Genomic DNA, 72,089 nt, shown 5'->3' on the forward strand with positions numbered 1-72,089 from the left:
GTGTTCTCTGTGGTGCAGGTGCATGTTTTGCCATGTGAAAATGTGCAGGTTTTTTTTTGTTTTGTTTTGATTTTTTTAATGTGCTCTATATCCCATTTCAGTTTCTGTCCATCTTGCTGCTTTTCTTTTTCCTCTTGTGGGGGAAGGTCATATGACTGGAGTGCTCTGCTTGCACTTGTGTTCAGCATTTTACGGGGTTTGCAGGGTTATGGGGAAAAGAAACATATCTGAATTCTGTTCTTGGGAGGGAATATGATGCGGATATATATGAATTGCAGATGTTATGGGGAAGTTTTTGCTTTATCAACTCTAGAAGAAAGTAGGATTCTGTGTTTTACAGTAAAGCATTTAATGGGGAAAAAAGTGCTGTCCTCCCTCACCTCCTTCTTTCTGCCCTATAAGCATGTGGAAGACAAGAGGAGAGGGAGTGATAGTGAGTCTATTTGCACTTGTGCACATTAAAGCTAAGGCTAACTTCCTGCTCTTTGTGGTGATGTACAGTTACAGCTAAACATTATCACATTAGAAGTTTTCTAAAGGTCCTTTTGCCATGAGAGTTTCTCCCAAAGCAATGCTAAGTGCAAGTATTCAAACATTAGGGCTTTTAGAAAGGATGAAGAAAGATCTAGAACAAATTTGTTTTTATTCTGCATGGAGATTTAAATTTAGTAGGAAGAGTCTTCCTTTTGCCACCTTCATTGATCTTGACAAGTGCTCGCCTGGGTGTAGAACCATGTTGCTGACACTGTCGTGCTGTGACACGGATCTCCTCTCCGTACATAGTGATCCCTCTGTCCTGTGACAGGATGGCTTCTGAAACAGAAGGTAAGTAGCTGTACAAATGGTGGGAAATTTGTATGCACTCTGTTGGCCCATACACAACCTTCATACAAGTACCTGGGCTTTTTATGCCTCAGCTTCAAAAATTGTCAAGCTCCTTGGCTCTTCTATTAGAATTATAAGATCTGAGGTGGAATATTTAGCTTTTCATCCCCTCAGCAATGTATCTTTGGAGCCTGAGTAACTTTTACTCAGTGAATTTCATTTCACAGAACTGACAGGTTTTGCACAGTTCATTTAAAAACTGTGTAAGTGTAGACTATTCAAGGGTGTGCAAAGAGTATTCTAATGGCCTACAGTAGGGGCTGTTGTGATCTTTAAAGAGCTTTTAATTGATTAACCCTTTAAAACTCCTGTAAATACTCTTTGGGTGGTGAACCCATCTGGGTAAATCACAGCCATCTGGTCGTGAAAAGTTTGTGGAGATCATGGCTTTGTACAAGAAATAATATGTGTTCACCTAACAGAGTCAGGTAGGAAAGGGATGTGTTCAAATCAGCCCACCTAGCTCTGTAGATACAGACACTACTTGTACTGGTCTCTGCAGTTGTACCTCACCTAACTCACAGAAAACTTAGACTACATGTTTGCTGGGAGGTGCCCTTCAAAATGTGTTGTACAACTTTATTTAAGGAAGGCCAGTGTTAGTCCTAAGCACTGTAGTCCTGTTAATTAAGTAGCTGTCACGGATTTAAAGGATGAAACATCAGGGGTTTCATTTGATGCTGGCTGAAAGTGCAGTCTGTAAGCCTGCTAGGTTATGTTTTTTTTCCTGCAGTATGTCCTACACATGACACAATTTTGTGTGGGGCTGAAGGGAGACTGGCCCCACAAACCTGACATGAAATGTCAATCCTGCAGACCGCTTCTGACATGCGTGAGCTTATATTAATCCAACTTAAGGTTTATGCAGACCCTGTCATTCCTAAGTCCATCAGTCACACAGCCCCTCCTTATGTGTGCTTTGAGCCCCTGGAACACACAGGGCCATCTGTTGTTTTAATGGAGGATTAATTTCTAGGAAACTCCAGTGCCTAGTATCAAAGATGACATGCTTACATCCATATTTGGCCAGTTTTTTATTTTTATTTCTTTTATTCTGGACAATAGTTGAATCTCACTCAAGATGAATAAACCATGTGTATATCTTGAGATTGGGCCAGCACGTGCAGTTATCAGTGCAATATTCAGGGTTGCTAAATACTGTGATTCCAGGTGAAGACTTTGTGACTTATTGTCCTGGTCCCATAGAAGTGTAAGGAGACGATCAGGTATTGTGTCCTTCTGGGGGAGAAAAGCAATGCAAAACAGAGGCAATAAAGCACAACAGGATGTCAAGATGAAGCCAATTTATCAGATAAATCTATTTACTTTGTTACTAAGAATAGAATAGAATAGAATAGAATAGAATAGAATAGAATAGAATAGAATAGAATAGAATAGAATAGAATAGAATAGAATAGAATAGTTCAGTTGGAAGGGATCTTCAAAAATCGCCTAATCCAACTGCCTGACCACTGGCATATAGCACCTTGCATTTACCTTTGTTGAACTTCATGCCACTGATGATTGCCTAGTGTTACAGTGTATTTAGAACCCTCTGCAAGGCCACTTGTCCCTTCAGCAACAGCACGTCTCATTTAGTATCATCAGCAGATTTCTTTAAGATGCTTTCCATTCCTGAATCCAGATCATTGATAAAAATGTTGAATATGACTGGCCCTAGAATTGAACCCTAGGGAACACCACTATTGACCACCTAGCCAGCTGCCAGACAGATGTAACCCCATTCACTATGACCTTTTGAGCTCTATGGTTGAGCCAGTTCATCAACCAGCATAGTGAGTGTGAACCTGCTTTTCACACAGTTGGACAATTTGTCCAGAAGGATGCTATGACGGACAGTACCAAAGGCCTTACTAACATCCAGAATGATTATGCCTGCTGCCTCCCCTTCATCCATCAAACAAGTGACCTTATCCTAGAAGAAGACCATATTAATAAGGTAGGACTTTATCTTCATGAACCCACATTTACTATGCCTAATAATTGTTTTGTTCTTTAAATGCCTTTCAATAACTCTCAGGATAAACTTCTCCATAACTTTTCCAGGATCTCAGGTTATCCTAACAGGCCTGTATTTTCCTGTGCCTTCTCTTGTGCCCTTTTACTAGATGGGTGTAACATTGCCTAGCCTCCAGTCAGGAGGGACCTCCCCAGACTACCATGACCTTCGGAAAATTGTTGAGAGGGGTCCAGCTATAATGTCTGCTAAATCCTCCTCAGTCCCCATGGACTTATAAATGTTTAGCTGATATAGCTGTTCCCTTACAATTCCGGTGACCACAGATGCAAAATCAATTCTCTCCCAGTCATGGTCCTCCAATTCTGAGGTCTGAGAAGCCCAAGATCTGTTGTTACTAATAAATACTGAGGCAAAAAAAGGCATTACATACCTCTGCCTTTTTCTCCTCCTTACTTCTCAGGTGACCATCCACTCCAAGTCCTACATTTTCTTTTGACCTCTTGCTGTTGACATACTTTAAAAAGCCTTTTTTTTTTGTTGTCTGACACCATGATGGCCAGTGTCAACTCCAGTTGGGCTTTGGCTTTTCTCATTTTTCTCCCTGCAGCTCTGTACTCTCTCTGTGAAGCCAGTCATTGCTTCCAGAGGTCATATATTTTATTTTTCTGCCCTAGTTCCAGGAAAAGTTCTCTGTTCAGCCAGGCCAGTCCTCTGATTTGCTTGCCTGACTTGCAGAACAATGTGATTGCCTGCTCCTAGGCTTTTCAAAAGTGGTTTTTAAAAGTTACCAGCTGTCATGGACCTCTAAATCCTCTACAGTAGATTCCATGGAGGACACTGCTAAATAACTCCCTGAGAAGCTTAAAACTCCCTTAAAGGCCAGGGTGGCAACTCTGCTGATACTTTTTCTCCTTACGCCAAACATTTTGAACTCCACTCTTTCATGATCACTGTGGCCAAGACAGCCATGTACCATGTCCCACAAAACCTTCCCTATTTTCAAACAACAGATCTAGGAGGGTACCTTTCCTAGTTGTCATACTCAGTACTTGTAACGGGAAGTTATCTTCAACATGCTTTAGGAAACTCCCAGACTTACTTGTGGCAGTAGAATATTTCCAGTTTCTGTCTGGGAAGTTGAAAACTCCCATCAGGATGAGGGCAACTGATCCAGAGATTTCCCCTAATTGCCTATAGAATAGCTCATCTATGCCATTGTCCTAGGTGGGTGATTGATAGTAGACATCAACAACAACATCTGCTTTACTGTCTGTCTCCTTAACCCTCACCCAGAGGCTCTCTACCACGTCATCCCTAATAGCAAAGGCTGTACAGTCTAATCTTTCCCTTCCATACAGCACAACACCTCCACTTCACCTGCCCTTCCTATACCTCCTGAAGAGTGGATAGCCCTCCATCCCAGTATTCCAGTCATAGGACTCGTCCCACCAGGTCTTAATAATACCAATGATATCATAGCTCTGGGAAAGGACCAAAGCTTCTAGTTCATCCCATTTGTCCCTCATAATGCATGCTTTGATATACAAGCATTTCAGACGTTTTTCTAGTTCTAAATAAAATGAATTTATTTGAGCTGTCAGTATGAGAAAAAAAATGGCCTGGATGACAGTTAGTTCTTTGTGTTCCCGAAGATGAGCAAAAATTCCATTTTTTTCCCAAGCAACAACCATGGGACAAGAAGAAATGGCCTCCAGTTGCACCAGGGAAGGTTTAGGTTGGATTTTAGGAAAAAAATCTTCACTGAAAGTGTTGTGAAGCACTGGAACAGGCTGCCCAGGGAAGTGGCTGAATCCCCATCCCTGGAGGGGTGTTTAAAAGATGTGGTGCTTAGGGACATAGTTTAGTGGTAGACTTGGCAGTGCTAGGTTAATGGTTGGACCTGATGATCTTAGAGGTCTTTTCCAACCTAAGTGGTTCTGTGATTCTGTGATTCTGTGATATATGCTCCCACTAGCCTTGCCACCCTGAGTCAGTGCTGTACCATCACTTGGCTTAACCTCAGTGTTCCTAATGGTATACTTCTCCCCCATCAATACTATTTTAAAGCTCTTTCAATCAGTCTTGCCAGGTTACAGGCCACAAAATATTCCCTCCATTGAGGCTTCAGCAGACCTCTTGTCTCAAAGACTCCTCCATAATTATAAAACCCCAAATTCTGGAGGAGGCACCAGTCTTGGATCCATGAATTGATGTCCTGGGCTCATCTATTTCTTTCCCTGTCTCAGCCCATTACTGGGAGGCTTGATGGAAACACTCTCTGCTCCTGAGTCCTTTAGCTGTCTCCCCAGGGCCCTGATTTTTTCATTAATTAATTTTTTTTTTTTTTTTTTGATAGACCACAGGCTTCCTGTACCTATACTGTTGGAACCCACTTGAAAAAGAAGTTGGCAATAGACTGAAGGCTTCATTATGTTCAGAAACTTACTGGTAACATCCCTGATCCTAGCCCCGGAATCACAGAATCACAGAATCATCTAGGTTGGAAGAGACCTCCAAGTCACCTAGTCCAACCTCTGACCTAACACTAACAAGTCCACCACTAAACCATATCACTAAGGGCTACATCTAAATGTCTTTTAAAGACCTCCAGGGATGGTGACCCAACCACTTCCCTGGGCAGCCCTTTCCAATGCCTAACAACCCTTTCAGTAAAGAAGTTCTTCCTAACATCCAACCTAAACCTCCCCTGGCGCAATTTTAGCCCATTCCCCCTCGTCCTGTCACCAGGCACGTGGGAGAATAGACCAACCCCCACCTCTCTACAGCCTCCTTTAAGGTATCTATAGAGTGCGATAAGGTCACCCCTGAACCTCCTCTTCTCCAGGCTGAACAATCCCAGCTCCCTCAGCCGCTCCTCATAAGACTTGTTCTCCAGACCCCTCACCAGCTTTGTTGTCCTTCTCTGGACTCGCTCGAGCACGTCCATGTCCTTCTTGTAGCGAGGGGCCCAAAACTGAACACAGTACTCGAGGTGCGGCCTCACCAGAGACGAGTAAAGGGTGACAATCACTTCCCTAGCCCTGTTGGCCACACGGCTTCTTATACAGGCCAGGATGCTGTTGGCCTTCTTGGCCACCTGAGCACACTGCTGGCTCATATTCAGCCGACTATCAACCAGTACTCCCATGTCCTTCTCTGCCAGGCAGCTTTCCAACCACTCACCTCCCAGCCTGTAGCGCTGCTTGGGGTTGTTGTGCCCCTGGTGCAGGACCCGGCACTTGGCCTTGTTGAACTTCATACAGCTGGCCTCAGCCCATCGGTCCAGCCTATCCAGATCCTCCTGCAGAGCCTTCCTACCCTCAAGTAGATCAGTACATGCACCTAACTTGGTGTCGTATGCAAACTTACTGAGGGTGCACTCGATCCCCTCATCCAGATAATCGATAAAGATATTAAAGAGGACTGGCCCCAGTACTGAGCCCTGGGGGACTCCACTAGTGATCGGCCTCCAACTGGATTTAACTCCATTCACCATGACACTTTGGGCCCGGCTACCCAGCCAGTTTCTAACCAAACAAAGCATACCCCAGTCCAAGCCACGAGCAGCCAGTTTCTTGAGGAGAATGCTGTGGGAAACGGTATCAAAAGCCTTAGTGAAGTCAAGGTAGACCACATCCACAGCCTTTCCCTCATCCACTAAGCACATCGCTTTCTCATAGAAGGAGATCAGGTTCGTCAAGCAGGACCTGCCTTTCATAAATCCATGCTGACTGGGCCTGATTGCCTGGTTGCCCTGCAAGTGTCACGAGATGACACTCAAGATAATCTGAGAAGCAGCAAACTTTTTAAAGAGCATCTGGTCTGCAGATGGAAGCCTCGATTGCTTTCAGAGGGAGTCACCTATGACTACAACTCACTGCTGTTTCTTCATGGTTCATGGTTCTTCATGGTTCATTTCTTCATGCTGTTTCTTCATTCTTTCATCTTTTCACATCCCTCATCTGCCATACCCAGAGCCTCGTACCTATGCACTAATGGAAGCTAAGTGGGCAAACAGGGGCTCCTCTTCCACCTCCATGCAGTAACTTGCTTCCAGTCCTTGGTGTCCCTCAAGTTCCTGTCTTTATCCTGATGCAGATCAAATACATGGGCTGCCTCTCTAATGTCCATTGTAGGCTAGCATGTGTGTACCAGAAAAAGCAGAGCATAGTTCCACTGGCATATCACCTTTTCAGATTCCCAGATAATTCTCAGTCTCTCCACCTCTTCCTCAAGGCTGGCCACCAGGCAGAGCAGTTCATCTCATATATCTAATTTTTAATAGTAAAGTAGAATGTGTGTAGTGCTAAACACAAAATGCTTATGAGAGGATAATGAGAAAAGAGTCAATGTAAGGGAAGGGTCTGAGACTTCTCCAGGTGGTGTTTCAAGCTGGATTTTTAATTTTAAAACTGTGGGTAATTTGGAAAGGATAAATATTCTTGAGGCAGTATTTAATCTTAATTTCTCAAGCAAACTTTACAAGGACACACAAATAAAAATTTGTAGCTGTTCTGAGCATCATTCACAAAGCGTGTGACACTGTTGAAGCTAGGGACTGTTAGCACTGCTGTTATGCAATGAAATTCAGTAGGAACTGAGGAGGCTGCTACTTGCCTCAGAAGCAAAGAATCATCCTAATCATCAGTTCCCAGAAGAGTGAGATAGTTTTCCATGTTCCAGGAGCATGGTCCTGCTAGGACATTTGTTCATACCCGCCTACACCCTCTACTATATGTGCTGTAGTGCCAGGAGCTGGCACAGCATCAATATACTGCCATGTCCACATGGAGTGTCATTATTTGCTTTACGTGTGCCTGGTGTTAGCTCACTCTGATTGTATATCCAGTGACCGTGGACAAAACTAAGGCAGCCTCAAAAATTTCTTGGCATTTCTGGATGGAAATTTAGTGATTAGTTTAAATGTCACGTTTTATGGAAAGTTTTCCAAAATCTGGTTTTCCTTGTTGGGGAGTAGAAAGGGTAGGAAGACATTTTTGGAGGTTGCTTTTATTATTTGTACAGCTTCCGCAGTGACACTTTCTGTGTATCTAACGTACAATTCTAACTCCCGTTCACAAACTATGCAGATGATAGTGGCTTAAGGCCCTGAGTGCTTGTAGCTCTGACTAGTTCTGTGGATTCAAAAAGAACCTAAACACTTGACCTGCAGGCAAGTTTTCACAGTATCCAGCTTAAGAAACTGGCACAAAAAGCCAGGCTGCACTGTGTTATAGAGATGAGTGATCTTTTATTTTTCTTTCATTCCTCTCCCTCTATGGAGGAATTCTCTCTCTCTATGAAAACCCTCTGTGAGTTACAGTGTTGAGGAGGCAGAACCCGTATTCATGTCAATAAAAAGAGCCAACCCAGTTCAGTTCATCCACTCCCTCATTTTTCTCTGATATATTTCATCTCAGTCTGATATTTTTGTTACCAGTCTTCTGTCTATCTTACACCTGATAGGGGATTTCCTGTGCAGGATGTAGCCTTTATTATGCCAGAGTTACAGCCAACTCTTGCAAAATTATCCCAACCCTTGCAATTTCTACAAATATTCATAGAGACCTGCTGCTGGACCATAACATTTCAAAAGAATGTCAGCTTTCATTTACAAAAAGATAAGATCCTAGGTTCCATGCTTGTAGAAGAAAGCTTGCACAAGATGAAGTCCAAACCTGAATTCTAAATGCCAAAACACAGAATGTATTACTTTAAATATGTATCATACTTTAAAAAGCTGAATGGCACCCTTCTGAGGCCTGAGCTGTGATTTCAAAATGTCTGGAGCTGGCAGTTCTGTGCCAGTGAAAATTTCTCACATAGGGAGTTTATTTTCTAGCACACAGCTCTGGCCACTTCTGAGTTACAGGGCACAAAGTGAATTTGACAGACAGCAAGATCTGTCTACGTGTATCAGTCATGCTTACTAAAATGTCTCTCCTTATTCATTACATTCAAATGCTTTGTGAGTAAACTAAGACTGAATTGCAGCTAGGGAAATGTTTTAGTGGCTGGAGGGCACAGTTTAGGTAGAAAAATGGAGTAGAAAGATGTAATCTCCATTGTAGTCTCTTTTTCTTCTCAGATGCTGAAGTACATAATCTTCAACAGTGTTTCTAAGTATTTACTTTCTAGTCTTACACCTGTGCCATCTCCCCTTTCATTTCCTTCCAGGCTAGCTATTTGCAGTTGCTCATCTGAGCTGAAACTTCTGAAAACCTGAAAATTCAAAGACAAAATAAGAGCAAAACAGATTTTTTTCTACTGAAGATTAAGATGATTAAATAATGTCAAAGATAAACCCATTGAGTTAAAAGTACAATCTTCACATGATTTTCCTTGGACTATATTCGTAATATTTTGCAGTCATTTTTTTCATATATTCTAGCAGATGGCATCTCTGGATGGATGTGCAGAGACACAGGACTCTGGCAGTAACAGGGTAATGCGTGTTCAATCTCATTTGTTGTCACGAAAATTATCATTAGGGTTAAATTCATCCAATAAGAGAACAGGAACCTACCTTAAAACTTTTAGTTGGCAATGAAGTACAGTATCATCCCCATGGGTTCTCACTGGGTTTCCAACTCATGAGTTTTCTGTCATTCAACCATTTCTAAAAATGCTATCTTTACTCTAGCACGTCTCATTCATATCTCACTCATATCTTCTCTGGAGATATTCAAGGCCCGTCTGGATGCCTACCTGGGCAGCCTGCTCTAGGGGACCTGCTTTGGCAGGGGGGTTGGACCCGATGATCTCCTGAGGTCCCTTCCAACCCCTACAATTCTGTGATTCAAAGTACAGTAACAGCAAGTCTTCATCAGCCTATCATTAGCTTAATATACTAAGCTTATGCCCAGCTTAATACTTCATTAGAAATGGAAGGTATATCTAACTCATGTGGGCAGAGAGGAGAAAACAAACAAACAAACAAAAAAAAAGGAAAACTTTGAATAAACTGTAGGAAATGTATGCTGAATTTTTTTGAAGCCTAGTGAAGAATATTTGTCCTGTGCTAAGACACTGAGAGCTCTTTCCACAGGTTCTCTGAAGGAATGACCACTAAAAAGAACCTAAATTAGATTAGAGCATAAAATGAAGCTTGCATTCGTGCTTTTGAACTGCTTACTGCATCATGCCAGAGGTCTGGCCAAGAGGGAGCCAGTTGTGAATCCAGCACTGTCAGAGAAAGCATTAGAAACAGAGTCCAGCATTATTGTGAGACAGCAAAGCTGATTTCTGGTCTCTTTTTCAATTTCTTAGGAAGCTTTTCCCCAGATGAAAGGATAACCAGCATCCTAGCTTTGACTGCTGATGGTCTAGAAACACAGAGACAATCAGCTCAGAAACCATTCCGCTGCACTCTCACCATCAGTTCCTGGTATGACAGCTTTTCTACAAACACTATTTGACGGAAGTCCAGAAAGGGAAAACTGATTTTCAGAATCATGGAGGACTGGTTCTAGGACTGATCTTCCCTGGTACGCTTGTGTGCCTCTCATCACTCCTATTGCAGTCCACTTCCTCCTCAGAAACAGGACACACTTATTGTTTCTTTCCTTCAGATGTTCCGGTGTTGTCTATGGATGAGCAACCATAGTTGCTCATCCAGTCATCCATTGAGTCTATGGATGAGCAACCACTGAACTCCGGGAATCACCTCATGTTATGGATGTCATCAAGACCTTGCAGTCCGAATTTCAGAGGAATTTGGATCCATCCTTTCAAGAGACATTACATGTTGCAAATTAACCACACAGTATGTATAACTGGAACACCCTTCAACCTGTAATCACGTTCTAGATGGTCCTCTCAATTCACAGGCAATGAATCCTGGCTCTTCTGCTTGGTACAGCTTTGTCTGTTACGTGGATGTCAATTTTCTTCTACCCCAGCACTATAAATGATAGCAGATCATGATAGCCTTTATTAGGTAAAAGATTTTTTAGTATGTCAGTTCATAGCCCAGTTGGAAAACGGGGGTATTTCCAAGCTCGGATTTTACTGCATGAGAAAAAAAAAAAAAAAAAAAGTTTAAAAATTCATTTTGTTAAATCACTGCAGCACCCTGATGCAGACAAATATTTAAGATATTTTCACAATGACTTTGTCTGAACTGGTACAGAATCAGCTTAAGCTAAATTTACCCGATGTACCCTTACACAAAACTTCAACAAGTAGTATGACAATACTGAAGGTACTAAATACACTAAGGGTTGTGCTGATCTGTTAAATGAATTTCTAATCCTATTTGACTGCATTGTTTTGCACAGAAAATGCTTGTGTATACATATGTTTTTACGGGTGTTCTCTGAAGAATACAGGATGTTAACCAACTTTATGTGAAATTCTGAGCGCTGGCAAAATGGTGAGAAATCTTGCTATTAGTACTGAGAAAGGAAGGATTTTCTCTCTTTCTTTGGACCTCCACCAGTTGTAAAATGAAATATACTTAATATATGATAGTTGCAAGCAATTCGTCAATTTATATCATTTTCTAAATGTTGGGCCCTCAGCATATAAGGCCTGAAAATACCACAAAGCCTAAAGAAGGAGTTTTTGTAAATGGTGTAGTTAGTCAGTCTTTAAGATACCACTGAAGTACATTCCTAAAACAGAAATAATCCGCATGAGGTTAACCTGCTCAGAAAAGCTTAGTGTATATGTTTTTTCCTTGTCTTTTTTTTTTCTTTTGCAGATCCTTTAGGTATCTAATCTAGTATCCAAGAGTCAATAAAAACTTATTTACCCAAACAGATTCATAAATGAGGAAAAAATGCATACAGAACATAAAACTTCACACATATTAATGCACTTATGAAAACTATGTAGGGCTCTATATCACAACAGTTGCAAAAATTATAGAGTGATAAAGGTTAGTTTATTAGTAAAATGGAATTCCTAAGTAACAAGCATCACCTCTTTATTCAGATTTCCCCTTTGACCACGCTAAACAGTACCTTTCCTTGATTCTCGCAGCCTATAATTATATCTGTGCGTAGGTCATTTTTTGTCAGTCATGTATGGTGTGGGTTGTTTTTTTTTTTTTTAATCTTTCCTCATAAGGCAGTTGTAGTTCAGTTGCCCAGAGTAAGTGCAAAAAAATATTGAATGGTTTGAACAGGTGCTTCCATACTTTGTGCTGGGAAGATAGGGTATTCCCATCCAGTAATTCATGCACTTTCTAAAACTCTTGGATCTCTGAATGATCACAGGTAGAACTAGGAAGAATATGGAAGATCTTTCTGTGATGGGTCTTATGCTCTTGACTTGCAACCCTTGCTGAGAGGATCTATAAGGATCAGAGATACAGGAATTTTTCTTCTTTTGTTTTTTTGGAAAGTAAGCAGCCAAATCTGGTCTGAAACATCAGATTGCTAGTAATCATGCTGACCAGCTTTGTGTTCATTCTTTGCTGTTGCTAGTTGGACTGTCCATAAACATAATTTATTTTTTATACTGAAATTGAGAAAGAATATGTCTTTTTTGTTTCTTTTCTCTTTAAACTGCACTCCAGTCTTCTTATACAACAGGTTCCTGACATAATACAGTAGTATGATTAATAAATAATGAAATTTGGCAAAGATGAAGTATATAAAATAAGAAAAAAATCATGCATCAGATGAATCTGAGAGACTATCAGATCATAATGTACACCATCCATTTGCAATAGGTAAATAAAATGCAAGAATTGTGAATGGGGTTCTGAAGATACATCAACCAATAGTTTCATTTTTTGATTATTTTTTAAAGGAAAGAGTATCAGAATGTTCTAAGATTATTTGCTAACAAATGAAAGTTCAGTGCCTGTCAACCTATAAGGAAATTTGTCCTGTCCTATCTGTCCATCTGTCCCCTTCCCCATGCCCCCAGCTGATGAAAGTCAAACTTCTGTTATAGGCAAGATGAATTTAGTCATCTTCTGGATGATCAAATCTGGATGACCATCCATCTGGATAGTCTTATTTATCTATAGTGATATGGAAAACTTAAATAGTATGTGGGCTTTGGGCAAAATATAAATGCTTTCTCTTAGAAAAAAAAAAAGCATAGGTAAGGAATCTAAGCTTGCAAAATGTCATTGGTCTTAAAGGTTATTAGTTAGAAACTACAGAAGCAAGGGGTTTACAAAGCATATAATCTCAGCTGATCCCTTTATGCAGTCACTGTACAGGGAGACTTTGTCTCAGTTCAAAGGTGGCTCAGTATTTTTATATAAATAACTCATTTTCTTTTCCAGCTAGCTGAGTGCTCCTGCTGCTGGACACTGAAGGAATCTCAGCAAGGGCACAGCTGTTGACAGCCGTGTTAAGGTAACTGTGAATGATTTAATGTCCATACTGTAAGAAATTTTAATTTATCATATGACAATGAATTCAGAAAATAACTTCTTATTTCTGCTAATAAAATATCTTCTCGCTAGAAATCGAGTTTAGGTTTTTCATGCAGGCAGCAATCTTTATTAATCTCTACCATTTGACTGGCACACATTTCAATTTTAGATGATTTTTCTACAGTACTTGAAGAGTATATTAGCTAAAAAATACACTCTGAAATGTTAGTGTAAAGTATGCATCCATTATGCAGTAACATCAAGGCAGAATTAGACTGTACTTTGAGACAAGATATAGTATCTGTCGCTCCTGTGAATGAGCCTTGATTAAATTAAATTCCCTACAGGGACAAAGGTTCAAAAGTTCCTAGTTTGATAAAACATATGGCAAAAAAAATGTGGGAAAGAGCTGAGCATGTGAAGCTTTTGCACTGTAAATGGATCTATTTCTCAAATATATGCATTTTCTCTGTACAAAGCTATTCTCTGTCAAAATACTTTTTTTCTTAAATAACTCGGTGTTTGCCTTGTTCACACAATGTGTGTGAAATACCCTGCAATGTGTCTAGGTATAGCTCTGTGTACTCTTTGAAAGAGGAACAGAAATTCCAATAAAACATGCTACAAAGTAGAAACTCTGCGGTCTTTCATTTAAAGAAATTATATTAAATAGTCTGACCTAGATATAATTTATTTAGACTTTCAGTTCAATATGTTCAACAGTCCTCATCCTCACATTTTCAGTCTAGAGAGCTCTTCTATCCTCTCTTAAATTTTTTACAGATAAAGTTTGGAAAAAAAGCTGAACAATTGATAGTTTGGGAAAATAATAGGAGGCAATTATCAGATTTCAGCCTACATTTTTGTATGAGCTCATAGGAAAAAAAAAAGAAAAAAGAAAAAAAGAAAAAAAAAAGCAGCTAGTTCCAGAATATAAGAAAAACATGGAGGACGATATACGGCTTAGAGGCAGTACTGACAATTCTCATGCTACAATAGCTGGATGCATAAGCTGACGAAGATGGCAGAGATTTGGGTTTTTAACTATCTTAACTGGAACCATAGCCAATTGTAGTGCATGTTGTTGTGCGTTACCTGATTTTCCCATACTGTAGGTTTAAATTGTTTCATAATGCCTCTGGGAAAAAAGGTAATCTTTATACAACTGTTTTGATAAAAGAAATAGTACTGCAAGGTATGAGTGTGTGCAGTTCTCATGGACAGCTTTTTTTGAACATGTTCATATATCTGAATTTAGAGTAAAGTGTTTAAAGTTAAAAAAAACACCTCATTTTTGCTAAGAAACAAATAAAAACGGAAAGGGAAGGGAAGGGAAGGGAAGGGAAGGGAAGGGAAGGGAAGGGAAGGGAAGGGAAGGGAAGGGAAGGGAAGGGAAGGGAAGGGAAGGGAAGGGAAGGGAAGGGAAGGGAAGGGAAGGGAAGGGAAGGGAAGGGAAGGGAAGGGAAGGGAAGGGAAGGGAAGGGAAGGGAAGGGAAACGAGGCACAAGGTGAAGTAAGGCGAGGCGAGGCGAGAGGATTCCTTTCTTAGTATCATAGAATAGTAGAATATCCTGAGTTGGAAGGGACCCACAAGGATCACCAAGTGCAGCTCCTGGCTCTACACAGGACCACCCCAAAATCAGACCGTGTCTGAGAGCATTGTCCAAATGCTTCTTGAACTCCAGCAGGCTCGGTGCTGTGACCACCTCCCTGGGGAGCCTGTCCCAGTGCCCGACCACCCTCTGGGTGCAGAACCTTTCCCTAACACCCAGCCTGACCCTCCCCTGTCCCAGCTCCATGCCATTCCCTCGGGTCCTGTCGCTGTCCCCAGAGAGCAGAGCTCAGCGCCTGCCCCTCTGCTGCCCTCGTGAGGGAGCTGGAGGCCACCATGAGGCCTCCCCTCAGCCTGCTCTGCTCTGGGCTGAGAAAACCGAGGGACCTCAGATGCTCCTCATATGTCCTGCCTTTTAGACCCTTCACCTTCTTTGCAGGCCTCCTTTGGACAGTCTCTAATAGTTTTATGTCCTTCTTATACTGCAGCACCCAAAACAGCACACAGTACTCCAGGTAAGGCCACACCAGCACACAGCACAGCGGGATAATCACTTCCCTCGTTGACTACTATTCAACTTGCCACTGACCAGAACCCCCAGATCCCTTTCTGTGTGGCTGCTCTCCAGCCTCTCATACCCACAGTCTGTATGGATTGCCAGGGTTGCCCCATCCCAGGTGCAGAATCTGGAACTTGCTCTTGTTGAACTTCATGTGCTTGGTGCTTGCTGAGCCCTCTAATTTGTCCAGATCTCTCTGCAAGTCCTCTCTGCCCTCAGCAGAGTCAACTTCTCCCAGTTGAGTGTTGTATACAAACTTACTTAGTATACCTTCAAGTCCTGCATCCATGTCATTTATGAGAACATTGAAGAGAACTGGCCCTGAAATGGAGCCCTGGGGAACCCCAATGGTGACTATTTTCCAGCCTGATGTAACCCCATTTACCATAACCCTTTGAGCCTGACCCATCAGCCAATGGTTCACCCATCATATAGTGCATTTGCCTAGCTGTATGCTGGACATTTTGTCCAGAAGGATACTGTGAAAAGCAATATGGAAAGCTTTGCTGAAATCCCACATGATTACATCAACTGGCTTCCCTTGGTCAACTAGATGAGTGGCCTTGTCCTAAAAGGAAATTAAATGCGTTAAGCAGGACCTTCCCCTTCTGAACCTGTGGTGGCTGTGACCAGTGACTCCATTGTCCTTCGGGTGTTTTTCAATAACTCCCAGAATAATTTTCTCTGTAATTTTACCAGGTACTGAAGTGAGACTGACAAGTCTGTAATTACCAAGGTCTTTTCTCTTGCCCTTCTTGAACACTCGGACAACATTTGCCAGCTGGCAATCGACTGGGACCTCTCCAGATTCCCAAGACCATTGAAAAATAATTGAGATCTTGTGATGACATCAGCTGGCTCTCCAATTACCCTGGGATGAATCCCATTAGGCCCCATAGACATATATTCATCCAGCTGGAACAGCAAATTCTGCACAAGTTTGGGGTTCTATAAAGGTAAACCCAGCTTCTATTGAGATAAAACAACACCAAACATGAGAACTAAGTTGGATGATATCATACACTTTTTTAAAGTACAATTTTACAATTCTCTTTTTCCTTTCCATGAGTGTAAGAGTGCAAATTCAAGGGAAAGATAAAAACAGCAGACGCAACTTCCACAGAAATGAAAAGAATATAATTAATCACTATGTCCACTGTGAATACTGTCAGGTCCCTGACAGCACCTGTAGTTCCTAACTGCCCTGGGCGATGAGTCTTGCCCAGAACCCAGCCCCAACCCCCACTGTCCTGCTTCTCTGGTGGGGCTTCCCAGATGGACCTCAGGTTTGTGTTGTCATCTTGTCTCCAGCTCATATCCTGTTCCATCTCCAGCTGCCCCTGGATGGACCTGGCTTTGGTTCATCCCCTCGCTTGTGTCCAGAGCTGGTGATGGACCCTGCTACAAGCCCCTGGCTCTGTTGGCCATGCTTACATGCTGCAAGGCTGCACTCTGGTTGGTGAGGGCACTGCCTGCGTGGCAGTTACCCCTAGCTCCTGGCTCATCCTCCTCTGGAGAGCAGCCCCACTGACACTGCTCCCTGACAAACAGGACAAAAGTTTATGGAAATTGCAGCAAGACACATTTCAGATAACCATTAAAAAAACTTCCAAACTGTAACCTGTTCTTAAGGTCCCTTCCAGTCCTAATTTCCATGAACCCGTGAGATACCTGCAACAGACCAGTGAGGTTAAATCCAGTGGTTATAAAGCTAAGATTTCTTTTCTTTTTTCTTCTGTGTGGTTCCAGGGTGTGTTTGCATGATTTTTCACAACTACAGCTGACACTTCCTCTTCAAAAACTGGTAGAATTGTTGCTTTGTGACAGATCTGTAACTGATCCTCTAATAAAGTTTCAGTTAGGTGTCAACCTAGGCACCAGTGACGGTTCCACTAACCCAGCAGCTTCCATTCAGCTTTTCTCATGCAGGAGGATGACTGGACCTGCAGGCAACCTGCTTTTGATACCAGCACCTGCATCCTGAGATTTTTCTATCTGCCACTAAGGTATATTCTGACAATCTTCAGAAACAGTAGACCCGATATGCCCATATGGGATTCTTAAAATATCTGTACCATTCCAAAGTAACAGATTTTGCTATTTTCTGAAATACCACTGTAAGTTTTCCTGTACAAGGCATGAATAAATTCTCCTGATACTGAGATGCCCAGCTGGGGTATCTCAGGCCGCAGCTTGTGTGACACTGCACCATGGCATCAACCTGACGGCTGCCTCCAGACAAACATGGCAAATTAAAATAATCATGAGCGCAAACTGGAAAATAAATGAGTTAGCGTTGCATTTGCAATGGAAATCAACTAGGGTACATGAGAGCTTTTGCTTTGATGTTCTAACATATTTGTAAAATAGCTGTTTTGATCTTTGCCTGAGACATGGCTCCAGATCCTTCCAGTCAAGTATTAGGAAGGTGAATGCAAAGTGTAACAGCTGCCCCTTTCTCCTCCCTCACTTGACTGTTAGTCTTTCATCATATGTTACCACAAGGCAAGTAACCAAAAAGACATATCACTTCAATTAAAGAAGTCATGTAAAGGCAATATGATGGAGTGGGAGATAAAGACTACGGGAATGGTCAGAGGATCTATTATGATTACAGCCAGGTTGAATCAATATTTTATTGACAAATAACCCCCCACTACACACACAGCTGCTTGTTCTCATCTTTATCTGCTGCTTTTGACAGAGATCCTTGTCACTGGGTTTCGGTTTTTTGTTTGCTTGTTTGTTTCATTTTGAATAGGTTTAGTCATGCAGGCTTTAAATCAGTTCTGAGAAATGACACACCAGAAAATATCTTTGTGAGAAAAGTGTTGTTTCAAGCTGGTTTAATCTGTAGGTTAGAGATAATCAGGAAAACAAATTAATATTACCGAGAAAAGAAATCCCTACTGTGTTTGTGGTGTGAATGGAGGAAGAGGACAGGGAGATGACATCTTGCCCTGTACCTGCTGCAAGCAGTACAGTTCATGTCACTGTTCCATATGTTAGAAAGCATTAGCTAAAATACAGACGTGAGAAGGAGATTACATTTACTGCACGTTAGTTGAGTGTCTTATTCTCAAACGATTGAAAGAACTGATTAAAACAGCTTTAGGGCACCATAAAAACGTGAGCTCTACTATTAATGATTTTTTTTTTCAAACCAGCAAGTTGAATCTCATTGTTGTTAAATGAAAGGTTTTTATTACATTATTTTAGATTGCATTTATTATCAGAAGTTTGAAAGATCCTAATTTAGCCTCCATAGTGTGTAGTGATGTACTTTTTATATTTGTCAAGAAAAATCTCATTTAAAAAAAAGTCTGAAAAACTAACCCATCTCTATCTATCAGAGCTCTGTGCTCCTCAGCCTGTCTGAAGCTCAGCCTCAGCTCCATGTCTTATTCGATCTGTTTTTATTCCGCATTCATAAATATTTGAAACTGTTGATGATATTCCTTTAGGTACAATACCTATCAAATACCTTAAGAGAAGGACAAAGATAAAATAGCATAGTATAGTTTATTTTCCAGAGAAAAAAATTAAAAAGTTCCTATTCCTGAACATGAATGCACCACCCCAGGACATATTTTTCATTACTGTTATCCTTTTTTTTTTTGTCTGCCTTCCTTTCTGTGTTTTTGGTTAGCATTAAACTACCCAGGCCAGATCATTCCTTCATTCCTGCTTATAAGCAAGGCAATGATTGGATTCTCTGGCACATTTTGACTTTGTATTTTGTCAGCTGTAGAAACGTAAAGTGCTGGAAGAGCTTCCTGCTAATTTTTTGCCACTAAACTGAAAGGAAGAAAGAGGTGATCTCCTAGTCTATTTTCCTGTCAAAGCACAAGGCTCACTCTTTTAAGGTATGACTGAGCTCTGTGAAAATGACCATGATTTTATTAAAAGCTTCCCAAGGTAGATGCATTCTTACCATCGGTCTGATACATATAAATGTGTAGGGACCAATATATAGACTCACTTCCCATTCCATCAGGTGAATATGCTGCAATTCCCATCTAGTTTTGCTATGTTTTTTGCTTTTTCAATTGCTATTATTATTTTTCAGTATATATATTTTTAGCTTGGCATTTTAAAACAGTCTGTGTACCAAATGTTTTTGTTTCTTTTGTTTCTTTTCTTAGTTATGATGACACTGAACTAAATCTTTTTTCATGACAGATTGGATATATAAAAATGAGGAGCTAATCTGTGTTGGTCCCAACACAACACTGGGCACCATGCACTAAGGAAGGAGCGTGAGCTATTAGTACACTTGGCTAGCTCATTGTAGTCTTAGGTGAGACAAATTAATAGAATTGCCATTTGTCCCATTGTAAATGGACATGCTTCATACGGCTCAAAGCCCAAGAGACAACAGATTATCTCTTAGCGTAGTGTCCACTCATCTCTTGAGTGTATCACATCCTGGAAAGATTCAGGGGCACAGGAGTCTATGCCATTTCAGATACCCTATAGTATCCTGTGTGGTCTCTGTTGTCACTCAGAAGGTTTTCTGTCAGAACTGTGCTACATTTACCTGCCATATGTGGATGTCACAGGGCAGGCAGCTAAAATTCCTCTAGATTTCTAAATTTAAGGTAACGTCTTTCTAATACCTCTTATTGTGATGAATAAAGGAAGGAGAAAGGTTTGTGTAGCAATATCAGTCCTCACTTAAATTAATATACAGAAGTGGAAGAGGAGAAAAGCCAATCTTGTAACAGCTAAAGAGGACAAAGAGACTAATCTCAGTAATAAAATTATAATAGCCATAAATCCTGCTCAGAATCATGGAATGTCTAGCCTAGAACAAGGATTTAGAGGAAAATCAATGGTTACAAATATAAGAAAACAAACATTTAATCCGGTCAGCCAAACACTGTAACTTTTTGAGATCAACAGTTTAGTTGGAAAAAGAAATATTCATAAAATGGACTTCTGTAGGGTGTTCCTCTCAGGCCTGCATTATGATTTAAGTTTCCAAAAAACAGCAGTTTCAGAATGAGTATTTTCTCCCATCTCAGGGCAGAAATGTGTTAAGAAGCTATAGAAGAAGGTCAGGTACACCCACAAGTTCTCCATAATACAGTAATGTAAGAATAAAACTCTGAATTCAGGTGGAATGCAGTATGTATGTCAGAGAGACCTCAGAGAGTCCAAGAGACTTGGACTTTCTATGGATAAGATTTTAGAAGGGCATTTCACTGGAACTAAATTGGTCTAGCATTAAGAAAGACAATCTTTTTCTGCTCAGAAAGTTGAAAATTGACAGAGAGCATAACTGTCCTGGGAGTGGGTAAACAACCTCATACCACTGTACCACTGTCCTAAGAAAGAAATACGACTCAGGAGGTGATTTTTTTGTGTGTGTGTGTGTGTGTGTGTTTTGTTTGTTTGCTTGCTTGTTTGTTTTGCTTTTTCTCTGCACAAACAGTGAGACCACTGTTGAATGACATGTCCAATTCTGACATCAGTGCTTCAGAAAATACGATGAAAAATTTGGGAAGGCCTCAGGAAAGGGCTATGAGAATGCCTGTGGATTTTGAAAGGTCTAAAAGACTAAGAAAACCTGTATCAGTGAGTGTATGATTCTATGATTCTATGCTAAGTTTGCACATATAAAAGTTTGCTGAAGTTGTATACAGATAAACAACAACAACGAAAAGGTGGGTGAGGGGTTGCTTTGCTTGTCTTTACAGGAAGAAAACCATCTCACTCAGGATTCCCCATAGTAAGCCATGATGTTATCTCAGGTGGAAACTGTGGTTTTGTCAAGAAACGTCTGGGGTGAAACCCAGATGGGTGTGCTGCAGAGGATCAAAGGCCAGGGGTGCCCTGCAGTGCGAAGGAGTGGCTCAAGGCCACTGACCAGGTGGAGCAGGATCTGCCAGCCTTCTTCTGCTGTGGCAACACCGAGCCTTGACCCTTCCTTGCCCTGCTACTGGCAGTGCTTGCACGCAGTTGCTGAGCTGGCAGGGGGCTGCAATATGGTGTGGGGGCATCAGCACTGGCAGCACCGTTGCGGCATGGCAGGGCACGTTAAGTCGCCGCTCTCTCCTTCCCTTTGGCTGCAGGGAATTTCCACCTGCAATACGCTGGCCCACAGTCACTTGCAACCCCGCAAGGCGGGTTGTAAAGCCAACTGGAGTTACAAAAGCCTTCAATCTGCCTTGAGAAATATTTAATTCACCTCTAGAACGGGTGGATCGACTCAATGGGGTTAACTGTGGTCGTGTTCGACCCTCACGGGCCTCAGCGGTTACTTGGAAACCACTACGCTGGGTGACAGGTGGGTGAGGGCATCCCCAGGACGCTTCTTATTGCAGGCGCCCTTCCTACACCCTCCCGGCTTCGCCGAGCGCTTAATCGCGCCCTCGCCGCCTTCCCGAGCCCTCGGGCGCCCCGAGGCGGCGCCATGGCCCCGGCGGCGGGGCGCTGCCAGAGGAGTTCCCACCAGGTGGCGCCGCAGCGCCGCGGCCGCGGGGAGCAGCCGGGCCCGTAGCGGGCACGTACCGGGGCGGGCTGGGGCTGGGGCTGCCCCGCGGGGGAGGCCGGGGGCCCTCGGCGGTGTGCCCCTGGCGGTGTGAGGGGAGACGGCAGGTTGTGTGAGGTGAAGTGGCGCCCTCTAAGCCCGCAGCAGCAGGGTTAGGAAATCACAACAGCCAACGAAGTGACAACAACCCCGTGCAGCGCTACAGGCTTGGGGCAAAGTGGCTGGAAAGCTGTGCAGAGGAGAAGGATCTGGGGGTGTTGGTCGATGCTCGCCTGAACATGACCCGGCAGTGTGCCCAGGTGGCCAAGAAGGCCAGTGGCATCCTGGCATGTATCAGGAATAGTGTAGCCTGCAGAACCAGGGGGGCGATTGTCCTGCCGTACTCTGCTCTGGTGAGGCCACACCTCGAGTACTGTGTTCAGTTTTGGGCCGCTCAGTACAAGAAGGACATCGAGGCCTTGGAGCGTGTTCAGAGAAGGGCTACGAAGCTGGTGAAGGGCCTGATGAAGTCCTATGGGGAGCGACTGACAGAACTGGGGTTAAGTCTGGAGAAGAGGAGGCTCAGCAGAGACCATATTGCTCTCTACAACTACCTGAAAGGAAGGTGTGGGGAGCTGGGGGTTGGCCTCTTCTCACAGGTAACTAGTGATAGGACTAGAGGGAATGGCCTCAAGTTGCGCTAGGGAGGTTCAGGTTGGAAATTAGGAGACATTTCTTCTCAGAAAGGGCAGTCGGGCATTGGAACGGGTTGCCCAGGGAGGTGATGGAGTCACCATCCGTGGGAGGGTTTAAGGAAAGGTTGGACAAGGTGCTTGGGGACATGGTTTGGTTTAGTGGGTGATATCGTTGGTAGGGGTACAGATGGACCAGGTGATCTTTTCCAACCCTTATGATTCTATGAAATGGCTCATGGTTTGATGTGGACCTCTCGGGCAGGTACCCAACGAGAAGCAAACTCAACCTGTAATGCCATGCTTGCACAGTGCTGTTTACAAACTAGCTGCGTTCCTGACTTGTAAACGCAGCAATGGGGTTTGCTTTTAAAATCAGTGAGGTACAATAATAATACTTTTAAAGTTAGGTATAATCAAGAGCTGATATTTCAGAGCCCTGAATGTGACACTGTAGGAAACCATACAGAGCTCTGAAGGTCACAGAGATCTGAGCAAGACTTGGAAGAGAGGAAATCACAAGTGATCTTTTCAGGAATGTTCCCAGTCCCAACACACGAATAAACAACTTTGAACAACAACAACAAAAAGCCAAACAAAACAAAAACAAACCAGAAATCATCTGTGGAGTTGAAGGTTTGACTTTAACAAGACTGCAGGAAGACCTGGGCAGAAGTCAAGGCACGGGCAGTTTCTAAAGTTATAGGGAAACAGATTTAAATTTCAGTGAATGTGGTGGGACGTAGAGAAGAATGAAAGGGAGACAATAAGGCATAACTGTTCACTTCCCTTTCAGGAGCAGCTGTGATGTTTTATCAGTGATTTGCCTCCAGTCAGATGACTGCAGTTGGTAAGAAATACATCAGGCTGGGCAGAACTACAGGTCTGCCTGAAAGAAGTAAAATTGCCAGATTTAGCTCGTTCATGTCACAGTGTAAATTCTTCACTTTAGTGTATTTAGCTGGATTATATCTTTAAACAAATCTTTTCTAGTTTAAATTTTTAATTGAGATACTGAGCAGTACTGCTGAACTTGGGAAACTGAAAATTTAGTATGGAAGGGAGCTCTTTGTCAAATCAGGACCAGCCTCATTCAGCCTTTTTGTAGCATTGCCTCTTTTAAATATGTGTGGAAAACACTATCCATTTCACCTTCCTGAGGTATTCACATTGTGGCTATAACTATACAGCATGATTGGTCAGCCTGCCAAAATGCATGAAGAAAATCCAAAAGTTGCTACCACGAAAGGCAGTTCTCCTTCAGCTCAAGGGTGGGTTTCTGTTGGCTTTAACTGAGTTCTGCTCAATATAACTGAAGGTCTTAAAGGAACAGAAATATTAATAATTTATTATGAATCTGTTATTGATTGCTAGGAAGGCAAGCTCTCTAAAAATGAAGGCAAGCCATGGTGCTTGTCCTAAGGATTTTATTACTCAAGCTGAGATAGCAACAAAACACTTTGAAGGTTGATTATGGACCATATGATGACAACAGGTGAGATGTGGCAGTCATGTAGTCACTATGGATGCTTTATTGACTTACATTTTCTAAGGCGTAAATTTAAAAGATAAAGGGAGGTACTACAAAACTTGTAATGGAGAAGTCATGAAGACAAATGCAGCCAAAGAGCAGTTAGAAGTGACTCCTGAGTCAGTGAAATACTGTTCTGCTTGTCTAGAACATGATGTTTCATTTTAGCATCTAATGGAATTCAGGTGTCAGAACAGATTTATAAAATGCTGGTTAAACAATTAAACCAAAGCATTCAAATTTTCTGTTGTTAAAGAGAATGTGTGCTGATTTTTAGTGACAATTAAAAATTACCATAAAATTTTGATGGCTTATATACGATTCAGGCCCCTTATTGCTGACCGCAAATGTGAACTCAGAAGATAATTTTGAAGTCAGTTTTCCTATGATGAGGGAAGTCTTGTCAGATGTTAGATGGAGCCTGACTAATTAATAAAGTGCTTTCAGGCTCTGTTAGAAGATCAGAGATTATTCTTGATTTGCATCTTAATAAGAAATCATTGACAGTGTAAAGAGTTCCTTTGATTATTAAAATATGACATGAATATTGAAACCTTTTACAGGTAAGGACATGCTGATATGAAAGCGGCACAGAGAGGAAAAAGTCATTACACTTTTCCTTTCTTAGTGTTTCCATTTCATATCTTCTCAGCAAATCAAATTGAGGGACTCCAACGCGCTTATTAAATTCAGTGGTAGGGAGCTGAGAAACATGACTAAGGGCTTGCATTTGCTGCTTAAAATATGGCAAAAATAAAGATGTGTGAGATGCTACTGAAGAGAAGGTTTGAGGACTGATACGTTCAAGCTCCCCTTCTTACATGTATTACATGCTGTTCTTAGTCCCTCTTCATGTGCTTATTGTCACCTGCAAAAAAGAAAATGAGAAGTGTGCAGTTCAGGCAGAGCAGAAGAAATACTAAATGGAATAAAACTCAAATGTACAGGGAGGAGATTTTAATAATTCTTAATCTTGAGTATGTCTTAAAATGAAATTAACAGTAACTGTAAAGGAATTGTTATTTCCTATGTTAGATTAGAAATCGCTAAATGGTAGTACTATAAAATCATTATGTGTAAGTTGTCAGCCAGAGTAGGGCATAAAAAAATATCTGTCACTAAGGCCCTATGCATGTATTATGTACTACGGGTAATGTTAGTAAAGGTTAGTCATGCTGTGCTCTCGCATGATGTAATTAATACACAGTAAATTACTCCGAAATTTAACACCAGTCAGAATGTAGTAATTGTGGAATTGCCCCAAATCTTACAGAATGTGTGAGTGTATGGTGTTAATAGCCTGATTATGTAGCAGCAAGGATTTAAATATAGATTTTGAGGCATCGAATTTGATTCCTCAAGAGGCAACTAATTTGACAGCAAGCACCCCCGTAGTGGAAGCTGACTTTGTAGAAGAGCTGTAGAACCGTCCAGGTTTTATTTCGGGGAGCATATGAGACCTGTTGGATGCTGCCAGTACTCACGTCTCATTTGCAGTATTTCAAGAACATTTCCAGACATTCTGATTCACCAGAATGTCTCTTCTCTTGCTCTTGAGTTATTTTAGGGTTTAATGTTTTAAGAATAAGTTTTACACTATTTATATCACCTCTACAACCTGTAGCAAAAGTTGTATCAGATGTCACAGATTGGTTCATTAGAAATCTTACATATCAGAAGTCTGTTTCAGGGGAGTGGCAGGTACTTAGGAATTGCAAAAATCATAATGAAACTTCATTAACCTTATGTGAGGTGTGTTAAATGACCTGTCGACCTGTGCTAAAAGAAGAATACTAAGCAGTAGTTGTGCGCTCAGCTTCAAGCGCACAAGAAAAAAATGTAATCATATTAGTACCCAGAGGAATCTCCAAAGTTTTTTGTTTTGTTTTGTTTTGCTTTGTTTCTCCCAGTTATTGATAATGTCTGATCTGGAGATTTGGAAGGTTGTCATTTTTTATAATATAATTTGTGTTCAATGGTATTACCGAAATTCTTGACAGAATACTCTTGACAGAGTACAGTTGTGATGAATGCTATGCAAACACAACAATATGGCAATTACTATTTCAGAGAAAGTTCACATTTAGTTGGGCTGGGCAGCTGAAAACAAATTGTAGATACCCCGTGATTTGCAAAGGGTTCTGAGTTCTCTCACGTTTAAAAAAAAAAAAAAAAAAAAAAAAGCTATCACATGATAGCTGCACAATAAACTAAATTATTCTAACACCAGGAATCAATCAAAATGTAGAGTAGAAATAATTTAAAATATAAGGAGGTTGTATATATGCAAATATCATGAGAAATTTCATAACAATCCCTTCAAAAATGTAATTTCCAACTTGAAAGACTGAATAGTCTTATTCTCTTAGAAGTGTGTTTCAAATGTACTTGATTTGCCGCAGCTGATACCTCCTAATTTGAGGGACCTTTTCAAGTCTGGTCTAATCCCCATTACCTTCTTAAAACAAGGGAGAGATTGCATAGGAGTTCTCATTGTGAAGATACGTTACTATCTCAAAAGCTCTTGTTAAAAAATTATTTAGAGATTATGAACTGGAGTTACCAATACTTGAACTAGCTTTAATTTATCCACTGTGATATCAGAAGTGGCAATACAAGAGCTTGATATGGGATAATTGACTCTCAGCAGGTAAACTGGTTAATATTGAGTTAGTTCCTTGCTGCCGTGGATAGATTTATAAAAATAAAAAAAAATTAAAAAAAAAAAAGTTTTTCTAATGCTTGACTAGTCAGTTTAAAATTAACTTGGTTATCTCTTTATAGTGCTGTGCTAGCTATGATGTCTTTGAGTAATAACCACTGTAACTTGCTGGCATAAAATGGTTTCTGAATCCTCTTTCAGTCATCCCTCATTACAAAGTAATGGTAAAATGTGCTCATTTATATAGTCAGACACATTTTTGTTATAAGAGTGTAGAATTTAATTTCTCTAGTCCAAGTCCATCTTGTATAAAAGTTCTGCTCCCATGTTACCTTCCCCATCCTTTCAGTTGACTGGAATACAGATTCACGTTTCATCCCTAAGATTACCACCCTGAGCTTCAACATTGAAGATATCTAAAAACAGCAGATGGATTTCTTACTATACCAGGTGGGGTAGAACAAGTTGATTATGGTGCTGAGGTAGATAGCTTGTTTTGAGGCATTTCTTTTCAGTCAAATGACCCTTGACAAAATATTCAAGTAATGCTCCTTGGTTACTACTACCAGGAGTGTTACTGTACTGCAGTATGTAGTAGTTTCTATTCCATAGGCTTAGAAAGTAGGTCTAAAGATGGACATTCACATGAAGAACGTCCAGGTTTTTATTGCTGTGCCATCTGTGCTGAATGGTTCTGTAGTTTCTGGAATACATTGACAGTGTCTTGAAAATTGATGACAAAGAAGGGGAAATAATAACAGATTGATTCAAAAAAATACTTTCTGCAATAGCTGAAATCTGTAGATTTGTTAGATAACGTGATTAAACATTAGGCTTAAGGAAAATTAACATTTTCACAAATGGTATGTATGGAATGGTAGGCTACAGATCTGGCTGAGAGATGAATGGACCAACCTTAACGACATCTTTTCAAGTGGTATGATACCTGTCATATTCTCTCCCTGGTTCTCCCTGCTGTTTTTAAATTCTTAATATGGCATCTCTTTGTTTTTAAATTCTTAATATGGCATCTCTTTTCTTTCTATAAAAGAGAGGAAAAATGCATATATATATATATATATAGTGTGTATATATGTCTAGAATAGTATAATTGAACTAATCAAAGAACTGAGATTTTAATGGGAGAGTTTTACTGTCTTTTGAATGTGATGAGATTTATAGTCATCATCTCTTGGTCTCTTGGGGAAGAGGCTTCCGTAGAGTGAATCCAATTCTTAAAAAAAAAAAAATAAAAAATTCTTTTCCTGTCACAGTCCTGTAGGAAGGATGCCATAATATATTTGTAGCTTCTTCTGAATTTAAAAAAAAAAACAGTTTACAGATACAGAATTGGACTAATTTATAACAACTTAAGATAATTTTGTGTGGGTTTGGGAAGGGAAGGCTGGATCTTAAATAGCTCTGTATATACAATGGTTACTTTCAGTTTCAGTTTTAAAAGTGCAAATGAAGAGTTATATATGTCTTAGTTATAGCTATTAATTTTCAAAATAAGTAACAAAACTGAATTGCTGGGAAAGAAATTCTTGTAACAGTTTGATAATTTCAAATACCTGCTGTACTCTCTGCAGGATTTTTTCTATAGGTGTACAAAAGCAGTGGAGATTTTTTTTTAAAATAAATTGAGATTTTGTATTTTTAATGTTCTGTTACTGGGATAAGGGGTAGTAAAACGTGTAACAAATATGCCATTACCTCCTATGACATTATTGTGACTTTCAGAACCCCTAATTGTTTCAAACAATACATTTTTGTTAATTGCACTATGTAACTTTCTTGACAAAAGATATCGTGAAGCCCAGTAGAAGATTCTCAAAGAATTTATATGTATATTTATATTTTTGTATAAAATTTGTATAAAAGCTGGTTAGCAGCACCCATCAGCATCCCACCCTGGGAAACATGATGCTGTGTCTCTTCCTGGAGCTGTGTTCTCTAAGCTGTGGGCTCCAGCAGGAGCCACGCTCAGCATTGCCCGCAAATGCAGGACACACGCATGTTCATGGGATCAGCGCTGTGCCACTGGGGGTGCAGTGAAAAGGGATTTTCTTGGAGAGGCTGTTTTTTGTTGTTTAACAATCCAATTCCTAATATTCTCTAGTTGTGGATCTTCTGCACTCAGAGAATGGAATTTGGATTTCCAGGTTGTTAATGATGATGCTAATTGTGCAAGAAGATACTTGGCAGTCATAATACTATGTTTCAGTTTGTTGTTTGTTTTTTCCCCTGTAAGTACTGAGTGCTTACGAGGTTATACTGGCCATAAGATCAGAGCACTTGGGCCATGAATTGTTAGTCCATTCACGGCTTTAAAGGTGAATCTGAACTATCTGGGGATGAATTGCTCAGACTGACCTGGTGTGAAGCCACAACCTGCAGTACCTCTTTTCAGCCTAAAGGTGGGCACTAACTCCAGACAGATCCAGGCACACGGTTTAAGGGCTGTAAACTAGACAGCTCATCTTTCGCCACTTCTAGTGAAACTTGGTGCCCTGGATGGACTGAAAAGACCAGCACTCCTGATGAAGCTTCTCTCTTGTCACTCTTGTAGCAACATCTAGCTGGGTAGATAAAGTTTCTCCAGCAGCTGTGGCATACACCCTTAGTGCACCCATGGTGTAGGTGCACAGTTTAGAAACCAAAGGGAATGCATTTATGAAAAGATTTCCAAAGTCTTGCAATGTATTTATTATTTTTATACTAAACTGCATCCTTAAACAAAGTTTACTCTCTGTCTTATTCGGTTTTAACACTTCAAGAAGTGTTAAAAAATGGTCTCTGCAAGGACAGAGAAGTCCCAGCTTTGCCATTGCCCTGCACTCACTGTGTAGTTTATGCAGATGCCAGGATTAGACGTGGCTGATCTCACATCTTTTCCTGTGGCAACACGGCATCACCAGCAGCTTCAGAGCGCGACACGTGAGGCCACCGAGTGTCATTGGCTGACGTTGCCCATGAGAGTTTATGAAATTATTCGCCTGTCCAGTTCCATTCTTCCCAGATTCACTTGTAGATGCTTTTTCTACAATATTCTTTTATAACCTTGAATCTTATGGCAATCTTTCAGAAAGCCCCAGCATATACTGCATGTTTCATATGAAATTTGTCTAGCTGCTTCTAATTACAATAGCTCCTTGTTCTGTTGCCAAGAAAACAGCATCGTTGACTACTTGGGCTGTACAAAATATTACAGAATAAAAACAGCAACAGAAATACACTGTTATTTTTCCCTCCTTGTATCCTGCTTTGTGAGAGGAATCCTTCCCCCTTCTAAGTTCATTGGTTAGCAATAAACAAAGCTGCTTTCACCAGCTGTTTTCTTACGGCCTCTGTGTAGCACAGTACACGAGAGCCATGATAGTGTTAAAGAGCTGGCTGGCCATGATAATTTTGATTTTTTTTAAGTGAGCTTTATTTGAATTATAACCTCTCCTAGAGATGATACCCTTTTCTTACATTTGCATAGAATCAGGCTCCTGCAATTCCAATGATAAAGAATAGCATAAATAAGTTTCCTTAGGTGGCTTGGTAATATCAGCAGAGAAAAACGTTCACTGCACAAGGTACAGGGTCATGGCAAAGACTTCAGAAGTGAAGGATGTAGTTTACTCCACCCAGGGGTTTTGGGTAGCTTGTGTCTTCCATTCCTATTAAAAGATGTTTTTGTCACTCAGCATCTTGGGAAATTATGCAAGGGCTTTTGGCTGAGTCTCAAACACTGATTCATCAAAAACATTTTCTAAATCATTAAAAATTTGTCTACCTTGCCCAAGAGAAACACCTGGAGGCATTAGGAGAAGGACTTCATGTTCCCCACCTACACGTGGCTAATTTCAGTCAACACAGTTATGATTTTAATTTCCGAGGATTCCCTCTGTAGTCAACAGAAAGAGGATCTCACAGGGATTCCTGACCGGCAGTCTGACTCTGGTCGGGAATCTAATTCTCTGCTGCCCTTCAGAGGAGGCTTGTGAGAGAGACAAGGAAGCTATCGTAGACACCCTTGGCAGTGTGTGAGGGGTGGGCTTGCATTGGCAGTCCCACCTTTCCTGGGCTAGGGGCTGGCTGCCAGGTCTGGGCCCTACTGCTTAGGGGTGAGGAGCCCCTGGACACGGGGGGTGGTGCCCGCTCCCACCTGCACTCATGCCCTGTCTCCCATAGCACTGCTGCAGAAGGGGTGGTGAGCTACGATCACCTCGTGTACCACCCACCTGACCTGCTGGCCGCCTGTTCTTAGGAGTATTGGTCTGTCTGTCACCTCGCAGGTTGTCTGCTGTACCTAACTTCTGTTTTTCAAGAGAGTCGTACATGATGTTTCTGACATCTGGGGGTAAGATCTTGCTCATGCTTATGCCAGGCAAATTATATGATGAGAAGTTCTGACTAATGGTTTGTTCCGTTCGTGGCTGTCAGCTGTGGATGATGACATCTCTATTCAGAAACACTGACTATCCTTTACACTATCAGAGTTGTCTGAAGAACAGGTGCAAGCACCCCATGCCCCCTGACCTGCTGCCAGCTGTCTCACGGGCTGACCGCAGGGGGCCCGTTCAGATGTGCCTGTTGTTTCGGTGACATTGGGGTTGCTCTGGCATTTGAAGATGTGGGTGCACCTTCACCCATCCCTCGGAACGTCCTTCCAAGTTCAGAGTTTGTGTCTACCCAAAACTGGAGTTTAGAGAGGTAACCACTAGCCTTCAAAGGTAATATAAGTATTGGTTGTGATTTACTTTAGACAGTCCTCCAGGTGGGCGCTGACCCCTTGCAACTTTGTTGTGGGGGGTCTCTGCCAAGAAGTCCTGTAACTTGCTGTCCTTTTCTGGACTGCACTGCTGTATCATCTTATTTATTTAATATTAAACTTTTACTCAAACAATGCTGTAAGTATCTGGATCTTGAGATTTGTTACCAGGTCCTGCAGTATTCATCCTTCTCACCCAAAGAAATTGTCCAGCTCTCCTACAGTGATTAAAACATAAAAAACCCTACCTGAATTTGAAACTCAGTTTCTACAAAGATCTGAAGGCTACTGGCTATTCTGTGTGTAATGGGTATGCCATTTTGTTTGCTGTTAGCAGAGTTTCTTTTTATTAATGTTTATGTTGTTACTCAGTTAACCTGGCAGCCCAGCATTTAAGGTAGGTGAGAATCTGATTTTACTTACAACACGTTTCATTTATTTAAGGCGATCTGAAATGACTTGTTTAATGAATGTATCACAACATAGCTGATGACCTCATCCTCTTTCTGTGCAGTTACAGTTCTGCATAACAAAGGGAGGGCCGTATGTATCCAGGGGAAATGGGATCACATAGGCAGAAAATTAAGTCTGTCAAAACACCACATAAATGCTGCATATACACTTTTTTAACTGAGCCTGGTAAATAGAGATATTTCCAGCGTGGTCCCTGGACCAAAGCAAAAAGTGATTAGTGGCACCTCAAGGTAAAATACAAGTCTCGAGTCAAACAACTAGTCCTTTTAGGAAACAGTGAATATATATAAATTGGTGATCCTTTTAGAGCTCCTTGTTTTGACTCATCCTATGAATTAAGCTTATTCATTGAGAAATTGGCTGCATCGAGATTTTCACAACAACCCTCCTCATGAGATGGAATCTAATGTGCTGAAGTGAAGGCTGATGTAAAAGGGGTCTGAAGCTGAATTTAAGATGCTGATCAGAGGTGTGCCATATCCGATAGCAGCTCTTACTCACAGCACATTTGGCTTAGCACATGGAAGAGGCCTTCAGTATTTCTCATGGTAAAGCTGCAGAAAGATTTGTAATGACAGATTTAAAAAATTCTTCTCATAGGGAAAAACCTTTAAGGGAGGGAGAAAGGCTTCCTTACTTAATGATTCCTTTCAGTGGGTCACTACTCTGCAGTGACCCTCTAAAATGCCATGGATTTTAACATTTACATAACTGGGGCATCATTTTTTCTTAGCATCTTTTGTTCAAATATAAAGAAGTACTAGAGCAATATTACCGAAAGTCTTTTTAAAGATAAATCTGCTGAAGCCATTAAAAAAAAAAAAAGTCTTGAACCAAAGCTTTCCAGAATGACCACCATTGTTTTTATTCTCTTATTCTGGGCACACATGAGGCTGTCTAGGAACTGTAAACATAGAAAGGTGTATGCCAAATATGGTAGATCTTCTCTGTAGCCTGTTTGGATATTCTTTTTGTTAATGAAGCATTATTTCTGTCAAAATTAAAATGCTTTGAAAAATGTGCTATGTTGATCTGTTTGAAGGAAAACTAATAAAATGTTAAAAAACAAAAACACCAAACCACCACACAACATATTTTATTTCACGCATCCAGGAGAGAACATTTGGAACATTTTAGAAATTTTTAAAAATTGAATTGTCTTACTTAAAACAATTCAAATAAATTTAAACTCTCTATGAAAATTAATGTAACTACAGCAAAATAGAATTTATTAAGTGGAAATGGGAAAAAATTGACATCGTGAAATTTCCTATGAAATGGAAAATCCAGTTCCTGGTCAGGTCTGTTTAGTTACAGTTTTCTAGAACTAAATTATTTTGATTATATTTGATTATATTTGAGAAAAAATTCTTGAATGTTAACTAACAAATGCAAGTGGAGTAAAATGAGACTGATGGTCCCAAGCTGACTGCTTACTTCTCTGGGGATAGCTGAACCTAGTGTGGAAGCCCTGTTTCACTTGTTCCTCAGAGAAGTGCCTTAATACTGAAGCTAGCTGTGTCCGTTGATAAAAGCAAGTTGAAGATATCTTCCCAAGCTGTAGGTATTAATGGGCTCAGACTAATTATGGCTTTGCAAAGCATAAGGTTCAATTACCTGAAGTGTAGGGTGCTCTGATTTTGCTGGCTGCTGACAACTTGTTGTCATTTTATGTATATATAATATATATAAAGTATATATATTATATAAATAATGTATATATATATTTTAATATATACATTATTTATGTTATATTATATATGTATATTTTTATATATATTAGATTGGGTATCACCTTTGAAACAACAACAAAAAAAACCACAACTATGTCAGATGAGCAGTTACCATGTCCCATACATCACCACAGCATGTCATGCCATAGGTCTCACTGGAAACTAGAGGGCAACAGTGGAAGAAAGCTGAGAAATTGTATTTGTACAAAGAACACCTTTGTAAGTGGAAGAAGTGTTGGAGGAGGCAGACTCTGTTGGTGTGAAGGAAGCAGAAGCCATTCATTAGCTCTTCCTTCCATGTGAGAAACTATAACGTGGGATAAAGAAGACTAGAAGACTAGTAGAGAAGACTGCACTCTGCAACTAGTTGCTGTGCGATGAGCATTGCACTGCTCTTTGAATATAACAGCCATCTAGTGGCCTGTTTTCTTTTCTCTCCAGGGATTTTGATCTGTGTCCTGTAGGAGCAGATTCCTTGTGCCACATCCATGCGTTTTGCGTCACTCTGTAGGCTGAAGAAGAAATCCAGACTGCCAAATTAATTAGCTAGAATTTTCCCACGTAGGAGACTACGTAGGAGTGCGTAGACCTTAGAAGACTGTTTGTCACCAAATGAACATGTCTGTGCTAGTTCAGAATCCCCTCCAAGCTATGTCTGAAATATTTCCCTGCTCAAATGAGTTACTCCTTCTCGTGGGTGGAATGAAGAATCTTGTCCTTCATCTTCATTTGTGTATACTAGGTTCATGACAGAGTAACTTAGTCATAGGAAAGAATGCAGATATCACCTCCCTTCCACACCATGTGGAGTTGTGCAGCTAACAGACTAGTAAAACCAGACCTGTAATGTCTACCAAAACAACCAGGTTGCAAATCCTGCATAAGTTAAAAATCTAATTTTTCTATTTGTATGGGTTCTTAATCATAGACATACAAGTTCACATTAAAGTTAGGCTTAATTATACCTCTCACCTCATCCATCTAAATGAACAATACTTTGCTGAATGTAGCTTTGTTTTTTATAAATATCCTCTCATTATATAGCAACTGAATATTCCTATTTTACCTATTGGCTTTTGTGCACAGGAGAGGTAGTCTGAAAACTAAATATATCCAGTATTAATGAAAATATTGCATCTAGGGAGGACATCAGGACAATTCTTCTTTCAAGCTCCATAAGATTTGTCTGTACATGAAAAAGACTCAACGAGTCAACATTTTAACTTCAATTTTAGATCCATGTTTACATCTATGAGCATGAGCAACAATTGCCTCCTGCATTTTACAATGTGGTATGGGTAAAAAAATGAGCTTTGGTGAAACTGTTTTACAATACTCAGAAAACAGGAAGAAATAATACAAGGGGGAAAAGGAAACGGGGGATAAAATGAGGACAAAGTATTGAAGGTGTTTGGCATCTAAAATCGTAGAGTATGCCAAGTTGGAAGGGACCCATAAGGATCATCGAGTCCAAATCTTGGCACCACACAGGTCTACCCAAAAATTCAGTCCAAACGCCTAGTCCAATCTAACGAAAAGGGAGGGAGAAATGTCTACAAAATACGAATCTGGATACGAAATACTTGCTGAATCCTAAAAATTATGTGCAGTATGTTACACAATAATGTTACCTCCCTCGCCCTGTTAATTCCCCTGCATATATACTGCATATCGTACATGCTCTTTGTGCTTTTCTTCCTTCCTAACGTGCCGTCTGACCTAGCCAACTTACCATGCCTCCCTTGCAGCCCACCAGGCTGGGGTACACGCGTTTCATGTCATCGTGAGCAGTTCACAGCGCGGTGCCATTGGTCTAGCCGCATGAGCGCGGCAGGGCGCTCTGGGAGCACGCACTCGAGCTACCGTGCTCGTTGGCACCGCGCTGCTCTGAAGCCGAGACGCTGCCTGCAGCTCCAGCGCTTCTCTGCACTGTGCAAACACGCCTGCTCTCTTTAATCATCTCAGCTGGTGGCTCTGATGCACAACCACAAAGCTCAGAGGTCTTCTTGTGCTCTCAGCTGTCTGCAGTAACTGTGCAAAGGCTTCACCAGAACTCTGCCTTGGGTTCAGAAGTCCATCAAACTTGGGGTATTGTAAAATAAATGCAGTGAATTCAATGAATTAGAGTTCTCCCAATCATTTCTTCTGATTGCAAATGGGAGAATTCACAGGTTTTCTTCTTCTGTAGTGCAAGTACGCTGTTGTGCGTAACACTCGTGTTTATTCCTTGAACAAAGCAGTTTACCCACTCTTTCGGTCCAGGGACATGGACTTAGACAGTCTGGCAAACTGAGTTGGGATTGCTTGAGCCAACCCCTGCAACTGTTTGTTCTGTCCCTCTTTTATAGGCATCGCCTCCTGCAGCTGGCTTGGCAGGATGGAACACCTGCACACCTCAGCGCAAAGTCTGCTGTCTTAGCACAGACCAACTTTCATCAGCAATTTAAAGAAAATTGCTGGACTTTGCATCTGAGGCATGTACGCACAGCCCCAGCCAGCTGCTTTTCTGTGGGGATGTGTGTCCATGACAAACGAGTGGCAACAAATTGTGAAGGGTTTAGAAGCAGAAGGCTTGGAACCTTAAACTGTCACTCATTCTGTCATGTTTCTGTGGTCTGAGTCTGCAAAGATTTGTACACTTTTTTTCCATGGTATTGCAAAAGTCAATCCTTAGCCCCATTTAAACAGCTACAACAGAAGGCTATTAAAAACAGTCTCAACCAAATGGAAAACTATCTGGTATGCAAGCACCAAAGAATACAAATAAATATTTTGCAAAACTGCCTGTAATTATGCAAAGTAAATTGTATGCAAGGAGTGGCACCACCTAAATGGCAACATAACATATGCACACAGTCAGAAAATACAATTTTTTCAAACAAGCTACTGCTACCATCCTGGAATAGCTGGAGAGCTGTTTTAAATTACAAGTTAATCTATCCTGGTGCAATGAATTGTTTAATGTTGGGAGTGGACCTCTTGTTTTTTCCCTAGCAGCATTATTCTTGATATTCTGTGTTGAAACAATCAAGTGGAATTGTAGGAAAAGTTCCTGACTGTGTGAACACAATGTGGCAACATGACAGCAGTTCTGCTGCAGCTTTTCTCATGGCAAGGTACGAAACCTGAATTTAGAGACTCTGATGTTACCTAAGCTGGTTTATAGCTCAGGTTTGTTAATCTCTCACTTTAAACTTGGAACCAAGCAGTAAGCTTTCTAGCAACAACAGTGCTGGTATTTGTGGTTCTCACCCAGTTTACCCCATTTCTTCCTTTCCTGGTGAGCAGAACTGGTCTTGTGGCACGGGGCAACAGCTCCTCGCTGCAGACAGAGGGAGCAGGGCTGCTCCAGCCACAGCAGCAAGTATCTGCTGTCTGCTCGCGTGCCACGATGCGTGTCTTCATGCAGGCTTCCTGGGGAGCTGAAGTTACAGCACTGTGGTTGAGAATGCAACTGCCTTTTAGAAGGGGAGGAGGACACAACTCTGCAGGTTGCAAACTCAAAGCTCCCTTACCTCGTTGGTGCAGTGAGCCCGCTTTTAATGGCCTGCATTTTGAAATGCCGTCAGAGAGGTGTCTGATGTGATGAGGCTGCTGCAGTAATGGCTGTGTCAGAACCAGAAGGTGTTGCAACTTCCTAAGAAGTAATAATAGATGAGCTGATATAATCTACTTCCTTAGTTTGTCTTTTCCTGCTTTGTCATAAGGATGTCTGTCTGGCAGGGCTAGCAAAGGGAAGACACATTTTGAAAGATCTGCAGCTGTAAGCAGCTGGGAAGGAAATGAATGAGTGAGCTCTTGTCAGAGACAGCGGTGCAGCAATGCAGCAGGCTCAGTGACGAGCTGTGGGGCCAGGCTCCATGAGAGAGGAGAGAGAGTAGTGAGTCTGACAGGTAGGATTCTCAGTTGGCCCTTGGTAATTTTCCTGGTCACCTCTGAAAATCTCAGGGATGTGCCTGTCAATGGAGCCGTATCATTCATGAGTCTAGGTTTAGGCCACTTCAAAATGTAGAGGAGGCTTTAAGAAGGAAATCTGAATGGATCAAATAAAGCAACATTGATTCTGAGTAAATGGATGCCTTCAGCTGAGACGTTTCTTTCGCCTGTTACACCAATTCATGTGTCTTTTCTGTGCAGAACAGAGTACTCTAGAATAGAAAACGGTTTGAATTCCTTTTTACCATGCATCTGAAATAAAAGCAAGCGAAAAAACAACAACAGCAAACCACCACCACACCATGTAAGGTTTGTTTGCCTGAACTTTTCACCTTATTGCAGAAGTAGATTAGGAGGGATGGGGAATTTTGTGTCCCGCCCTGTTTGTCTCGCTCCGTCATCACGTGCATGGAGCTCACACTTCCAGTAGAGCACACCACGAAGCATTGCTCTGGAAAGGCTCGTGGAGCAGGGGAGGAGCTGTGATGCTGCCTGCTCTTGGGCTGCATGACCAAGGGCACGAAGCCTGGCACACCCACAGTGCCCATTGCCATCCTCCTGCAGCTCCTCCTTGCTGCTGTGTGTGTCCTGCTGCAGTTAGCGCTCCTTGTACCCTTCAGCCGCGCCATCTCCCAGCCTGGGCTAATTAAAACAGGGAGCCATCAGAACGGATAGCTCTGAGCCTGTTTTCTAGTTGAACCACTCAATGTATGAAACTTCTCTGACCGGTAATGCTGATCTGCTACACTTTGAAAAGCTTCTCATTTGTCTCTGTCTTCATGTTTAGGTGATTTATCCTCACCTGCTTCATGTGACTATTTTATTGTCATCATTTTGTCCATTTTTACAATAGACACTTCCCTTTGGTTTTTGTCTTTGGAGTTTTTCTTGCCTCATCAATTATCTGGAATATAATATTGAGCTTGTTTTAAATCACAGAGTACATGCAAGTACAGCATGCCTCGGTGCAAAGTACAGGGACTGCTGTCAGACCGGTTCTCGCTGTCGGTGGGTACCTGGTGTTTCTGAGGAGACAAAGACAGATGAGACCACTGTGTCCCCTGAGGGCATTGCTTGATGTTGCCGCCTCAGTCCTGTTTCCAGTTTAAGTCATGGACGCTCCCTTCCCTCCCCAAATTAGCATCGCTTGAGTGGTGCAGCAGTGTCCTGGGGGCTGCAACACCGCCTCCTGTCTCTACAAATGTTGAGTTTCACACCACCAGGGCTGGCCCCAAGAAGGCTTTCCTTGGTAAGAAGTAACAAGTGTGTAATAGTGTAACAAGTTGAATAAAGTTTTAACAGGTTTCCTGTTAAATATTCTTCCAAGCACAGCACAAAGGATCCTCAATTAAAGCCTCCACTGAGAAGCAAGTGCCATGGGAGATCATGTGTCACGCAGCATGACTAACACAATTTATGACCCCATCTCATCTCATCAGGCTCCAGTTTATCTAATGTGTCACCCTTTCAGTCTTATATTTCACCCCAGCTGTTCATGTTTTAACATTTAAAGGCTTTGGGTCTGCTCCTGATGCTGCAGTGCTGAAGGTCACTAAGCTGAGTGTGCTGTTAGGTGGCTTTCACTGCTGCTTACCAAACGTGATGAGGAAGAGTCACAGTCAACTCCGTTGACAAGATCAGCTTTAAATGTTCCACATATTAAATGGCTTTGCTTTCACTTGGTCTGTCCAGCACAAGTAGGGCTGGAAATCTCATTAGAATACATAAAGTGATGGATTTCGTGGTGCCAGCTGAAGTCTTGGGGTCCAACATCGCCCTTCACACGAGCTCACAGGGAACACCACTGCAGGTCTGTTTAGAGGCTGCTGTACAGCTGTGGCCGGAGCGACCGCTGGCAGCAACCTCAGCAGTGCTGTGAGCGGATCGATGGCAGTAAGGAGGCTTTTAAAGGGCCATTTTATATTGATTAAAAACTTTCTTCTTCTTTCCTTCTGGTAGGTAACCTTCCCAACACAAATTATTAAAATGGTAACTTTTTAATTGGCCGAATGAACACTGTGCCCCAGATAAAACATGTCAAATGTGGCAGAAATGTGAAAATGATCAGTAACTGTCAGTGTTGTTCTGTACAGTTTAAGTGGACCAGGCTTGTTGGTTACAACCATGACAAGACACAAAAACAAGTATTTTTTTTTTATTTTCTCGGATGCCCTCTGACTTACAAAGCTGCTATTGTGGCAGTCAGTAAACGTAGTCAGGCACCATCGGTCACTGAAATAGCATGAAGAATATGTTATTTCCTACAAAAAAAAATTAAAAAAAAATCTACATACAGGTAAAAAATATGAAACAGGAGCCAATCACACATATTTCAATAGTGTTTCACATTTACTTGTATTTTTAAACAGTATCTTACAGTCAGCAATAAGTTACAAACCAAACTGACACTTACTCAAGAAAATGAAGGACGTGGATAAATGGATATAAGAGAGAGAAAACTTCTCAGGTGATATAAAATAAGCAAGTTTGCAGTTGAATTTGAAAAAAAATAAAAATAAAAAATGACTGCACCTAGTCTGGATAGTGAGTAGTTTTGTGTGATACAGACTGAGAAGTACAAATTAAAAAAAAAAAACAAACAAACCACCACAACAACAACAACAAAAAAACCCACAAAAAAACAGCAACAAGAACAATAAAACTCTGAGCTGAGGATATAAAAACTTTATGTTACAAAAATCATATAACACCCTAAAATATTATAAATCCTAAAAGCCTATTTTGTCCTTTTTTTTTTTTTTGGAAAAAAAAATCTATAATCATGTCTTGCAATGGAGGCTATGGTCATTTGTGAAGGCTGTCCAGATTGTTGTGGATGTTCCTAAGGGTTGAACACAATGAACCTTTTGCTAATCCCACCATGTTCTATAAAAAGCTCTCTGTCTACAGTTGGATTGACTGAAAGTATAGATCTAAAAGCAAAAGAAAAAAAAATTCAAACGTCCCACCTAACTTTTAATCGGTAATGCCTCCTAAGTGCCAGGAAGCTCTGTTTCCGTGATGTGCGTCCATCCTGCCCAGGCTGAGTGCTTGGCAGCTTTCCTAAATGGGAAGAGGTGTTCCCTGGTTCGTCTTTCCTGCGACCACTTGTAGGTATGCTTGGAGCACGCTGGCAGGAATGAATCTACATGACGCACAGCAGCCTTGGTGCTTACATGAAAAATACAGCCCGTGAAAGGAGGTGGCAATGATGTTTGTTCTTTATTTAATCTCTTAGTGTTTAGAGTCCTTTCCTAGGAGATGGAAGATGTGGGTGCTCTGCCCTCCTACACCAGCAAGGGTTTGGAGTTGGCATTTCCTCGCTGCAGAAGAGCGTCCGGATACGGAGGCTGTAGACTGCTGCGATGGGAAGTGGCATGGTGGGACGCGAGGATGAATCAATAAGCGTGAGCTGTGAAACATGAATCCTGATCTAGGGCAGCTTCCTTCCCACCTGCCCACAGGTGGCTTCCCAGTCCATGGCAGCGGAAGGATTTTAGGCATGGGCCTCTTTCAGCAATCTAGCAAGTCAGAGTTTGCTGGGTGATGTAGATCCTGTCTAAATCCCTTCCATATCTAGGGCAGGGAGATTACGTGACTACCTGAAGATTTTTGATGTTACCCTAAGAACTGAATACCTAGAGCCTAGGAGAAATAGTGCACATCAGTGGTGTGGATCCTTTCATCTCTCTACCCCTGAGCAGTAGTTTATGGGTAATAAGACAAAGAGGCAACAAAAAGTGACAGAAGCAAAAATGGCCCCTCGCTACAAGAAGGACATGGAGGTGCTTGAGAGAGTCCAGAGAAGGGCAACGAAGCTGGTGAGGGGTCTGGAGAACAAGTCTTACGAGGAGCGACTGAGGGAGCTGGGATTGTTCAGTCTGGAGAAGAGGAGGCTCAGGAGTGACCTTACCGCACTCTACAGTTACCTTAAAGGAGGCTGTAGCGAGGTTGGTCTATTCTCCCACGTGCCTGGTGTCAGGACGAGGGGGAATGGGCTAAAATTGCACCATGGGAGGTTTAGGTTGGATATTAGGAAGAACTTCTTTACTGAAAGGGTTGTTAGGCATTGGAATGGGCTGCCCAGGGAAGTGGTTGAGTCACCATCCCTGGGGGTCTTTAAAAGACGTTTAGATGTAGCCCTTAGTGATATGGTTTAGTGGAGGTCTTGTTAGTGTTAGGACAGAGGTTGGACTGGGTGATCTTGGAGGTCTCTTCCAACCTAGATGATTCTGTGATTCTGTGATTCTGTACTAGTCCCATCAGCCTTGCCTTCTACTTTTAGCTGCGGATTACAGGATGGAGAGCAGCCTTGCTTATCCATATAGGCCATCAAATGTAAGGTCATTGGCTAATGAAACAATTGTCTTTCATTATTTAATTAAGGAAGAGTACATGTATGTAAATGACTGCATGCATGGGAAACTTGTCCAGGAGGTACGAAAGGCTATCATTATGTTCAGTAAGCATTTGCTTGAACAGAAAGAAAAAAAAACTGAGAGGATGAACGGATGGTAAGAATGTGACTTTATTATCTGGCAGGAAGTTCTGCCATTTGAAAAAATATATTCAAAGTAAAAACGGAAAAAAAAAAGTCTGCATAACTAGCTTAGTTATTTTAAAAAATCCAAAATAATTTGCTTAGACCTTGAATATGAGTGTTACATATTCACAATGCTAAAAATTGTAGATGTTTGAGCTGATAAGCTTTCATACTAAACATTGGAAAGAATCATTAGATGAAGTTTAAGACAGTTTTTTTTATTATTATTATTATTTTACATTTAGGTTATTATTATTTTAGTAGTATTTATATTATTCATATATTATTTATTGTTATTGTATTTCTAATTCAGTGGAGACAGTAACTTGTGAAATGTTTTCCTTTAAATGAGTTACCTTTTCAATGACAGAAAGAAGCATTTTAGGGAAAAGTTGTGAAACTTTCTACTGCTTGATAAATGATGGGTAATGCCTAGTGGAAGGACTAGTATTCATTGCTGAGCTCTAAATTACCCTTAGCCACATAGGAAAAAAATTATTGCCTCTCAGGAAAGCTGTGTGAAATATATGATCAATGCACAAGTGTGGTCAAGAAAGTAAATAAAATGGGAAGATGGCTAAGGTTAAATGTAAGGCACTTGAACCAGGTTCTTAGGTTCTCTGAGAATCTACAATTTCAGTGGAATTCAGCTGCAGTTACATGTACTCAGTACTTTAAACCTCTTTTTTTGTTTTGTTTTGTTTTGCTTGTTTGTTTTGAATGTAGCATTTGACTTTTAGGAGGTACATGAATAGGCAGATGCTCTCTAGAAGCAAACAGAACATAAGCAACCTTTAAATTTAAAATATATAAACAATGGAATATGGAACATTAACAAAACCTACATTCATATAATTTTATCTTGGCTTTTAGGTTTTCAAAGGGCTTTCAGATTTTTGAAGGGCCTCAGTTAATGATTGCCCTTTGACCTAAGTTACAGTGTTGGTTAGCTTTCGCTTTGGTTCCCCCAGAGCGTAACCAACATAAGATTTTGCAAGCACAGAAGCAATGTTTGAACAGTCACCAGTGACACAGAGAGTAATTGTTAAATTATGGTTTAAAAGGTGTCATGCTTAAAAAGCTTCTTGAGTTTTTGTTTCAGGTGGCTGAACTATTTACTGCAAAGAAAAAAGGCGTAAGTAAAAGTGTTTCAGAATAGGTTTTATACATGCAGACCTAGAGAATCTCTTCTCTAGGTTTAAGTACAGAAGCTGCATGTTTACAGCATTTACTGTTTTATAGCAGTGCCTTCTCATGGCTGATATAACAGGTTACAGATCTGGGAGAATAAAACCAAGAAGTCCTGACTTGCACTTCCCCAACTGTAACCGATGTAGCCACAACATAATTAAAGTCCTAAATAAATGATGCACTTAATTAAAGACAAAAACAAGCCTATTGAAAACCAGGGGAAATAATGAGCTGGTTCTTGTTGTACATGATCTTTGTATACAATAAAATGTGCTAAAGTGTTTTGTGGTTGGCTGGGGTTTTCTTCTCTATTCATAAAAATGGGAAGACCATGAGAATTGTGAGCAGGAACACAGTTTGCGTCCAGCAGGCGGTCTGCAGAAAGGCACGGTCACTTGCTGGTTTCAGAAACAGGTGAAGCAAAGCTTAATGTGTGCTACCACTGAGCCTGTGTCCCCCTCTCTTTTGGGCTGGCACAGCAGTTTGCACAGCCAGCCGGTCAACCATTTTGGTGAAACCATCTAGCGGAAAAACAACTGGTTCGGGGTGGTGGAGCTGCAGCTGTCTTTCAGGTGGATTGCTCTCCACAGGGGCTGCTGGAGAGGGTGTGTAAATGGGGGCAGCCTTGCGGAGGGGAGCAGGCAGCTGGAGGTGAGGACTACACCGAGAGACTGTGCAACGTGTTTGCAAAATGTTTAACCACCGTACCCTGTAAAAGATGAGGAGAAACTAGGTGGAGATGTGATGAACTTCCAGGATAGCAATATCCTGGAAGTAAAAGCCATATATAGCTATGGCTTATACTATTTAAGATATTAAAGGTGCATTAAGGTACACTGCCCTGCTTGTAACCAGCAGTATAAGGAACAGGAAGGGATAAAAAAAGAACAAATACATTTAATCTCTTGAGATTCATAAGCAAATGTGATCATGCAGCCTTCATTTTTCTGTGAAGCAAAAACTTTCCTTTACGATCACTTCTCTTTCTGTGTGCTAGCGTCATCAATAAGAGTAGCAAGAAAATGCTTGCAGCTCTGAAGTGTGACAGCTAAATGATCACTGCAGACTAGAAATAGGAGCTCAGAATTTTAAGACTGTGGGCTCCTTGTTAAGGTGGCACACCTCAGAAACAACATGTTATGGGTACCGTGCTTCAGAGATTAGATGAAATTATACAATTAAAAAAAAAAAAAAAAGAACAAGCCTCCTGCATGGTTCTTACTGTGCAGCAACAGTGCAGGTCTGACAGCTTGTGGACCTCAAGTTGTCACGCTGAACTCTGCTGCACACACCAAAAGAATCTGGTTTCCAGTCAATGGGATCTGAAGGCAGAAAAGGAATTAAGGACTGGATCCCTAGAAACCAAGAAACCTCGTTTAATTTCTACTGAAAAAATAGCTCCTTACTATATTATAGATACTAAGGAGTACTAATATCATCAAGTCAAGAGCTCTTTCTAAACTGTGGCCCTGACGAAATTGTTACCATTTTCTGACAAAGTATAAAAGGCAATTTTGTGCTGAATGTACTTGTGATATAGAACTTGTGCTGCAGAGCATGAATCTCAATTCCACCTGCTTTTCAGCGACACTGCATATACTACAGAACCATACCTTGCATGGCTATGGCTCAGATTGTGTCAGCATTTCAAATCCCTGTCTCAGAATTTTATTGCTCAGCTGTTTTTTTTTTCTTCTTCTTCTTCTTCTTAAAGGAAGTGGAGCAGGAAGGAGCCCTTAAAAGTGTTAGCTTTGTTGTTGTTTTGTTTGTTTTGTCTATTTTTTAACTCAGGGTGTGTGTAGAGGAAAGGGAAGGCATTTAATGGAAATTCATACTTTGTTATCCTATCCTGATTTGAGGTAAATTGGACAAAAAGTAAAATTTCTTCTCAACACTTTCTTTTTGGACCCATTTTATCTGTTGGGGAAGCTTTTTCCATTCAGTTAAATAAAACTCAGAAAGAGATTTGAATTATTTCAATACAAATTTTATTTTTAATGCTACACTGGAGCAAATATTTTCAAAGAATATAAGCAATAAATACCTTTGATGAAAATTATCTGAACATAAGTAGTATAGCATACACCAAAACCAAGCAGTGTAGTAGAAGCTGTAAAAGAGAATGAGAAAAGGCATGACTATTTTGGAAGAGGACAGAGAAATTGGTCTAGCACTCTGGTACAGCAGTGCAACAGAAAACTTTTTTTTTTTTTAAAAAAAAGAACATGTGATAAACTCCTGCTGTTAGCAATCTCACATGTAGCTATCAGTCTAAGGAGAGAGAATTTCTGGCTATTCCCAGAAAAGTAATTTGTAGCCCATTCCTGATCTCATTATATTATCTTCATAGTTTCTTGCCTTTTGCACAATAAACTATTTGGAAACGTCAATTTTAAAAGTTACCTTGTACATTGCAGCATAAAAGGCAAAACCATTAAAACCGATACAATCTATGAGCACCAAACCTTAGAGAGCAAATATTGATCAAATTGCAACATTTCCTGCTCTGAAGCTACAGTGAATTAAGGCAGTGTTTGCAGGTCGTCCTGAGTTGTGCAAAAACTGGTGTTTTTCTTAAAGACCAAGACCTTGCAGTGAAGTTATTACCTGGTAATCTCACTTTACTTGGGGGGTGGAATTGAATTACTGAGTCATAAAAGGCTCTGTGTGTTGAATTGTGAGCAGACACAATTCATTTCATTGCATCAGGCTCACAGGTCTAGGGTTTGAGATATGTAGTGTTTAGCAGAAGCGTGCTGCTGCTCCCCAGAGCTGTTCCTACAGAACAGGCTTCCCTGCTTTGGAAAACCTACCAGGCATGCAGCTACCACATAAACTAGAGATGATCCAGCACATGGGGTGGGTCCTTCCGTTACCCTGGTTCAATTCAAGTGCATTTTAGCCACACAGCAACCAAAAAACCAGCTGCTGCACAAATTTGTGAGACCTTTTTTTGGGAGGGGCGGGGAGCAAGCTGATTTTGCAGTTATTCCACAGCCCTCCCGGTGGCTGTGGAGCAGGCCTGAGGGCCCGTCCCTGCCGCGGCAGCAGGGCCTGGCAGGCGGGGAAGCGGCAGGGGCAGCGCCAGCCCCATCTGGGTCCCATCCCACGGCGTGAGGAGGGCAGCGGGCCCGGGTGGCCCCCAGCTCTCCGAGACCGGCTCTCCCTGGCTGCGACGACGCCCCCAAACTCTCTTCTTGCTCCTTTCTCGACTGCAGAGGCTGGGGGGAGAACAGAAAAACACGGATCAAGCCCTTTTGAACGCCGTTCCAAAACGCCCGGTTCCGAGCCCTTCCCCACGTTGTTAGCGGCGGAGCGGTTAATTACACCCCCACACCGGGCGCAGCAGCGCCGGGCTCGCCGACCTCCCGCCCTACGCGGCGGCCTGCCGGGGAAGCGCCGGCACCGGGGCCGCCCCGGGGCCCTGCGGCCCACCGAGAGCCCCCGGGCAGCCGCCTCCCCCGGCCCCGGGGACCCCGGCTGCCCCCCCGTTCCCCGGGGTTGGGCGCCGCCGCCTCCAAGATGGAGGCGGGCGGTGCGGGCAGCGCCGCCGCCCCTGCCCGCTAGGCACCGGCCGGGGAGGAGGGCAGCGGCAGCGGGCGAGGGGTGCCCGGCCGCCGGGGCAGGTGCTCGGGGCGGCGCCGTGCCGAGGGCGGAGCCGGCGGCGCTCCCGGCAACGCTGGGCTGCGGCGGCGGTGGGGGCGCGGGGAGTGACAGCGGGGCCTGAGCGGATCGGCGCTGCCCCATGGCGGCCGCCCGGCTCGGCGGCCCGCCCGCCTGGCGGTGACTCGGGCTCCCCCTCCCGCCCCTCCTCCCGCTCCGCCGCCTCCTCCGGCGCCGCTCGCCCAGCCCGGGCCCGGCCCAGCCGCCTCCCGCCGAGCCCGGTGCGCAGCCGGGAACCGCGCGGGGGCCATGACGGTGGAGCAGAACGTGCTGCAGCCCGGCGGCGCCGCCAAGGTGAGAGCGCGGCCCGGCACAGCACGGCACGGCCCGGCTCGGCTCGGCTCGGAGCCCGCCGCCCTGCCCTGCCCTCCCCGCCCGGGCCTGCGCTGGGCTCGGGGAACTTCTCCCCCCCCCTCCTCGGCTGGGGCCGGGGCCAAGGGCGAAGGGAGGAAAGGGCGTGAGGCCCGTGCCGCGGGGAGCGAGGGGGATGCCGAGGGGGGAGCGGGCATTCGGGGCCCGGCCGGCCCAGCAGGGCCCCTGCCGGGGTTCGTCGGGGGGTCCTGCCCCTGCGCGCCGGGGAGCGGGGCCAAGGGGGGGCTGCGCTCCTCCGGCTGCTAACGCGGGCCGGGAGCTGCTGAGAAATCAATCCCTCCTCAAAAATGGACACCTTCAGCAGCTCGCCCCTGCCCGGGGGGGACTGGCAAGGGAAGGAGAAACCAGGAATTTGACCACGCTGCCTCCGTTTATTTCCCCAAAGGTATCTGTTGCTGCCTAACGTAACTGTCCTGGCAGCAGCATAGTTGTGCCCCCTCTTCCCTATATTTATTTATTTTTAGTGGCACGTGATGTTTTTATGCGATCATGGAGGTGTATTTGCATTGGCATAGTCGGTGAGGAAGTTTAATAGCACCGGTCCTGAGAGCGGTCGGTCAGTGGAGAAGCGGCGATGAAGGTGTGACTGGGTAGGGTGGCACAACGTGCGCTCGGGAAGCCCTCTTGGAGGGAGAGGCGTGCGTGCTGTCACCGTGGGAAGCGCTGATTTTGGCAGCTTCAGTAGGACAGCAAGGGCTGAAGGACCGATTTTTGTCTCCTCACTCCTTAGTCAGTCCTGATTTCGACTGATGTGCACTGACAGACGCGCGTGGCAGGCTTTTGCTGCAAGGGCCCATGCCATATCTTCTGTGTTTAAGCGCTTCGTTTGTTGCTGCTGTGTGTCCAGCGACTCTCCTGAGTAACCTGATCTTCTTTTTTCGAAGTGTTGTTGATGGTTTACTTAAATATCCCTGAATTATTTTATCAGATATTCTGTTACATAATACTTGTTGGGGGCTTGTCAAGGCTTGGATGGTCTGTCAGGAATACCAAAGAAGAAATGCTACAGTTTTCAGTTAAACCATTGCTTGTAGGTCAGTAGTTCAGGATTACTTTAGTTTCAAGAATGAGCTTACAGAGTGGTTGGGGACTGAATCTTATAGGTCACCTGGTAATCCATACTGGAGCAAAGAACTTAAGTCAGTTTAAGACTTCTAACGTTGAAATTTCTCCATGCATGATGATTACTTCTCTAAGTATCCCCAGAAATTGTATAGAATTACAAACTTCGTTCATGCTAGGGATTTGTTTCTGTTGAATCATCTGATTGTTTTATTGTCTGAAACTTCTTATTACCTACTTTATCCTTAATTGCATGCTGGAGGAGGGGGAAACAATCTTGAGAACATTTTACAAAAAAATGCTATTTGACTCCAAAGTAAGCCTCACATTGCTTAGTGAGGCTAACAAATAGCTAACTGGCTGACAAACTTCAACGTTGTTCAGCATATTTTTATTAAAAAAAAATAATCTTGAAAGCACGGTGGACTGATGCATGGTTGGAGAGATTGCCATGCCACTAGCTCATCTTCTTCCCTCAAAAGAAGAAAATCCCGTGCTCTACAAATAAAGAGAGTTTGTTCTGCAGACCTCAAAGTTTGTCATGATTGTTTTCTGTTAGCGTGAAGAAACCACACGCAAACAGAAATATATTGGATTTCCAAGACATGTCTGAGTCACCAGCATACCTTATTCAGAGCTGTGGTTCCCAACATTGTTCATCAGATGTTGTCTTTCTGTCATACAGGAAGTATGTGTCAAGCTTCAACAGCACTGGGCGAAGCAGATTTTTATTAATAAATGCTCTAACTACAAACAGCCCCCTTCCCGCTGAAGCTATCTTTAGTTTGTAGTTAAGGAATCCGGACCAGTTCAAAAGACATTCTTTCTTTTATGTTTAGTGGTCATCTTGACTCCTCGTTAAAGCTAGCCATTTATCTCCTGAAGCAAATTAGTCACGTTACTCTCGTCGCTCTGGACTCTTGTACGGTTCTGTAGTGTTGTAGGGGGCTTGTAGGCTATCAGTAACGTTCCTACGAAGCCAGAGTGCTTGAACGCAGTTACAGGCTGATGCCCTTGCTGTGCCCCTTCTCCAGGTCCGTGCCCTTTAGACAGAGGGCGGGGGGGAAGGTGACTTTCTAGTAACTGGAAAAAAACAGCGTGGAGAGGTCATACGTGTTTCAGCCCTACCTCGTAATTATTGTGACAGCCAGCTCGTAACAATAGACTGCAGAAACTGGGTTTTAGGGGGGTGAATCTTAGCAGGCCCCTGAGCACTGTGTGTTATCGAGTGCCAGTGCCTTAGGAGGAAGACGGAGTGCTGGTTGGTGCGTGGATTCCAGGCCTGTTCTCTCTGTCCTTTCGTTTCCCACACCCACTGTTATTTCAGACCTGTGATTCAGCACTATATTGGCAGTCTAATCACAGGAGTAGTGGAATAAAGTTAGGTGTATCAGCTCCGCTCAGCTCCTTTTTTTTTTTTTTTTTTAAAGAAGCACAAGCCTTTGGGGATATTTATCACTAGAAATAATGCATGGCATTAAGCAAAGTCTAACACTATTCACTGTCTCTCCTTTTTGCTCTTTTTTGGGGGTATTACAGAGAAAACTCTGTCAGCTGATGTGTGCCTTTCTGCTTTGCTTGACCTGTAAATTTGACGTGCTTATTGAAGGACTGTTAGTAATATGGCAATGGCAGCTTTTCTTTCCTGAAAGCGTAGTCACTGGCTTCTTAATGCCGCGGTAGCTGTTCGTGCAGAGGGTGATACAGCCGCAGTTGAGGCGGCGATGGCTCTGCAGTTCTCAGTGGCAGGAGGCGATCTCACAGCATGCCCCCCAGCATTTGGTGCTCGTGGGAAACATTTGGCAGCTGTGCTGCTTTCTCACCTTGGTAGGTGGTAACCTTCCTGGGAGAGGTACAACCTTACAACTTTGGTGTTTTCATCAGCTGAGTTCAGGGTTGCTGACGGGCCCACGGGGCTGCAGGCTCCTGCTCTCGTCATGTGGCCAGAGCCCGACTCGCTTGGGGCCGAGACGCGGGCGTCCTGCGTCTGAGAAGGGCGCCCTGGGCTGCGTAACGGGGCCGGATTACGTGTCTCCCCCTGGGCAGGCTGCCCGTGTTCGGGTTGTTTGTGTGGCAGGCAAGCTAGCCGTGAGGGGCTGGAATATGGGAGCTACACCTGCTTTGGCTAGCACTGAAAGTTTTAATGCCTCCTTCAGATGGAGAGTGGGGAGTAACCAGATTAGTTTACTGATCGTGTTTGCACCAACAGCTATGTACTTCGCAATAATTATATGGAGTGCCATCGAGTCACAGTTTCAGATATAATTGTATTGTTACATAATTAAAAAAGAAGTTCATAAAACCCGTCATATATCCGTAGTTACACCTTCCATATAGACTCCTGTGCAAAGACCAGTGACACAATTTTGCAAGCTCTCCTCAGAAAGGTACGTTGAATACCTTCCAATTTTAGGAATGCTCTGGTGGGTTTCGGTGGGAGTGTGTGGGCAGTTTTAATTATTATTACTTTGGTAGCTATGCAGTTTTTTGAATCTTGGACATTTTCATGTTACATTAGTATAATGTGCTATGGATCTGCACCTTCCTGAAACCTTTAGTAGTAGCTTAAAACGTGCTGCCTTCCAGAAAACCTTTCACAAATGTTCACTAATTTGATAGCGGTAGCAGGAGTTTACAGCTATACTATTATCATTATCGTGTGTTTGAAATAACATCTTTAAATATCTTTTGGTCCACACTTTGAAAGGAAAATACTACTTGAGAATATTTAAGGCTTATACATTTTTCTGTTAACCTTCTGTAATAGTTTAAAATATCTTCACTACTTCCTAAAGGGTCTTTAGGATAGCCCTAAGATAGTATTTACAGCTACTCTGAGCAGCAACTACAAAAGATGGCACAACCCAGCAGCTTCTATGAAAAGGTCAAAAATCAAATTACCCGAATTTCAAATTAGCAAAATATTTCACATTTTTTAAGAGTGCTTTGTAAAGATAAGTGGGAGGATAACAGAGCAATTGCTTTTCTTGCACTCTTATGGCTGGAAAGATATGTTAAGGGAGGAAGTAACATCCCTTCAATCCTGTGAGTTTTGTTAGTGTTCGTGGGCTTTTCTAACTGAAGATATAATGAAATCAGCAGGTTTGTCATGGTTGTGTTCTGATAATGAGCAAGGAAGAGAAGATTATTATAATGTTTATTTTCCATTCTGTTTTTGACTAAATCTTTTATTCCTGGCTGAAGAACATACCAAAGCTTCACCAGTTAGTTTATTCAATTAATTCGTGCAAATCTCAGCCCGTAACTTCAGTTATTTGAAGAGCTGGGCTGGGGGACAGAGTTCAGCCTCACGATCCTGGGCCTTGATAACCTGACCCAAACCAAGGCTGCCTTCTTGGGCCAGAGCTGACAGCGAGGTGTCCGAGCCGAGTGGTGCTTGCGGTGCTCCAGAAGTCACCCCAGCAGTGTCAGAGACAGGCAGCTACCCAGCACCCGGTGGGTGATTTTGGGGTTCCTCTGTGTTTTCCTGCTTTCTGTAGTGAAGAACTGATTTGCAGTGCCCAGCCCATCGTCTGTCTGGCAAAAGCTAGGAGCCGCGCGTGACATTCCTGATATTCCTCTGCAGAAAAAGTAAACAGAAAGCTTAACAGCAATGTCTTCTCTTGCATGTTTTCGTGTAGGAATACATTCCTTTAAAAGCCCGACTTCTTTGCTTTTGTTGTGACTTCTTGTACTTCACTTACGGTGGAGCAGGGCTATCAAAACTCTGAGTGATGGGGGAGTGTGTGTGAGGCTGTCTGTCTTGCCAGGACCTGGGCTGAGACAGGAAAGTCTTTCCTGCTTTCACTGAGTTGGAAAGATGTGCGAGAGCAGCTTTGCTGTTCTGGGAAACGAAAGTGTCCCGAGTGCTTTCACTTTCTCGTTCTCCTGCCCCAGCGAGCGTGGTTATGCAGGGTGGCGAAGATTGCATCGACTTAGAACAAAGTCTGTTTTTTTCATTCCTTTCCTTTTTTTTTTTTTTTTTTCCTTTAATGGCCGTGTTTAAACTTCCCTGCCAGAAACCCATGCCCGAGTTGGCAATGTGATGTTCTTCCGTCAGCAGTCAGGCACCTGTAACTCGAGGGGCTGAGCTTCTCACCAGGGGGCTGTTTTCTCCTCCCTGGGCTTGGCTGAGCAGCAATCCTGGGCAAGCAACACGCCAGGGCATTCGGACAGCAGCCCGGGAGAGGGTGTGGTGGCAACACAGCTTATGATTTGATGAATTCCGGCTAAACTTCCTTCATCTTCCTGTTAGGAAATAAAGGCTGCTTCTGTTAGGTGAGGTTTGCACCTCATCAGTTGGGGTGCTCTTGAAGAAGTCACTATCTGCCAAGAGTGGAAAATATTTGACTGGAGCGAACAGTAGTTTAACCAAGTTCAGAGAAATTAATGCAACTTGCACGTGACTTCTGCCAGAGGTGGTAGGGAGTCCGTTCATAGGGTACATGCAAAGTTCTGGTTAATGAGCGGTCAAGAGGAACTGCCAGTAAGTACCCTGAATCACAGTATTTAGTTGTGTAGAAACTAAGGGTAAAGTTAAAGCTTTTCTGATATACTTTTTTTTTTTTTTTAAATTATTGGATTATTAAAAAAAATACAAGAACATACAGTGACAAATTAGCTTAAAGCTGAGGCTGAGCTACTGAGATAGTTTATTGCTGAGTGGGATAGCGGGGGCATGCCTTGCATAATGGGAGGCTTTATGCAAAGCAAAGGGAAATATCCGGTTTTCTGCATCAGGTAGGCAAAGAGCATCTCTTAATATTTTTTGTGAACACTTGTAACTCTTAATTTGGCAACAGCGTGTTCCAAATGGTGTATCTCAGATTTTTTAAATATATTTATTACAGCATTAATAAAAGGCAATAAGTGTTGTCATAAACTGTGTTGTGCCAATGCATCTTAGCCCAAGTTGTAGGTAAAATAGAGAGCAGCCTTCATTTGTGCCATGCTGAGTGCAGCCACTGCCTAAAATGCTGCATTTTTTCAGCATTAAAATTTCTGCATCCTGATTGTATTGCAGGCTTTATGTTTCTTTAGGTCATCAAAACTTGCAATAGATTGACTAAGGACTCTGCAAACCATCATCGGAAAATATTCATGCAGCTTTCTGAGTGAGCCTGTCTGTACTGCCTCTTTGCCCGAAGTAACTATCCCAGTTTTTAGAAATGCATACGGGGAATGTAAATCTCACTCTCTGCACTGGGAGTGATTGAGGCACTCATGCTGCCTTCTACTGATAGCTGTGGGGCTGTATCCTCTGATAGAGGGGTGGTTTTAACGTAATAAACTATGTAGTAGTTCTCCTGGTGAATGTGGTGCAGAGTCTGTGGTTTTAGGCTTTAATAGGAATGTGAAGTTAAGCAACAATTTGAGTCAATAGTAACATTCCTGAGAAGTGCTGTGAAGAAACAGTTTGAACCTAAGGTAGTGAAAAGACAGACTGACACACAATTTCACGATTAAGACACTACAATAACATCAGGTGTCTGCAGCAAGCCTGGTGATTTCTTGTCTATGTAATTGTGGATTTGCTTTCCATATATTTAGTAACATCACTTATTCCAAGCATTGTAAAATTTTAATTTATTTAGACTCTTGCAATTTAAGAAGACTTTTTTCAAGTTAGGTATCATATTTGTTATTGTTTTCAAACTGTCCTTAGCTACATACTTTTGCTTTTCTTTGCTATAAATGGTTGAAATGTATGAGAATGTTGAAAGCCATCAGCAGGAGGGTTTTGCTGAAAGTGAATGTTATCTGTTGATGGGACTGTAACAGAAACAGCACTGTTGTGAGAGATGGCAACACTGAGTTGCCACAGTTTTAAGATAGCTCTCCTAAGTACAGGTGTTAGAGAGATGGAATCCGATGAATGTGCAATGTGAATAAGTTGAAGGCTGGAGTGCAACTAGGTTAGCTCTGGAAACAACACCTGACATCAATTTGGGTATGTAAAACATTTTTTAAAGCAGCAGAAATATCTGTATGCAAATTCTGATGATTTTTTTTCCAGAGGTGTGCTGCTTTAACTTAATGCTTTTGTTTACAGTAGGCGTCTGAATTATTTTGCCGAAAACCTTACATCCTGCATGACATTTGTTTTAACCTGTTTCTTATCCACAAATTGGCAACAGTGAAGTTTATCAAAGTTGTTTTCAAGTAAATGCAGACTATGCTTATAACATCCTTGAGTAACATTTTCTTAGCCATCAGGTGAAAGCACATACATTTATTCATGCTTTTGTTTCTTTTAAGCCTTACAGTAAGCACATGTAGACAAAATAATATATTTAATAGCAGCTTTTCAGAGAGCTAGTAGTGTTTTAAAGGCTTGATCCATAGCTATTTAATTGATCCCTATGTCTTGCCTCAGTCTAGGCAGAATTTTTGGAAATTAACGCATGTTATATAGTGACATTATATGTCTCTGTAGCTTCTTCCTACCAATTAATTTGTCAAAATTTCACTTGTGTTGTACCCCATAATCCATAGGGTTCCCTTTGATTTAAACAGGATGTTGACTTGTAATTAGCGTCTGAGACTTGGAAGTTTTGGATTGTGGACCGTGTAGCTATACTTGAAGCCATTTATTACTTTTGGTGAATAATTAATGATAGGCTTGAATTTGCACATGGTTTCTGTGGTAGCCGTTCTCACAGCTCTGCGAGTTCAAGAAAAGCGAGGTATCTGTCATGAAGACCTCTGTTCTTATACTCAAACCAAAAATGACTTTTCCAAATTTCAATAAAACTGCTTTTATGAGTTCATTTTGAGAAGTTGAATTTTACTGTGTTTTTGCTGTGGTAAGCCAGGATAAAAAGTGTTGTTTGGAAGCTGAACGTAGTACTCCTGTACATCCAGGTGTATGCTGCTTGAGTGCTTTAAAGTGAACAGCTGGAAGAGGATGGGTATGCACAGGCACCTGGCGTTCCTTGCTGAAGAGGAGGAGATGGTGAGAACAGACTCCTACTCTGCTTTCCTTTTGTGTTCAGTTTCATTTTATTAATGAAAGAGAAATTTCTTATGGGAACAAAATTCTTGGCAGTGAACTTTGTATTAAAAAACAGAACAAAACAAAAAAAGTGAAAAAAACACAACAAAACACTTTCCGAAGTGCATAGGTATAAGTGGCCTTAAACAACTGAATAGCATGTATTTTGTTGTATCCTAGACATCCTGTATTGTGACTGAGAAAGCGTTTCTTTACTTTGCTGACTTCAACTTTTGCTTTTTTTTTGTTTTGTATAGAATTATGATAAAATACATGAATGAAGCTTTTAAGCTTGTAAATATGATTAAAAAAAAAGTTAGCTTTTGAACTGCTTGTGGAGTTCCATTTTCCCGTCTTGGAATTATCTACTTTCTCATTTGTAAGCTTCTTTTCTTCAAATTTTGTTTTTGTTTCTCATGTAATTCCTCCAATGTTATATGGTCACGCTCTTTTCATTTAGAGACTTTCCCACTAGCGGTTTCTCTTCTTATGTTAGAGCCTTTTCATTATTTGGTGGTAGTCATCTGCAAGCTTGTTTGATTCAGGCACCTATGTTTATTGCTTTTTTTTTTTTTCTTTTAAACATGATACTGGAATTAAGCCTTCTCTTTACCTCTATATTCCTTTATTTGTTTGGAAGGCAAAGAAAAAAAAAGTCATCATCTTACTGGGAAGTTTTAAAAGTTCTCTCTATTCTTTCATGTGTTTTATGGGACTCAGCAAAAGGCACAGAACATCTCTTGTGACAACCATGGTTGAACCAAAATCACCTCTCACCTGAGGCTGACGGGGCTGCTGCGTTGGGTACTGGTCTGTTGGCCTACTGGATAACCTCTGGGCTTATTGATGCTAAAGATGGACAGATTTCCCTGCTCGTCACCGGTTCCGGCTCCTGTTACCTTGGCATGTTGCCTTGGAGCTTTCTCTAGGTCTGATTTAAAGACTGGTAACTGTGCCACCTACTTTCTAGTGCTGGTGGGGGTGTGTATGCAATGTACAGACTCTGCTGCGTTACTTGAGACCAGGGAAGGATTTTGCAGTTGCCTTCTGTCCCCAGCAAACAAGCTGAAGACTCTTTTGCTTTGTGACCTTTTGTGGAATAATTGTCAGAGGTGACTTAGAAATTAAACTTATATTCACATTTTAAAGAAAAGGTACAGCATTGAAGAAGCTTCCAGGGTAGAGTGTAGATGTATTCCATAGACGTTCCCTAGGCCTCCAACCTTAGATGTTGACCACACCGGGGGAACTTAATCTGCTGACTCTAAAAGGAACTGTATGGAGCGTGGTGTGGAGGCAGCACAGCCAGGCTCTGTGACAGGATGGGAACTTGTAGGTACATCAGAACTGATAAGCTGCATCTTTGCTACCCTGGGACAACAGCCTGTCATGTTTTTGACAAAATGCTGTCCTTTTGGTGAACTTTGCTCATTATAGTATCATTATAGTACCAAAACACACCTCCATCCCAAAAGCTACCCACCTCCAAGGTGTAAACACGTCTCAATGAGTTTACGCTTTAATTTTTTCTAGTCTATACCTTTAAAAGCAAAGCGAGAAAATTTCACACCAGTTGTAACAAAGGTATGTATGACTAGAGTCACTCAAGGTCTACCTGAAAGATAGGAAAGAATATAAATTAGTTTAAGGGAGAGAGGATGTTAGGCAAGATACCGTCGTGTAAGGGAAGATAAGCTTCTGACTTCTGGGACCAGTTGATTGGCTGAGCCTCTCTTTTCCCCCATCGGGACACCTTTGGGTAAAATCCGAACACTTGGTTATGCTAAGTGCCTCCCCGTGAAACTTAGGAATCTCTATAGAGTCGCTTTATATCTTTTAATGTGTTTGTAACCAGGCAGTGCTACTCATACTCTTGGTATTTGCACGTGCTTTGCAGACAGTGCATCTATCATCGGCATTCCAAAGAACCTGTGTATCTGTTGCTTTAATGAATTGCACTACTCGTTAATCTAGCCATGGCAGTTCTCATTGAATGCGACCAAACTCTTTAAGTGTGGCCGTGGTAGTTCATGGAACGCAATTAGACGGAGGGTGTGTTATGTTATTTGTGTATCCGTAATCGTGATAATTCAGTACCCTGAACGCGACCGGACTTATAATGACGAATTGGGCATCACTCCCAATTAATTTAACCTTTAACAAAACACCCTTGAATGGAAAATCATTGAAAATTTTGCTATTGATATCTCTATTTTTTGATGGGGAATGTGTTGACAATGATCTTGATAAGAAGGCAGTGTACTATTTTAGTTTTCCACGTTTAAAGTTATTTTTCAAAACAGTCAGCTCTTTAGAGTAGTCTTTCATACTCCTTTAGCTCAAGTCAGCCTACAAGGTTTGACTGTGTATGTGGTGATGCTGGGTGGCAGAGAGTCACTACTGGTGGTACTGCTATAACACCACTGAGACACAGGACTGGATTGCAACAAATGGCAGGTAGAAACCACAGCCGTCACCAGTTTCATGGGACCATATTCAGCTTTCTCCCTGGGGGCTGAGGCAAATGTGTATTTCAATATGACATAATTCAAAGTTCATTTAAAAAAATAAAAGTTTTTATTCTAGATTTTCTGTTTTCTTTCTCCTTGAAATAAACTGGCCCAGAAAATGTCAACTGTCTTCTGGGGAGAACACTGCTAAACTTGCTATTTCTTGGATTGTGAAGTAGTAAAATTATATGCTGATCCACGCTACAAATCTCAACACATCTTTAAATACTATAGTCTCTGTAGTGTTTTAGTGTTGCTTTAGTTCCAGTGTCATCTGCAGCTGTCCAGGTTGCTATTCCCTAATGAAGCTGCTCACTGCATGCCAGGGCATAGTGTCTGCTGGGGCTTCCGGGTACCTGACTTAAGAAAGGCTCTTCTGCAAGAGAAGGAGGCGCTGTTGGCAGGCCACAGCCTTGCAGGACACCTCTCAGGTAGCGCCCCAGGTTTTGGTTGACTTCATGTTATCAGTAGTCTCGTTCTTTTTCCCCCACAAGCTAACAAGGTGCGTCTCTTCAGGACTTCTTATAAAATGATTAGTATGGACAGGATAAGCTATGAAATTGCTCAACTGAATGCTGCAAACTGATGCTGCTGCATCTCTTTTCTGATGGGTTTCCATTTGCTAACGCAACTGCACCGAGACGCTGCGGGGAGGGAGCCGACCAGGCCGCAGCAGGAGCGGCCATGTTGCGGGTGCACCTCACGGTGCCCGCAGCCCTGTGGGGAGAGGCGGGGAGCAGCTGCTGTCAGATACCGTGGACTATTTGTAATAAAGACCGGTCTTAAAACAGTGCAGTTTGACTTCTGTTTAGGATTTTCATGCTGTCCTATTCTGAAAGCGGTGAGGTGGACTCTCTGGTGTTTAACAGCTGCAGTCAAAGGGATCTTTCTGGACTGGAGGGCCGAAGCCACGGAGCGGAGGGCAGCACGCAGCTTCAGTATGTGCAGGAGCGGGTCTTGGTGTGTGTGTCTGCCTGCTGTGCAGTTTTGCCCTGTAGAGCTACATCAGGAGTGTTTGATCACTGCAAGTGCTCTGCTGCTGTGCTAATTTTATATCCCCCTTTTGTTCGAGTAAGTTTTCAGCAGCAGTGCTGAAATAGGACAAAGATTACAAGAGGCTTTTTTCCCCCCTCAGCTTCTCTCACTCGATTAAAAATAGGATTAAAACAAAAGCAGAGAAACAATTGAATCTCATAAGGCTGTTGTTCCACAACAGTTTAATCCAGCCTAAATAGGCACAGCCTTGATCTTGTCCTCTCCCTCACGCCAGCTCTGGCTCTCACTAAGTCAGCAGGAAATTAATTAAAAACAAAGAGCAGCTTTCTGCCAGCGTAGCAAGAGCCTGGGCTGTCCTCCTGCCGCAGTTTCAGGCAAGTGTTGCTGGCTGAGAGGGAGGAGAGGACGGCACCTGGCTGCATCCGCGTGGGCTGACACTGCAGGGAACCACAACCTGGGAAGCACAGCTGCCTGTTCAGAAGCAGCTTGTGGTCTGACAGCGCCTTTAGACCTTGCTGTTTGCAGGTAGTGCAGAGCACAGGATCCTGCTGGTTTTAGCGTGCTTGCAGCTTCCAGAGTTTGTTTGTTTATTCCTAGAGTAGCTGTTGTCATTACCAGAATGGCAGAGTGAGAAGAAAAGACTAACCTGATGGTTTTTGACTGGGAACTCTTCCTTATTGTGCAGAGCAGAGTGTGAAATCATGACAGTTGTCTAGGAAAAAAATAATTAAAAACAAAAACAAAACAAACAAACAAAAAAACAAACCAACAACCATTGGAGTGGGCCAGCAGAACTGCCATGTTGGGTTGAGAGGTAGCTTTTAGCCTTTCAGTGACAATCAGATAATAAATGGGTGATGAGAGGACGGCGAAGTCTCCCAGACGTGAGCCAGAATAGCTTATGTTTGGCATGGGGGCTTGAACCGCAGTTGGGATGCAAAGAAAACATCTGAGCAGGAAGCTGAAAGTGTGAATCTCGGCAGCACTGTTTTAAACCTCAGAAAGACAAGGTTTCATGAATTCTTTATGCATTCAAATGGACACTTGTAATAGTTGGTACAGTAAAATATCCTGGGCGATAACTTTTTCTGTGAGGAGAAAGCCTGTATTTTAGTGACATTGTATGGGCAGACACCGTAAAAGTTCACATTTAGGCATGATGGTAAATGTCTATAAATGGAAGAAAAAAATTAAAAAGAACCTTTTACAACAGAAAGTGACCAGGAGTCATTGTAATAATAACAATTGCAACTAATATCTATATGAAGAGTTGGCTGTATGTCTGTCATCCTCTCTCTTCCTCCTTCTTTCTGTCTGTATAATGTCGCCTGTCATTGAGCCCATTGTTTTTTATTTGCTGTGGCTTGTATATACTGTTGGAAGCTCTCTTGATGCTGGGGTCTGAACACATTTGATGTGGGGTGGGGACGTGAACTGAAGTTCAGACATGCTGTCAGGAAGTGGCATTGCATTGCCTGTGGCTGGATTCCCAGGGGAATCTTTCTGAATTTTGCACATAGTTTGGAGATAACGTGTGCTTGTACTTTGAAAGACCCACCACTGGTAATTCTTATAACCCACGAGATTTTAATGGGAATAGAGAGATTTTTGCTAATTGTCACAGTTATTGGAGTGAGTAAGAATCAAAAGCAATTTTTGTGAGGAGGCAAGCTTTCACATGGCTATTTGATTGACTGCAAATTGAAATTTAACTTATACCTAGTTAAGTGAGTGTAAAGATTTCATTTGTGTACATTAGTTAATTCTTAGAGTTGATATTACTATGATAACAGCAGAGTGACAAGAAATAAAGCCATAGCTTGACAGTGTTTTGTTGGGAAATTCTTTCTCTTGTGCTGAGCCAGATGTGAAAAATGGTGATGGTGGTTTAAAACAGACCTCAAAACTCTCAATGATTTTATGTTTCTGACACCTTTCATGATTTCAGTGTAATACTAAGACTGCTGTCCTTGATTATAAGCCTGTCACTGAAGCTGGTTTATGAATAGTTATCAGTAAGAATCAGAAATGTGGAACTAAGCAATTCTTTGCGTGCTTCATTCAAGCAACAATGTTATAAACTAGTTCACAGACTACTTTTAAGAAAGAACTTTTGTTACATTTTTTTCTCGTTGTTACTTTCTTTTCATTTGGAGGATTGCTTTTTAAACCCTGGTACTTTGATGGAAATGGAACTGGCTCGAGAGTCATGCACATTTTTGTTGTGGTAGATCACACCATTTATTATCATATTGCTGTAAGCTGGTTTAAATGGCTTTGCTGCCTTTCTAGTCCTTACTCATGCTTTATCTTTTTAATGACTATACCTAATGCCTTCAGACACTGATTTATTTTTCTTATTATTTTACTGGGGAAAAATCCGTTGGTAATGTAAACTTAGTATGTTTAGCTGTAAGCCAGGTAGTAAAACAGTAGGGCAGTTGAGTTGGAATCTAGAACTGAGCTTCAGTACTTCTGTGGCCTAAGAGGAAACAATACAAAATCTACTACACAAGTTTGAGGAAATGTGTTTCTGTTGCTTTCTGAATGCAGGTGATGATTTGACTCGCATTTAAATTTCGTTGTTTTATAAATGTGTGTAAGTATCTGAGCCAGGTTTGCCCTGCACTTAATGTCAGTAAATAGAAACCAAACTCCTCAAGCAGCTCTTCAAAATCTCGTTTAAACAGTTTAAATATTATATAGCTTGAACTAAAATAAACGTAAATGTTATATGAAGAAAATAGTAAATGAGATTTTTGTTGGCCAATACGTGAGGCTCAGAACAGCGAATATTCACGTGAATGCGTACTCCATGTTGTGTGGAATCCTTAATGTCAAATCCTGAAATTCATTGCAAAGCCACTCATTAAAGTGTGTTCAGTTGAAGTAGTGCAGTTTTGTCACTGTTCATGGAAACCATAGAAATGTGGTGAGTATTCTGAGTGTAGTCTTATGATGAATACAGGCTATGTAACACTATGATTAAAAGGGATCCTGCCTTTAATTTGTCAGGGAGGACTGTATGCACATAAGTGATGCGCTCAAGCCTTTTCCCCCATTAAACTTTTTGTTTGATCCAGGCTGTGGTTGGTGTGTCCTTCTGCTTCCTTGAAGTAAGTTTGCTCGCAGTCCAGCACCCGGTGGATAACTGCCCATTTCGCACAAGCTGCTGCTGTAATTGGCAGTTTTGGCCGCCTTCGCAGCGCTGTCACAGGCTGAAAATTTGCAGTCTCTCTGCACATCCTTGTCTCTCTGCAGGTGACTTTTTTTCCAAGCCAAAGCTTGGGGTGAAGTTTGCATTTGCATGTGTATAAAAATAAAATTGTATTCATACCTACTTACATAGTAGATACAATGCCATGCGAGAGCTTTCTCTGTTTGTGACTGAACGAAAGGAAGCCCAGTTAGTAGATATCAGGCAAGGGAACCTAATTCCACCGTGTTTTAGCAAGGTGCTATAAGAATCACAATGGTCAGTGCCAGTGCAGTGATTTAACTTGGTCTTCGCACTAAAAAAATACTGCATTTTTAAATTTATGTGGATATGTATACACACTTTCAAATTTATATATTTATTCATGTGTCTGTTTGTTCTGTGTATACGCACACACAGAAAAGTCCTAAGGACAGTGATGGTAGGAACAGAGACATGCATTGTGGAGTCAGCTCTGCGTTACCCAGTGTTGAAACTTCGTCTCTTCATTGAAGGAGCTAGCTTTTGTTTGCCTGGATGGGACTTCACCAATAGCTTATTTAGATGACGCTTAATGTATCGGTGTTGCTGGAAGTCATGATGCTCAGCAGTGCTTGTGGGCCTTTTAACTGGTCCTGGTTAGTAATTGAGGGCCTTTGGTATGCTCGTACTTTTTCAAGTTTTCTGTTTTGTATTGTTTTTGGCAGAAACTTAAAGCCTGTATGCGGAGGATTGCATTCCTCTCATCTCTCAGTATTCTTCTCATTACTGCAACATCACATGATGAAACTAGCTGCTTAGCTACTTGTCTGCGGTCCGCACTGTTAGCAGGTCCTCTTCAGCTCAGGTCACATCAGAACAGTCTATAATATGAAATAGCTTCTGCAATCTCACTTGGCTTTCCTCCAGCAAATAGCTCTTTCAGATCAGCATTGCTTCGGAAAGTAAAGTAAGTAGGTTTTGTGCGGAGGGAAATGAGTCGAGATGCTGTTCTCAACGTTTGTGTTGGTTGTGTCGTTGTTTTATTTGTCCCTAGTAAAGTATTCATCCCTTGAGAAGGAAAGGGTTCATGTAGTTTGTTTTCGTTATGTATTTTTCTTTAAGTGGCCTATGTTGCGAGGCACTGTTTTCTCCTAGTAATGGTTGGGCCATCTCGTTTATTACTAAGCAGATGACTTCTTCTGTGCTTGGAAACTGGTGAGGGTTGTTTTATTTTCTAAGTTTTAAAGTGCTTGTGTTGAAAATACAAATATTTGGATGTTGCCACAAATAAAGCCAAAGCCTACACGTACTTCTTTGGAAGTTAAAGAAATGAGGAAATAAACAGATGAAAATGTGACTGTTTTTTTTTTTTTTCAAATTTATCTGCAGTATAATTCAGAATTAGTCAATTTATGAGATTTACATTATCCAAAAACACATTGAAAAGTTATCAGAGTTTACAGTGCTGTTGTGGAACTAATTTGGGCACGGTATCTTCCTAAGCAGATAATAGTGTAGATCCTTTTCTGCTCCACTAGCACTGGCACAGCTACTGAATGTGCTATTGTGTGAGGTTATAAACCAGATAATCTTAATTGGGCATTTCCTGAGAGGAAGGGAGGGATGGCTGAAAAAGGAAAGAATTGGAAATAAGGGCATGCATTCCTAATATATGAATTTGGCATTTCTCCAGGAAAACGGGAGAATTTCCTGTTAGTTAAGACCTTCCAAGAGCTGAAAGCTCCAGGATACATACCACGTACCTCGGAGAGGCAGAGGAAGGGGGAAGGCTGGGAACAGCTCGTGCAAGAAAGCCCTGGGGAACTGGATGCTGCGTTATGTGCTGGGATGGGGTTGTGGGCAGCTGCAGCTAGAGGCAGCTGTAGTAGCATCAGTAGACCTTGGTTGGCCATTGCCCAGCCAAGGACTTGGGTTACCCAGTGGCACTTGCACCAGCAGAGCCTGGTGGCACAGACCATGTCCTGGAGCCTTCTCAGAGCCCTTGGCCAAAAGCAGTTGAAGCTGATTGGAGCATGTGTGCGCGTGTCTTGTGTAGGCATGCAGCGGTACTTGTACACAGTGGGTATATGTGGAGTTCTTCCTAACTAAACTGCGGCATCTGTGCTATAGATAAACGATGTCAAAAGATTTACTGTCATGTAAATTTGAAACTCTGGGGGAGAGGACGGCCAACAGCAGTGGGTGTAGGCAAATAAGAGCTGAAAGAATGGAAGTGGGTTCCTTAGCACCAGTAGCTGTGCCTGGCTCTGCTGGAGTAATCGGTTGGATCTGTGTAAGAAGAGAGGGATTGGTTATTAGGTCGAGTTGAAGTGCAGTGAGTTCTGGTCCACAATTTGAGCCTCTACTAATGCAGGGTTGGAGAGAACATAGAACCAGGGAAGAGCTTTGCTGAAAAAAGGAAGCAACTGATTTATGTTAAGGCTGCTAGTTGTATATTGAATCTCCCCCACTGACCTGATTGCATTAACATATATTAATGTAGATGCTTCAGACACCTGCAAATGCTTGTATGCTGCTGCCTCTCTTATTTTTAAGCTGTAGCATGACCTCTGAGGTTCGGGGTGGTTTTAGTAAGCCTTTCGGTGAATGACGATCATTCTCATAGTATTCTTGGACATTTTAGGGTTTATATGCTGCAGTCACTTCAACTCAGACTAGCCCAAAACTCCATGAAGAGTAAAGCTTGTAGTGCAGACACAATCAGAAAGAGCATTAACAGGAGCAAGGAGGGGGGCTGTGTTTTATGTGGAGCTCTGGCCTCAGTATTCTGAGAGGTAACACCTGTGGTACCAGAGGGGCTGAAGCATTTAGCAGTTGCGATAGAAATTGATCTGCAAACTTCAGACACGGGTAGTAGTAAAATATATATATAAATGTTTAAATCATCCTATGTACCATAATAGTATGTTCTAAAGGAATGTAATTCAGAACAAAAAGCTTCACCCAATTGGGTGTCTTTGGCAGTCTAGTATAGATGCACTAAATTAAAGTGTAATATCAGATCTCTGAATATGGATACAATTGTGTTTCTTAAGCTTCTTATGTGAAAAGAAAAGCAAAAGGAAAATTTAATCTCATCCTCTGATGAATGAGGAAAGGGTCTGATCATTATTCATAGATAGTAATTGTCTGTACTGCCCCGAGTAATGAAAAGGAGCAGAATTACCTGTATTGATATAGTTCCATGGGTGATAACAGATCATCAGTACAACAGTAAATGAGAGTAATGGCGAAGTTAGAGATGCGGTTGCAGGAGAGATCTGTGTGCAGCGAGCACGATGCCGTTATGTCGGGTTTGAGAGGAGAGAATGATGAACGTGTGGCAGGGAAGGCCACCAGCCTGGTGCTGTGTTAAGGAGCATTCAGCTGCCTTACGCAGCTTGAGCTGTTTCCAAAGACCTGTTAGTTTCCATTTCAAGTATCAACGTAAAACACTGATGAGGTGCAAGCAATTTAAATTATACTTTTTAATATTTTTTTTCAGTTTCATTTTTATTTTTTCCTCCTCTTCCAGGAAGTGATATGTACCATTATTCTTCAACCTCTGTGTGATTTGAAACAACTCGATTAGAAATTAACGGCAGCTTGTCCACATTTAACCTGAAAGCCAGAAATATCTAAATCAAGTGTCTGTGGCCCCACAGCAGTTTAGCTCCCTGTAAGGTAATCAGGATAACTGTTAATTTTCCTCTCAATATCTGTCATTTGTAACTAGGATGTTTATGGATTCTTCGTGTTGTTTACTCAGTTACCAGTCAGAAATTTGTGAGCTGAGTGCCTAAACTTTTGGCCCTATATATATATTTAAGTATTGAAATAATCTCTTGATGAGGAAGGAGCATCTCTGGGCCTGGTTCTGATCTGTGAATTGCCTGTCCTTGGGAAGGGGGCTTCAAACCACAGCTTTGCACCAAAATATTGAAATCTGGATATCAGCTACAGAAGTCTAGGATTACATGGCACGGCTGTGCTCATAAATTATCAGCCAATATTTTGAACTGCTGTGAGATTGTTTGTTGGTAAACTGTCTCTTCTGCCTTTTCCCAGTCTCTGTGAGCAATGAATATCCTCCAGTCCTTTCACAGCCTTTCCAACTCTTACATGTATTGTGGAAGATACAGAAATTTGTTATAACTCAACATTGTAATTTATTTTGCAACTATTTTCTATTTTAGTAGCTGTCATGTTGGTAGCTAATAGAAAAAGAAATCAGTTCTGCTGCCATGCTCTGCCCTTGAATTGCTCCTACCAGTTTTAATGCTGTTGTAATTACTTTTCCCAAATATTCTTTCTTCTTTTTTCTTTGCTTCTTGCCAGACCCGGGGGCAGGAAAGCAACTTTAGAGGGGAGACAAGTCCTGCCTTTGTACAGTGCTGTGAAATGTGTGGCATATACAAACGGGGGGACGGGGTAGAGCAGGATTTTGTTTGCCTGCATCCCTTCACTTTCCTCGTGCCAGTAGCAGGGCTTTTAAAAAGGAAAAGAAGAAAAGCAAATTGGATTGTTAGCAGTGTCCCTTAGGATCATAAATGAAGGGAGGATTGTGTATGTAATTCATAAACATCCTGAACTATACGCCTTCTATTTCAACTTATTAGGGCATGAAGTAGTGCCTGCCAGGTTAATTTCACACTGGGGAATTCAGCATTCATGCAGCTCTTAATTTCCTCCTCTATACAAAGCTGTGATAAGGAGAGAATAAGGCTATTTGGATATTTCGTTCCAAATAACTCAGTTTAAAGAAAAGTATTTTAGAAGTGGTCGCAAGACAATAATTGTATTTTTTTTTTTTTTAATGGAATTTGGAGAGCAACATGAGAACATTTATTTGTCACTGATAGGAAACATGCTTTTTGTTGAGCAAACAAAACCCTGTATTTTACAAAATCTTTTCTTTTATAGATGAAATTACTGTTTTGAGTTCAGGATGTGGTAGGCAAACAACAGAAAAAGAAAAACCACTTGCAAATACCACCAAGCTTTTCTCCTTTTCCTGTCTTCCAAAGGAAGAATGGAATTGTTTAGTTTGGAACAATGGACGATCCTCTATGTTTTCATGGTTTTAATTGTTAGGATGCTTTTAATGGTTAAGTGAAGTTCAAGGATTATCCCAGCCTAGTGCCTATTTTTGCTTCCGTGATGTGATATCTGAACATGAGTGGAGGGAGTCAGCTGTTGGCTGTAAACAGGGGTGGGAACAGTTTTGTTTAAAAACAGAGCAAAACAAAAGCTCAAAATTCACATGAAGTGAATGTTGAAGAGATGCTTAACCTCTTGCTCTTTCTAACTACAAGCATTACTTGAAGCTCAGACACGGACACTGACTGATTTTCAGTTTGTGAGAGTTGGTTTCAGCTGGTCTCGGAAGGTGGTTAAGATGGACTCCTAATGTTTTGCTTTAGTCTTTTTCTTAAAAAGCAATACTTTTATAGTATTTCTTCTAAAGCACAGAGATATTCAGTGAAGATGACTTTCTGAGTTTTGAAGTTTGAATGGCTGGGAACTGTGTATGTTAAGGAAATGCTGGGGTTGAGAGTAATTGGGAGTTGAATAAATTGGTTTTGACAGGAGTTCAGTAAATTATTTCCTCTACTGCCACTGAAGACCAAGTTAGAATTTCATTTGTTTAGGAGGGCTAATTGTGGCTTTATGTAGACTCTTTATACCGATGTTGTATAAGCTCACTCATCATTTGTAAAAACAAACAAACTCCATCAAATTTGAGAATTAAAAGTGCTCAAGTTGCAGGAACTAAACCAAATTTGAATAATACAGTCTCTCCCCCCTTGGTGGTACATAAAGCGTATACAGAGATGTTTGTAGAGAAGCAGGCTCGTCAGTAGCAGTGGTTTTGCTGTAATTTGGCTCTTACCTTATTTTTCATCTGTTCCTGTTTTTAGCACCAGCAGACGTTTTTGAATCAGCTGAGGGAGATCACTGGTATCAATGACATCCAGGTACTACAACAGGCACTGAAGGTAAGACGGATGTTGGGAAGCGTCTGTCTTGTAGCTGAATGTGTACCTCTTGTCATTAACTAATTGTGAAAGCCGTAGAGCCGCATCCTTTCTTTACTTCTCTCCTTACCTAGCTTGAATTATTTTTAGATGTATTTTAGGGGAAAAAAACTATTAATGATGGCTTGTTCACTTTAGAAGCAAGCCTGATCTGTTTTGATACTGAGATAAAAATTAATCTGGTGATCAAACATGAAAAGACAGGAATGGTATGACTTGCCTGGAAGGTAACCTTTGGCTCAAGTGTTTGATGTACTTTGATGCTAGTACAGCTGGTTGACACCTGATGACTTAAGCTCTTTAATTGTTTTGTTATCAAGGTGTAGCAAAGTTTTCTAGCATGGACAGGTCCTGCTCAGCGTACAGAACAAAGAACATCTGAACTTGTCACTCTTTGCTAATCTGGCATTGTTTCTCTGTTTCTGCAACCATCATAAATTTTCACAGCCCAAGAGAGTTTTGATGCAAGTAAAGACCAGCAGATTTCTCTGTGATCTGTTTCCCTAAACAGATATAAATAAAAATCCACTGTATCCAACAGGCGGACCTCTTTAGCCATTTAAAAATAGAAAATGAGCATTTAGTCAATTTAAACCATGTATATATTTATTGCTTTTGATTGAGCTTAAGTCATGCACACAACTGCCCTTCAAAAAGTCAATATTTCTGGCCTTAAAATTGAAATGGCAGATTTTTGGAGGAATATGATTAACTGTTGTTGAAGTCTGTGAGAGTGTGGTCATTATGGAAGTTAATGGGTTGACCTACGCTACAGTATCTTTATGTTTTTCTGTTATAGGTGGTGTTCTATTGAAGAAAATTTTTATAAGCTATTTTGTTTAGAAATAGTGAAATTTGCAGAACGTACAAGCTTGGAAGTTTTCTTTTCTTACCAGTATTTCACCTGAAAATATGATATGTCATTGATCTAATAAGTTGCTTGAAATGTTGTCCTTTATTGTTGACAAGAAAGGAAAAAAAAAAGGGAGTGAGGGAACTCTCACTTCTTGTGTTTTTGTTTGTTTGGTGGCTAAAGGACAGCAATGGTAATTTGGAGTTGGCTGTGGCTTTCCTCACTGCGAAGAATGCCAAGGTGCCCCAGCAAGAGGAGGCAACTTACTATCAGACAGCACTTCCTGGAAATGACAGATACATCAGTGTGGGCAGCCAGGCAGACACGAGTAGGTATTTTTTCATTTCGTAAGGTCAGTTTAAAGGCAAGGAAACTAAAAACTTGCCTGTAAGATCACTGTTAATCTTGACTGATAATTCTTACTTAACACTTTTTAGAGTATTACTATCTTTCTTTACTTACTTCAACTTTTTTTTCCCCTTTTTTAAAATTTGAGCTATATTTTAAGTATTACCTTTAAATGTACTTATGGTACTGATCAGAGGGTGAGGGTGAATAACTAGGTTTTCAGTCTTTTTTTTTTTTTTCCTTCTCCCTTCCCCTCCCTGTTATAGGATTTATTTGTGGGTTTTGCATTACATAACTAAAGGCAATAGCTGGATAGCCTGACAGTCAAAAAAAATGTTTTTGAGAAGAGTCTATGAACGTGTGTCTTAATATACTTAAGAGTAGCTTCTCCCTAAAAGAGGTGACTTTGCCAGAGGGACAGGTGAGAGGTTAGCATTTTGTAGTGAAAGAGTAGGTGTTCAATATGTGAAATTAATATTAAAGTACTTAATTTAAAACAATTTTACCTAGTTGATATGGGAGGTCCCACAAACCTATATTTGTCTGAGTCTTGCAGGTTGAAATAAATATTGCAGATTGAAATACATACAATAAATAAATAAGGGAAATTAAAAAAATCAAAGGAAGTTTTGCAGATGGATTTTAAAAATTTGAGTTGCTTGATGCTGTATTTCCTTTCCAAGATTCTAAACCTCGTCATACAGTCTTTTTAGTTAAAATATATATTAATCCTTTGGCTATGTGTGGTGTATATGTAGCTTTTATGAAGTTAGCAGAATTACTTAGCTTCAGGCACAGCAGGATTTTTTCTTTTATTTCACTAATATTGGGTTGGCAATGGTGGCAGTATTGTAAAGAAGTTTACATAGAACTCATTGTCAATTATACAGTTATCCTTTTGTCTCTGACACCTCAAAATAAACAGCTTTAATTTTTTGTTTATATTTTTTTAATTGGGGATGAGTTTATACTTAACATCTCAGATCTGAAAACTGTGTTTTAATCATCTGCATTATGAGTATCCTTTATAAAATACATTGTGCACCATTATCGGTATTAGGGTTGTATTAATCCTCCACTTTTAGAAAGAAAACACATAAAAACCCACTACTTAGTTTTGTGACAAGAAATCGGCGTTGAGTAAGTGGAGACTACTTTCTACAAACTTACGCTTGCTGTTGTTATCCAGTAATGAAGATCTACTGTGGCAGTGGAATAGTAAGCTGGATTCTATTGCAGTCTGCGTTTAATTAGATTTATTATATTAATCCCATTAATAGAAGTGTTTAGTTTTGGCATCACTTAATGTGCTATGCAACCTTATTGAAGATACAAGGTGAGAGGGAAGAGTCATGCCTGCAGAGTCAACATTAACTGTGACTGATGGTCAAACTGGAAGGAGCAATTCTTCAGTTGCAAATCCCAAGCTGGATTTCAGGATCTTCTCTTTTCTAGAGAGCTGAAGGTAGACCTAAATTCTTTACAATTATATAGCACTCTAAGTCAGTAGTCAAGAAGTGCCAACTGTTGTTGAAACATTAGACAGATGTTCTTGACAACTGTAATGTCTACTCAGCTCCTCACTGGCAAAAAAGATAAGAGCCCTTTGCCAACTTTTACTTTTTTAGTTAGACTGAAAGCCAGTTAGGAGATAAAGGCATCTTGGCCAACTGTTCCTCATGTTGGAGGGACCCCAGGGCAAGAACTAAACATCTACAGCAAAGCAAAAATCTAAACCAATCTGATCATAGAGCCCTCTCCTTCATCTGTAAGGCAGAGTTCTAGTAAAAGTTTCTTGCAGAAACCTGCAGTTCTCTCATTGTGATTTGCTTTTCCGCAATTATTTTGATTATGAATTTCAAAAATGCAATACATTTAAGGTGGACAAGTTTCATGACCATTCGTTGGTAAGTTCTATCACATTAGGGAGTCTCATGAAAGACAGTGGATGATTTGGGAGAAGAGAGTGGAAGGATGGGTATAGCTGGGAGAATATTCAGTAACAACAGCTTCAGTCTTCAGCTCTTCCTTCTCAAAACAATGCTATTACCACTTCTCCGCATCCATGTGCGGTTGCTGACAGTATCTTGCCTTTCAGATTTGACTCTCTTTTCCTAGTACACATAGGTATAATTGCATGAAAATAATTATAACTCGCCCTTACTGTTCCTTACTGCTGAACTATGTGTGTGCATTTGGAGCTTAGGAAGTTATGAGTCACCTGTGTTTGCAGTCCTACCAAGTTAGGTCATTCAAACTGAGGATGATACAGGAACAGATAAATAACAGAACTGTCTTTTATTCCGCACCCCCCCCCCCCCCCCCCAAAAAAAAAAAAAAAAAGGAAAGGGGGGGGGAACAAACAAACAAACCATCAGCCGCTTATCAAGGCTTTTGAATGTATGCTAGGTATAGCTAATGTATTCTGTGGGCTTGACTGATGACATTTCTTTGGAAAGGTTACTTAGTTAAGGGTTGAAATAAAAGTGTATATAACAGGAAATTATACCTTAACAATTAGTCCGGATTGTGATGCATTGGCTCTACCAATTATGACAGTGGTTGTTCAACTGTTTGAGCATGTAAATAGCATTCATTATGTTAGAAGGTGTAAAGAAGCCCATATCCTGTTATTAGCAAATGTGGCATTTCAGCATTGGCAAGAAGTATACTAGAGCCTGCATAAAGATTTTGTCTCTTTAAAATCAGACTGACTTGCACAGTCAGTGTTACTCATGATACTTGCCTTTTTGCCTGTTC

The 72,089-nt window shown here is 41.6% G+C and overlaps 1 protein-coding gene and 1 long non-coding RNA gene across 5 annotated transcripts in view; both read left to right on the top strand.

Moving 5' to 3' along the window:
* Window positions 1–9,423: 9,423 nt before the first annotated feature.
* Window positions 9,424–13,932, top strand: LOC310896147. Its single transcript, XR_014581227.1, has 3 exons — window positions 9,424–10,353; window positions 10,438–10,631; window positions 13,113–13,932. It is a non-coding gene; the product is annotated as an uncharacterized lncRNA (long non-coding RNA).
* A 33,036-nt stretch (window positions 13,933–46,968) lies between these two features.
* The window catches only part of USP25 (ubiquitin specific peptidase 25), a 92,670-nt gene continuing 67,549 nt past the window's right edge, over window positions 46,969–72,089 (top strand). For 2 of the 4 annotated variants that reach the window (XM_083821044.1, XM_083821045.1), the window contains exons 1-3: window positions 46,969–47,272; window positions 68,012–68,089; window positions 69,165–69,309. In XM_083821044.1, the coding sequence (XP_083677170.1) occupies window positions 47,228–47,272; window positions 68,012–68,089; window positions 69,165–69,309 (268 nt within the window). In that variant the 5' untranslated portion in view covers window positions 46,969–47,227. Of the gene's footprint in view, window positions 47,273–65,625; window positions 65,775–68,011; window positions 68,090–69,164; window positions 69,310–72,089 lie in introns of all 4 variants that reach the window. The other 2 variants (XM_083821046.1, XM_083821047.1) reach the window with 2 other exon arrangements.

Source organism: Anser anser (genome assembly GCF_964211835.1).
Source record: "Anser anser genome assembly, chromosome: 1".
Taxonomy (NCBI): domain Eukaryota; kingdom Metazoa; phylum Chordata; class Aves; order Anseriformes; family Anatidae; genus Anser; species Anser anser.